General features: G+C 31.7%; 8 protein-coding genes and 1 non-coding gene across 15 annotated transcripts; 3 read left to right on the forward strand and 6 right to left on the reverse strand.

Moving 5' to 3' along the window:
• The first annotated feature begins 1,073 nt into the window (after positions 1–1,073).
• LOC123193362 (GPI ethanolamine phosphate transferase 3) lies at positions 1,074–10,406 on the forward strand. 3 transcript variants are annotated; one of them, XM_044606298.1, is made up of 22 exons: positions 1,076–1,384; positions 1,727–1,767; positions 2,272–2,554; positions 2,627–2,661; positions 2,741–2,862; positions 2,939–3,028; positions 3,353–3,472; positions 3,561–3,644; positions 3,987–4,064; positions 4,424–4,549; positions 4,633–4,722; positions 5,088–5,123; positions 5,230–5,285; positions 5,647–5,794; positions 6,843–7,287; positions 7,398–7,489; positions 7,601–8,150; positions 8,702–8,837; positions 9,228–9,269; positions 9,756–9,921; positions 10,036–10,119; positions 10,222–10,406. In XM_044606298.1, the coding sequence occupies exons 3-22, from the start codon at positions 2,319–2,321 to the stop codon at positions 10,348–10,350; spliced, it is 2,865 nt and encodes a 954-aa protein (XP_044462233.1). In that variant the 5' UTR covers positions 1,076–1,384; positions 1,727–1,767; positions 2,272–2,318; the 3' UTR covers positions 10,351–10,406. The 3 variants fall into 3 exon arrangements, with proteins under 3 accessions (XP_044462234.1, XP_044462233.1, XP_044462236.1); XM_044606299.1 differs by lacking the exons at positions 10,036–10,119; positions 10,222–10,406 and having other exon boundaries at positions 1,074–1,384; positions 9,249–9,269; positions 9,756–9,876; XM_044606301.1 differs by lacking the exons at positions 1,076–1,384; positions 1,727–1,767 and having other exon boundaries at positions 2,458–2,554; positions 2,763–2,862.
• Positions 10,407–13,250: 2,844 nt separating this feature from the next.
• LOC123230388 lies at positions 13,251–14,710 on the reverse strand. Its single transcript, XM_044656573.1, has 3 exons — positions 14,390–14,710; positions 14,166–14,296; positions 13,251–13,641 (listed from the first exon to the last, which is right to left on the reverse strand). Exons 1-3 carry the CDS (start codon positions 14,708–14,710, stop codon positions 13,515–13,517), a joined length of 579 nt encoding a protein of 192 aa, XP_044512508.1. The 3' UTR covers positions 13,251–13,514.
• Positions 14,711–22,103: 7,393 nt separating this feature from the next.
• LOC123230389 (ethylene-responsive transcription factor ERF087-like) lies at positions 22,104–24,363 on the forward strand. The gene is made up of 3 exons (XM_044656574.1): positions 22,104–22,870; positions 23,893–23,991; positions 24,105–24,363. Exons 1-3 carry the CDS (start codon positions 22,104–22,106, stop codon positions 24,361–24,363), a joined length of 1,125 nt encoding a protein of 374 aa, XP_044512509.1.
• Positions 24,364–25,398: 1,035 nt separating this feature from the next.
• LOC123230276 lies at positions 25,399–26,412 on the forward strand. The gene is made up of 4 exons (XM_044656418.1): positions 25,399–25,463; positions 25,553–25,674; positions 25,756–26,016; positions 26,104–26,412. Exons 1-4 carry the CDS (start codon positions 25,446–25,448, stop codon positions 26,156–26,158), a joined length of 456 nt encoding a protein of 151 aa, XP_044512353.1. The 5' UTR covers positions 25,399–25,445; the 3' UTR covers positions 26,159–26,412.
• Positions 26,413–31,682: 5,270 nt separating this feature from the next.
• LOC123193196 (DEAD-box ATP-dependent RNA helicase 21-like) lies at positions 31,683–34,116 on the reverse strand. The gene has a single exon (XM_044606011.1). The coding sequence runs from the start codon at positions 34,002–34,004 to the stop codon at positions 31,947–31,949; it is 2,058 nt and encodes a 685-aa protein (XP_044461946.1). The 5' UTR covers positions 34,005–34,116; the 3' UTR covers positions 31,683–31,946.
• A 3,135-nt stretch (positions 34,117–37,251) lies between these two features.
• On the reverse strand, positions 37,252–40,956 carry LOC123193486 (sterol 14-demethylase-like). Its single transcript, XM_044606503.1, has 2 exons — positions 40,258–40,956; positions 37,252–38,430 (listed from the first exon to the last, which is right to left on the reverse strand). Exons 1-2 carry the CDS (start codon positions 40,717–40,719, stop codon positions 37,435–37,437), a joined length of 1,458 nt encoding a protein of 485 aa, XP_044462438.1. The 5' UTR covers positions 40,720–40,956; the 3' UTR covers positions 37,252–37,434.
• Positions 40,957–46,976: 6,020 nt separating this feature from the next.
• LOC123193779 lies at positions 46,977–47,081 on the reverse strand. Its single transcript, XR_006497141.1, has one exon. It is a non-coding gene; the product is annotated as a small nucleolar RNA snoR100 (small nucleolar RNA).
• A 950-nt stretch (positions 47,082–48,031) lies between these two features.
• On the reverse strand, positions 48,032–50,313 carry LOC123192467 (mediator-associated protein 2). Of its 4 annotated transcripts, none has more exons than XM_044605028.1 (5): positions 50,183–50,313; positions 49,963–50,100; positions 49,808–49,886; positions 49,550–49,633; positions 48,032–48,641 (listed from the first exon to the last, which is right to left on the reverse strand). In XM_044605028.1, the coding sequence occupies exons 2-5, from the start codon at positions 50,089–50,091 to the stop codon at positions 48,244–48,246; spliced, it is 690 nt and encodes a 229-aa protein (XP_044460963.1). In that variant the 5' UTR covers positions 50,092–50,100; positions 50,183–50,313; the 3' UTR covers positions 48,032–48,243. The 4 variants fall into 4 exon arrangements, with proteins under 4 accessions (XP_044460963.1, XP_044460966.1, XP_044460965.1 ...); XM_044605031.1 differs by having other exon boundaries at positions 50,179–50,289; XM_044605030.1 differs by having other exon boundaries at positions 49,963–50,093; positions 50,179–50,284.
• A 6,692-nt stretch (positions 50,314–57,005) lies between these two features.
• On the reverse strand, positions 57,006–63,111 carry LOC123192339 (bifunctional protein FolD 1, mitochondrial-like). 2 transcript variants are annotated; one of them, XM_044604857.1, is made up of 5 exons: positions 62,826–63,108; positions 60,557–60,876; positions 59,136–59,372; positions 58,893–59,060; positions 57,006–57,369 (listed from the first exon to the last, which is right to left on the reverse strand). In XM_044604857.1, the coding sequence occupies exons 1-5, from the start codon at positions 63,034–63,036 to the stop codon at positions 57,199–57,201; spliced, it is 1,107 nt and encodes a 368-aa protein (XP_044460792.1). In that variant the 5' UTR covers positions 63,037–63,108; the 3' UTR covers positions 57,006–57,198. The 2 variants fall into 2 exon arrangements, with proteins under 2 accessions (XP_044460792.1, XP_044460793.1); XM_044604858.1 differs by lacking the exon at positions 58,893–59,060 and having other exon boundaries at positions 62,826–63,111.
• Between the last annotated feature and the right edge of the window lie 7,796 nt (positions 63,112–70,907).

The following is a 70,907-nucleotide window of genomic DNA, read 5'->3' on the forward strand; positions in this document are numbered from 1 at the left end:
AAAACTTACATTCAACATGCTACAAAAAAATACACAATAGATAAATAAATAAAATTTTTAATTAATATTTGTATAAATAACTCATATCAAACTGTCTCTTTTGGATTTGAAATCACCATGTTAGAATATAAGTGAGAGTGTGAAAACATAAAATTTCAAAACTTGCAAAGGTTTGATTGCGATGCTCTTTTATTGGTATAAGTTTAGCGTTTATATAGAAGGGGTATTAAATTAGGGCTTATGGTGATATATATATATATATATTTAACACAAAAAATGTTGGTCAATTTCGTTTAAGAATACCCATGTCAAAACCCGCAAAAATTTGAAATTAAAATTAATAATAAATATTCACTTAATTAACATAGATACCTAACTAGAAGATTGTTTAATTTGGTTAAAATCATAAAATTAAATTATACTGTTAAAAAATTACAATTTAATTTGATTTGATAAATTAAAAAAAAAAAGTTTATGATTTAGACAATTTATAAACTGATCCAAATCATATATATTATTATTTTTTTAAATATATATAAGCCAAATGTCATTCTTACCCCAAGTTTGATGAAATAATATTTCATTATTTAAGTTTGAAAAAACTATTCTCTCGCTGTTAAAATTTTCGTAAGATTCTTTAAAAGAAAAAAAAAATTCAAATTAAATATCTCATTGTCATACAAATTTATTGATTTTTTATATTCCAAATTTATATTAATAATTTCAATTAAAATTATAAAAAAATTTATCGATACATCTATAGATAAAAATGTCAATAATATATAACCGTATATTTAACGATAAACTTAATTTTTGAAAATATTAATGTTTAATTTTGGAAAGTAGTAGTGTTTATACAAATTTTCGAGAGGTTGGTTGGAATTAAAAAAAAAGTTTGCTTTTAAAATTTAAAAAATTTTTGATATGTTTTTTAATTAAATACATATTAAATAATTATTTTTATGTTTGACAATTTTTTTTATATGTTGTTTTAATTAAAAACATCTTGTAATGTTAAGCATTTTGTATTTTCAATTAATTGCCATGGAGCCATACTTATAAAAAAAAAAAAAAAAAACCAATTTTTTACTTCTGAGCCCCTAGCCTCCCTCCCTCTCTCCAGCCAAACGCCCAAGTCCTTAGTCCTTTCCAATTTGAAGATTCAAGATTGTTGTTGTCCAAGCCTCCAAGCTTTCGCAGTTCGGCCAATCTCCAGTGAAAGAATCATCCGGTGGAGTTCAGTTCTCTTTCTCTTTCATCACTCCCACTAAACATCATTACAAGATGTTTCGTAGGCAAAGATGGAGTTGGGAAAAAGACTTTTAAGATCATCCCATTGAAGGAACCTGGAGAACCCATTGTTGTATCAGTTCCCTTCTCACAGGCAATACACCTTATATATATTTTTCTGTTTATAAGTATTTTCCGCCTTGTTTATTCTTTCCAAAGTTCCCAATATCAATATTTCTTTTATGGCTCATGATCTAATATCTTTTATGGGACTTGCACAAGTCACCCTGGAGGTTAGGCCCGGCGTGTCTGCTCTGTATTTTTGTTGCTTCATGCTTTTATTTTTTAAATTAATTTTCCACTTCAAATCTGATGGAAGTTGATAGAATGGATGGACATGGGATAGATGTAATTTCAACTTTTAAGATGCCTTAATATTATACTGACAAATGGTGATGGTATCAGATTGATTTTTCTCAAATGAATTTTTTTGCAGATGTATTTTGACAGAAGCTAAAACAGGCAGCTGAGAGGAAGGTATACCTTCCTTGTTAGAAAATCTTATGAAGTGTATCATGACAATGAAGCAAATTAAAGGCCTTTTAGTTTGTTTTTGCCTATCGTAGACCAGGACAATGTTTATCTACTATTTCTATTCCTTAAATCTAAAATTATGATTGGATCAATAGTGGAAAAGAATTATTCTTTTTTCACAATGTTTATAAGTGCATCTTCCATTGTGATATAGGCCTCGTTAAGTTTATATAGATGTGTAGTGAATTCTTACTTATGATATGTGGTTACATCATTATCTTTTAAGTTTCCATCCTGGCAGAATGGACTTTGATTTTAGTGATCATGTTGTATTTCTTATTCTTAGACGTAATGAGTCAGCATTTTATACCTGATGGCAATACTGAATAAAAGAATGTGTTTATTTAGTTAAATTTTTATCTCCCTTTTCATTTTAGATGGCAGTTTAGTATCCTCGTAAAAATTTCCTAATGAAGTATTATTTTAACAAGATTTTGGTTTATGTAGGAAGGAGAATTGTGACGAGGGGAGCCATTGGGAGTGGGAGGGAAATAATGATAGGGTTGGGGCAGCGAAAATGGGTGATAATGGTGATGTTGACAGTGTTACACATTGTAGGCATACTAATGTTCACTCGGGGATTTCTATTAACTCGAACAGAGCTCCCTTATTACAGCAATTCTTCTGATGTTTTTCACTCCCCGTGCTTTGATCATAGCCAGTCAAATGCCACTTGTTGGACTAGACCTGCTGTTAATCGTCTAGTCATTATCGTTCTTGATGCCCTCAGGTGTTTCTTCTCACTCTCTCTTCTCTTTTTCTTTTATTCCATCTAATTTAACCTAATGTTTTCTTTTTTCAGATTTGATTTTGTTGCTCCTAGTTCATTTTTCAAAGGTCTGTACTGTTTTTGGCAACTCGACTGCAACTTAAATGGAAGTGCTTTTAGTTTATTTTCACAATTTCTAAAATGCAGAGGCAAAGCCTTGGATGGACAGATTACAAGTTCTTCAAAAGCTAGCATCTACTGAAGGAACTTCTGCCCGCATCTTCAAAGCTATTGCAGATCCACCTACTACTAGTTTGCAGCGTTTGAAGGTCGCTCTACTTTATTATTGCTTTTTTTCTATGATCATTTCTAGCTAGCTTTACCTCTTTATTAATAACTTTTTAGGGCTTAACAACTGGTGGACTACCTACTTTTATTGATGTTGGGAATAGCTTTGGTGCTCCAGCAATTGTTGAGGATAATTTCATACATCAGGTTTGTTGATCTTTTCTTTTGCCATTATTTCCTTTGTAAATGTAATCATGGACGAATTAAAGGTCCAAGGAAATCAGTAAACTTTCATCTGTTCAAATGTATCATCATAACAATATTGCGCAAATGCGATTGGCAAATGTCTTTTCTTCTATCACTAATATCATTCATTAACGGACATATTTTTATTAATTTTAGTGGAATGACATTTAACTGATGGCACACATGTTCTCTTTACACCAATGTTATTGTTTTACTTTCATGCAAGTCATATCATTTGTGATTTTAATGAAAATTAATTCATCTAATTTATATATACACTTGCAGTTGGTTTCAAATGGAAAGCGGGTAGTGATGATGGGGGATGATACTTGGGTACAACTGTTTCCTAATCATTTCAAAAAATCTTATCCTTACCCCTCTTTTAATGTTAAAGATCTTCATACGGTATGCTATTTAAGGTTTTTGTTTGCAGCCAAAATTGAAACAGCCTTTTTTTCCATGGTCAAAGTTTTGATGACATTTTCTGTTTCAGGTGGACAGTGGATGTATTGAACACCTATTTCCATCTTTATATGAAGAAGATTGGGATGTCCTTATTGCACATTTTCTTGGTGTGGTATGATTCACAAGCTTATTTATTTTATATATTTTTTTTCCATAACTAATGGACTATAGAAATACAAAGTAAAAGATTAAAAAATAAAAACACTGCAATCTCTTGTTGAAAGCAAACTAGTCACTATTGTCTGATCTTTTAGCCTCATATCCCTTTCCCCAGTTGTTTTAATCTCTTCACAGTAATGGCATTTTTACTATTTTATATCTCTAATAATGTGCTTTAAGTTATCAAAGGTTTCAAGTGGAGGCACAGATTTGTTCCTTTATGCAATTGTGCAGGCTAAGTAGGATAATATAGTTCTAAGGATAATTTAGTTCAGATATTTTCTATGTGATTCAGGATCATGCTGGACACATTCTTGGTGTTGATTCCATTCCAATGATAGATAAGTTGGAGCAGTACAATGCCATGTTAGAAGTGAGTTTGTTGCTATCTATATAATTTTCACTTTAATATTACTTTATTCCTACAATGTGCTTTCTTGAGCTTAATTTTGTTGGATTATTGACTTGGCACATTGATCTCTGTTATAAGTTGGTTAGGCTTTGTAATTTCAGTTCTGCCTTATATCAACAGAAAATTGATCTAATACTAACAAGACATACTGTTTCAAAATTGGTATTTTGTTCTTTGTGATATTTTTATAATTTGATCTCATTCTGTCAAGATGACAGAGGTTTATTGACATGATATTCTTACACAGATACAAGCTTATTCCAATTTATGTCTCTTTTTCTTTAGTTATTTCTATGAACTAACTACTTATCTTGCTTCAGAAAGTAATTGAAGTGATAAGAAGCCAGTCAGGACCAGGTGGCATACATGAGAATACTTTCCTTCTTGTGATGGGTGACCATGGGCAAACTATTAATGGGGATCACGGTGGCGGTACTTCTGAAGAGGTTGGATATATATCTTGTTTTTTAATTGAAACTTAACTTAGTATCTTATTCCTCTGTCATTCTAACTTGAATGTATGTTGCAGGTTGAAACATCAATTTTTGCTATGAGTTTTAAACAGCCTCCATCCTCAATACCATCTGAATTTGATTCTTCATCTTGTGAAATAAATTTGGTATTATCTCTCTTTTCTAATGACCATATATATCCTTGTATGTTTGTTCTCTCTTCAATTTAATTGAAAACCATCTTTAATCTGCTCATTTTTCTACACTAGAAAAAAACAATGAGGACAACAGATGAAAATAGAAATAAGGAACAGGGGACCACTGTTCAAAATATTGTATCATATGTTATAGTGTATAAGCATTAATAGAGACATCGCTCAGAGTTTCAGGTTTTGTAGAAAATATATCCCTCTTATACCTTGTGAAATCATAACACTCTGGTATATTCGGAAATTGACAAAGATTTTGTTTGTTTAAGTTCAGATTCCACTTAATTTTCTCAATCAATCACATTTTAATCTTCTCATTTCAGGATCAGAAAGGAACATGCATCAGCTCTATCCATCAGGTTAGAATAGTTATTCTTTTGTTGATGGCGTAAATGGGATTTTCTTTATTTGATTGAACAATTTACTTCTCTTTTCAAACATATGAATCCAAGTTTTTGTCTATAGCTTGATTTTGCAGTCACAGTGTCAGCTCTGCTTGGTGTCCCCTTTCCTTTCGGAAGGTACCGTGTAAGAATCCGATCAATATCATCATAGTCATGTTATTATTTTTCAGTTAGTACAATGGATTTATGATAAACTTGGTAGTTTGACTTTTTATACTTAGTTAATATGCTGTAGCAAGTAAATTATGTTGGTGGAAAGACTATCAAATGCTGATTAGCCAAAGCACTGCTATCTAAAAAGGTGTTCCCTGAGCAAAATTTCTTTATGTCTTTATTTCTCTCATGGAATAAATAAATGAAAAAGCTGTATAGATTTTTGGCAATAATTGATTAGTCATTGATTCTGAACATCTTTCAATTCCAGTGCCATTAAGATGCTTTTGTGTTGCCCAATTGATTTAAGATCATTTCTTTTCAGTATTGGACGTGTTAGCCCTGAGCTATATGCATTAGGGGCTGGAACTTGGAATCTGGAGAAAGTTAATGAGGGAAATTGCTTAAATCAGTTGAAAGTGGTAGAATGGATGCAGAATTATTGCAATGTACTCTGCATCAATTCTTGGCAGGTATATTTCCTTCTCCAAATTCCAAGTCAGATCACGAGGTGATAAACAACCAATGTTGGGTCTTGAGTTTGTGTTTATAATGTTGATATATTACAATCTTTGTGACAAAATATAAAGGGCTGTTTTTATTCCCTCTTAAGTTTGAATGCTACCATTTTAATAAATTAATATGCTTAATATTTGTTTTTTTTTAGCTTTTATCTGACAATCAGATACAAGTAAAAAAGCAAAATATGTGGCCTCAATAAATAATAATTTTCATTAGTCAACACTAACCCATCAAATTTATATAATTCAAATTTCAATAAATTCTTTGTCCATTATATATCTTTGGTCTCTGTTGGTTTTTTTTGTTATAACAAATTTTTAATAGTATATCATGATAATATAATAACACATAAAGTTATCTTTAATTTATAACCTTTGTTTTGTTTTGATTTCCATAATTAAATAATTTAAAGTTGATTAAAGCATGTAAAAATTAAAGTCATATAATACTTAGTAAGGATGTATGTGTAACTCAACACCTATAATCAGACATTGAAATATTAAGTACAGGCATATCCATCAGACTTGTATATTCCAACAGATTCAGCTAATAGACGCATTTAATTTTTAGATAAAAACAAATGCCACCTTAATCTTGACCACATAACTTTGCCCTACATTTTTTTGGGGTTAATCAGCTATGAACTTGTGATTTTATTGATTGTTCCATTATTATTGTGTTTGTAAAATCAAAGTGAATAATCAATATAGATGCTCTCTTTCATTTAGAACTTTTCAGTATTAAAACAATAGTCGTCATTGACGTAAAATTGTATAATGAGACTGGCCATGCATTTTACCAGGAGATACTTTTTATTTTATTGAGAATGAATCAGATTAGAAGAACAAAAGGTGAGACAAAATCTTTTAAAAGGCTGAACCTGTGTCAAGTGACAGTAATATTCTTGAGGCTTTTTAACATTCAAGGAGTTCTAGTTTTTTATTTGAGTTTCTCCTTTTGGCTTATTACTTCTTTCTCATCAATTATTAATTGTTCCAGGTGAAAAGATACATTGACGTCTATTCAGCTTCATCCATCATTGGATTTTCCCATGAAGACTTGTTACACATATCAGATCTATATGCCAAAGCAGAGGAGAATCGATCATGTTGCTCTGAGAAATTGTTGTTTAATAGTGATGAAATCTGCAGTTCATCATTACCATATCTTAAAAGGCAAATTGATGCTTATTCTAATTTTTTATTGAGTATTGCTGATCTGGCTCGCTCCAAATGGACTGAGTTTAACTTAGAGATGATGGGAGTTGGTTTTGGGATTATGTTAATCTCACTATCAGTCTATTTATTCACTATTAAGAGGATGATCAATTCATTTGGTGTTTATCTTTCTTCATTTGGAGATTCAGATATATCTTTTAGGTTACTTTTTGCTTGCTTTATGGTGATGATACGTGCGTGCAGCTTTCTATCTAATAGTTTTATTTGTAAGTATTCCTTCTGATGTTCTCTATGAATGTACTTTCTATTTTTTGGTATAATATTCTTTTTCTATCAATGCGTAATTGTTATAATTGTTCTTAAACCTTGTGTTCAGTGGAGGAAGGAAAAGTGGCAAATTTTCTTTTAGCCACGACTGTCATATATAAGTTACGTTATTCAATTAAGAGAGGGAAGATGCTAACAGAAGTAGGTATTTGTAACCTTTAAGGTTACTATAAAAAATATTTATTATATGCATTTTCTTTGTAATTATAACAGTTTGACCCAGCGGTTGATTTTTTATGGTTGTATTTGCAGGCAATTTTGTTTCTTTTCTTGATTACTATTCTACGATTTAGCATAGAAGTTGGGCTATCAAAGCAAGCTGTGAATTCTCTGTTTATGAGTGCCCATTCTTCATGGATGCTTGAAATTGCCCCTAGTCATCCCATGTGGATATTCATGGTTGAAATTGTACCAATTCTGGCTCTAACTATTTTGGCGTACTTGCTCTACATTACCATGGCTTGCAGCTCTTATCGGGGAATTTGGAAGTTTATTGTTTGGGGTACTAATTTATGTTATATTCTCATAGCTGTGCATTGGATGTCAGAAAGTAATATTTTGAGTTCAGTTCTGATGCCTCATGTGATCGTAAGAAATTACATCCCTCGTATAATATATGCCATGGGGCTTGGACAACTTTTATTACTAGCGTTTAGTCAATTGATAGAGAGAGGGGGGCCTTTAGCAAGCAGAAAAGGTTTGGTAATAAAGATAGTAGCCATGTTATCTACTTGCAGTTCGACAATCATTCTTCTCTCTGGAAAACAAGGTTCTTTGATTGCAATAGCATCCATAATTGGAGGTATTGTTTCTAGTCTGTTGTGTTAAATCAATTAACTTGGCATTTATCACATTTGCCCTTCCATGCTTATGTTAGAAATCTTACAGATCAAATCTAACTTAATATGGTATCAAAGCAGAGTTTCAGAGAAAAGATCTTGAGTTTGAATCTCACATATGGTACTTCTTTGTATACACACACACAAACACACACACACACCCCTCTTTGTATCTAATTTTGTCATGTTTTAAGTAAGGGTACTTGTATAAATGGTTACTACTGTTGTTGAACCTTCGTTAGCTTGAGCTTTTATGTCAAATACTTAACGATTATCCTATCCATAGTTAGATATGGTTGTTGTTGTTGTGTATATTAGTTGAGCTATTAACTTGATCTTTAATCGTGTTTTAGTAAGACATTGTCTTCAATGCTCCTTGATTTCTAGTTTGATGTTTATTGTAGGTTATAAGGTTAATGCATGATATCTTTTCTTTGATTGTTACTTCTCTTGATGTTAGATTACAGTTGTCCACCACTCTTTCTAAAAGACTTTGATATTTCTCTCTTGGCAGGTTATTGCATAATGAGGTTGGGAAACATAGAACAGGATCCTAAGGATAAATTTTCAGTAAATCTAAATTTCGATCCTCTCTCTGTGACGCAATGGAGCTTTTTGGCCACATGCCTGTTTTTCTCCACTGGTCACTGGTAAACTGCCTGTAATTTAGATTGCTCATCAATGCAACTTATTCTGGTTACTATTGGAATTTACCATAAAAATAATACTATCTATAAAATTTGTATTTATTATAAGAATGATAATGTTTAACAATGATCCCATAAATACCAATTCATGTAATACAAAATTCTTGTGAATGAAAGAATATAAAATATTCAGCTCAATAATTGTGAATGAATGATGTGGTAATTAGAAACTAATGTTGCATCGGTTTTTATATATAAAAATTTTACAAAGCAATGCCATATTAATTTGTATATATGGTATATCTCAGAGTATTATTATAATTTGGTTTTCTTTGAAAGCTTTATTATTTACCTGCACATATGATTTGCAAACTTTAATAACATTCCCTTCAGGTGTACTTTTGACGGCCTCAGATATGGTGCTGCATTTATTGGGTGAGTTTTGAATGTGCTTATTCCTTGCATTGTTCATGGGAGCTAACTTGTCAAAAATACATTTATTGGCCAAGTGGCAAACTCAGATCTGTTTTTGGCTTTTATCAAAATTATAAAATATATGAGCCCTTTCATTTATGGCAAAAATAATTTTCAATAATGAAGTACTATTCACTCTTTTGAGTTGCATCTTTAATGTGTTTGATCTAATACTTGAAAACTTTGAAAACAACTGTCATCGAATTCTAATTTGACACTAATTTTTTGCATTTTTTTGTAAACTGATTTTGTGAAAATGATTTAATTGTACAAAACGCATTTTCATAAGATTTGTTGTATCCCTTGCTTCCAAAAAAAAAATCTATATCAAACTAACCCTAAATTTCATTAGCATTTAAATCACCCACATGTTGCTGTGCAGTTGTTATTGTATTGGCTAATGATCATAGCTGTATAAGAGAATGTTTTGACCTGTGTATCTTTCAGGTTTGATGACTTCGTCCTTGTTCGGCAAGCTATCCTTCTAACAATTGATACATTTGGGTTTTCTCACATTCTTCCAGTATTTGGACTTCCATTTCTGGTTTCTAACCTAGTTATGTCTGGTAGAACTGACCAGGATAGAAGACTGGCTTCGATGCAGTTATTCCTAGTAAGTTTTATAACCTACTACATCTTTTTGTCTTCGCAAGTTGAACATATCTATTTTTGGCAAAGATTGATTGATCTTTTTCACTTGTTTGATTTGGTTGAAATACAAATTCAGATGTATTTAATGTATGGACTCATTATGGCCACTACTGTCATAGCAACCATAATCTGTGTGACCATACAGCGGCGACATCTAATGGTGACGACATACTTCTGCTGAATATTTTCTTTCTGTTGTATTTTTTCTACCATCCATAAATATGTATTTGACAACTAAGTTGCTGCATTTTTGCATTTACAGGTATGGGGGTTGTTTGCTCCAAAGTTTGTTTTTGATGTTGTGGGTTTTATTCTCACTGACATCCTAATTTGTTTGGCTTGCCTTTACTATTTTGGTTTTCGTGGAGAAGTGGATGGTGCAGACCTATGATTCAATGACTTGAAATTTTTGTATGAGGGTTGGAAGTGGCAACATATTTAAGTGTACTCTATGTTTTATTTTAACATTAGTTTGTACAGTAGATAAAATTTGATAAGTATAAATAATTATTATGTTTGATTAATTGTAGTAAAAAAATATTAGTAAATTATTTTATTTAAGTATCTTTAGATATAATTATTTTAAAATATTTTTATATTAATTGTTATATTAATTAAAAATAAATATATTTTTATCTTAAAAAATTAATAAATAATAATATAATTATAATAAAATCAAAATTATTTTAGTAATTTTTTAATACCTAAAGTGAAAGTGGTAATCAAATTATCATTTATATTATATGTCATATCATTATTGGTAATAAAAGATTATCGTAATATTTTTTTACTGACAAATTAAATAAAGTAATATAAGTAATAAAAAATAGATTATTAAAGTAATATTTAAATCTTTAGAATCAAACGGTTTTTTAGAGTGAAATTGAATTGGATGTAATGTAACCTTCCCATTATTTATAATAATGTTGCTGTCAAAGATTTATCAAGCAATCCATGAAGAGTTTGCAGAGACAAGGCAGATTTAAAGCCTTTATTTCATCTTTACTGATACGCTTTTTAAGATCAATAAAATTATACATATATATATATATATATATATATATATATTTATAATTTGGGTATACAGATGATATATTGTGATATGATTGGATGATTTTGAATTAAAGATAAAGTAATATCTAATAACATAATAACATATTATATGTGCATCTAAATTGTATATAAAAAATGTGTATATATAATATTATTCTATATATATGTATTTACGTATGTGATTAAGGTTTCGAAACTATTATATAGAATAAATATTTACGTTTATATGAAATGGTCATATATACAAGAGATACAATGTTCACAACCATAAAATATGGGTTAAACACCCTATTTCGATATGGTGTGTTTTTGGTCTTTGTGGAAGTAATGAGTCTGGAATCACTAAAATGGAGATTTTAGTACACACTTGTACATTTCACAACATATGTAATGTAAAATTTATGATTTTGTGTAAATAATGAAAATATAAGCTTTATACAAACAATTTTGACACATGTATCTTAATTTTGAGTAAGTAAACTGTCGATGAAATTTATGTTCTTCGGCTGAATCCAATGAAATCGAATTAGAAAACAAATTCTTCGTTTACAATTCGAGCTTTTTCACATCCATTTCAACACATATCTTACATTTGAAATCACAAAGTTGTTATGGTTAGTTCCACAAGATTTAGGCAAAATAAATCATTTTATGACATATGGAGATGGAGAGAATCTTTTAGAGTTGGTGTGGGAGGCAACCTAGTAGTTTACTGTGTGATGATAAAGTGAAGAGTTTTTTGTACTTAAATACTTACTAGAAGTTGGACTTTAGTTACTCAAGCCCATAATTCTTCCATCGTCTGCGACCCACAAAATATGAGCTTTTTCTTGGGCTTTATCAGTTTTTTTTTTCTCCTGTAACTTTTCTCAAGGAAACAATATTTGCAAAGTAATATATGCGTAAATACCATCGCCTAAGATTTACAAGTATTTTTTTTTAGATTATTAAAAAAAAATTTCAGACTTTTGCAATGGTTATATATAAAGTTTTATATTATTTAAGGGATATTGTCATTAGGGTATAAATTTTTCAGACTTTGCAATGGGCGGACAAGACTTATCAATCCCTTATTAAGGAACATCTACCATTATTTACCATCCACTTTAGCCAAAAAATGATAACATAACTTCATGTTCTTAAAATTTTCCTTCTTTACTCAAGTGAGATTTTGTTTTTATAAATCTGGACTTTAAAATTTTTAAATAACTAAAAGACCAAAATCTAGTTTTAAAGGAAACCAAAGAACAATTAACAAATTAACAAATTTAATAATTTACATAAAAATAAAAAAATTTGAAGAAAGTAGACATGTTCTCTCTTGTTTTTCCATTGGCTTTAATTTTGATTAGTTCTAGCCTTTTTTCTTGTTTTTGTCCTGAAATACTAATTTACATTGTCAAATTCTGTCCTTCAATTAATGTAGGTTAAATCTAATTCAAATTAATTATTGATTTTCCCTATCCTCCCATTAAAAAGACCGAAAGCAACCCACCCCAAAATCTCTTAAAATCTCAATATTTAGGGCTAGATTTGAGCCGAGTCAGCTTGAGCTCGGGCTCGACTCGGTCGAACCGAAACGAGTCGATCTTAACTGAGCTTGAGCTCGAGTTACTCGTCAGATTTTTTAATTAAAAATTTTGATACGAACAACGTCATTTTAACTAATGTATATTAAAAATGATGTTATTTTGATAACGAAAAATGAGTCAAACCGAGCCGAATTCGAGCCTGAAACGAGCTAGCCTTAACCGAGCTTGAACTCAAGCCACCCATATATGAACCGGCTCGAATCCAGCCCTATCAATATTCCCGAGAGGATTTGCTTTACTAGGGCTACTTCTTAGAATTCCAAGTAAATCTTTCACCGTATCACCCCGAGCAAGCCACCAAACTAGTGACGGACTTGGTTAATAAAAAGGGTAATTCTTCGTGTTTAATTTTGCTTTCTTATATCATGGATATCATTTTGTTACGAGAGAATCACAGCTTTCTACTGCCCATGAAAATGGCATTCCCAATTATAGTTTTTCACTGAAGGAAACAAGTGAAGTCCATTGGAATTGGACTGCAGTGATGATAGTTTCATAATTGAGGAATCCCCAAAATTTTAAGAATTGTTCCCTATAGGGCACAATACACAAGCAACACAATGGCGATGCACATTCCTAGACACGAAATTTTAAATGAAAACAAAATCCAGCTATGGATAATGATGATAAAGATAACAGATGCAAGTGAGGCCAAACACAACAAATATAATTTTAGCAATCCTAGTATATTGATGTAGACGGCTCCAAAACATGTCTAAACAAAATTACACATCAAAATTAAAATTTAAACCAAATTCAAAACCAAAAAGGAAAAAAAAGGTGCTGCCAATTCCTTGGTTGAAGCCATGACCATGATAACTACGATGATGATGATGATGATATCCCACAATTCGGAACTCTACCAGATAACGGAATTAACAATCAACACAATGGGTAAAGAATCTCAGCCTTAGTCACCCTTTTTTCTGAATGAGCAACCCTCTGTAAGCCTCGCACGCCCACCTGTTGGTTGGCACAAAACCGTCTGGCAGTTCCCACACACCACAACTGTCTGTGAATGACTAAACACGGTTGTTCTGCCAATTTCAAAAGACTCGTTTAGTTACATTAAACAATTACTCATGCAGAAATTATCTACAAACACTGCAATGTCACAAAAATTCCACCATCAAATAACAACAATTTAACCCAAAGTTTTACCAAAGCCAGCTTCGATAGGTCAAGTTCAGAACTAGACTACAGCAAAAGTGATAAATTCTTTGACAATATTCAAAATTAACGGGCCTACAGTATATTAACCAGGACCATAATCACAAGCTTGTGCACTCCGCAACACATTAAGCAATTAAGCAAAACAAGTATTGTAGGGGTTCTATGAAAAAATTCAAAACCAATGGGTTTAAATGGTATTGAGTAAAACTACAACCACAAGAGTTATTATCACTTAGCTAGTCCCTCACAGCACATCTACAGCAGAAATTAACTTAAACGGATTGGATACTTGCTTCTACAAGGTCTATAGAAATTTTTGCAGAGACTAAAAATTAATAAAATTAAAATTATGGGATCTCAATGATATTAACAGAAACTGCAAACTTACATGTTAAAGCAACCCTGGCACTTGACATCCATGAAGAACGAGTTGGGAGACTGAACAAGGCGCTTAAGCTTGTGCTTCCTCTTCTCCAACTCAGCTGGTGGATTAAGCAAGTCGATGTCGTTTTGAAGAACCTGTTCACATCAACAAAAAAAAGATTTTAAAGCCTGAAAACGTCAACGTATTACAGTGCGAAACCACAGAAGTGCAGATTTAGTTTTGCTCACCATTTTGATCGATATGAAAGAGATGCTCAGAAACCCTAGAAACTCCTGGAGAAGAGGCGCGAGAGCGAACGTAGCAGCGTATTTGCTATGAAGATGAATATAAAGGGTTGCTTGAGAAAAGTGGACCGTCGGATCTTGTTTGATTATTTGATCACCGCCTTTGGTTTTATGGTTTAAGAGGTTTCTAGGGCAACGTTGCACTACGGTTCGTTTCGTCTTTTCGCAAGAAACTCTTCGCGTTTCCAGTTTTGCCCTTGCTAAGATTTTTTTTCCAAGTATTGATGGCTGTGTTTGTAATGGTTTCCTATGAAATATAATCATGAAAGCTAATTTTAATGCAACGACGACGTTTAATGAATATGATTAAAAAAGGTACTTCAAAAATAATGAGTGAAAAGACTTATTTTTGAGTATTTTAAATCTTATAATTTTTTTACAAAATTATCACATATAATATAAAATTTTATTTTATTTATAAATAATTTAAAAAATTATATTTCAAAATATTTAAGACACGTTTCTAATTTTAATAATCAATTCATATCTTTATCTTTATTATTGAATAATAAAATAAAATATTTAATTAAAAATTATCAATATTTATAATTATATAAAAATATAACTACTAATAATTTATAAATATTTTAATATCTATGGTATTTATCTTTTAATATTTATTTAATTAAATTTTATTAAAATAATATATTTTTTAGGTCAATTTAAATTATTTTTATATAAATTTTAATATGATTTGATTTAATTTAATTATAAATTATATTATATTGACCTAAAATAAATTTTATGTAAAAAAATTTGATTGTAATTTTATTTTTTTAATATTATTCCACACCGAATTAAGGGAATGGGTCTTATTAAAAATGACTAGTTTCATATAAAATCCAATTCAGTGACTCTTTCTTTCTTCATTGTCATCTTCTTTAACTATTCTTCAAATTTCAGGGATTTTTAAACCTCAAACAACCCCTTGATCCAGTCCCTTCCTTGCTTCTCCTCCTTCTTTTGCTCTTTAATTCTCTGAAGCATAATTCATTTAAACATTACTTATCTTTTGTGTTTCAAGCTCGTACAATTCTTACAATTGTATTTTTCCTTATCTTAACGTGCACTCTGAAACGTTCATTTTTTTTTTTTTTAAATCTGTTGTTCTAGTTGTCATTGTTGACTGATCTCATTGCTCTATTTATTTGCTTGCCTTTTTGCTCTTTTTTGAAGGCCGTTCCGTGGCCACTTCTCTATTGTTTCGAGTTCTTGCATTTCATAAAGTTTCATCAATAATTTGAATTCGTTTTCTATATTAAGTATCAGAAAATCATTCAGTATTTATGAAAATTTTTGTGTTTTTTATTAATATTTTTTACTGACATTTTGGTGATGTTGTCGACGGTTGAACAATCATGTCAGCTCTAATTGCAAGAACTGGGAGACACAGACAAAGATATCAAGATCTGCACCGGATGGTTTCTGGGTATTTCATTTCTCGAATCTTTTATGACTATCACAACTTTTTCTGAATTGATCTGCAATTAATTGTTTCTCTCTGATGATATTGCTCGCATGGGGTCAAGTTTTGACATGGGTATTGAAAAAATCACACTTAGAAAGTATTTTCTTGAAATCCCACTCATGATAGGGATAAATTATTGTTATAAAATAAAAAAATAAGTTAACGCAAACATAAAAATTAATATTACTCGTCAAATTGAAAAGTATCAAAATGTCAATCTGTAATATTTTTTTAGCCATTTATAACATCTCATCCGCTGTTAATTTCATAATATTTTAAACAAAAAAAAATATAATTAAATAATTGAGATAAATTCATTTTTATAGGTTAACATGGAAAAGAAAACACTTAGTGTATACTATAAAAAAGATATTGTGAGAATAAATATGAATGAAATTAGATATCTCATTCTCATTTATTATTATAAAGATGTTATAGTTTCAGAAATTCAAATGGAGTAACACTTAAAGCCAAAGAGAATAGTGTCACTTTCTAATAGTGTCAACCCCAAAAATTTAGTTTCGGATCAAATAAAATTCAAGCCTTGAGCAAGCCTAAACGCAAAAAAAAAAATTATTCATTAAATTATTAAACTTGGGCGGCTTGAATAGAGATTGTCCAAGCTCGAAGCCTGATAAGACCCAAAAATTCATTATGGGAAAGGGTGTGTTTGTCGAGTTTTCAAATCTACAAAGATTATAGGGGTGTTTTTGGCAATATTTTAAAGTCATAGACATAGGTCCGAAATAAGCTGGAACAGGTTCAAAGCCAAAAAAATTTTAATGAACGGAGCTTGAACTAACAATTTAAGAATTGAATGGGTAGACCTAAAATCTAGGCCTAAAATTTTTCCATAAACCTAGACTTGAGCAAGTCAAACCCAATTTAGTAAGTCTAATTGACAAGCATATTGATTATCCTAGGTGACGAGGGCTATGCGAAAAGGATACACAAGCCAATAAAAAAAGATAGCTATTTATTAAGAGAAAAGTAAGGACACTTAAATGATCATCTATTTATTGTATATTTATCACTTATTTATTTTTATCCATATGTTTTATATATAGGAGATGAGTGATGGTTATGGAAGTTTTATAACCAGCTAAATGGTGGCATGAGGGGATTACTACTATTTATGTTTTGTGTTTACCATACATTTTACCTCATCTTAACCTGCACTCTGAAATAATTTTTTTGAAATTTTGATATCTTTTACTTTATATATTATATTCTAACACCTTTTAAATAGAATAAAAAATTATTTTGATAAATTTATCTTTTATTAATGAGATTATTTTGTTTAGTTTATAAGTAATAAAATATTATAGTTATCTTTTTTCACTAGTAATAATATAACATATAGTATAAGAGATAATCTTATTACTAATACAATCTTGAATTTATTATAATTTTATCATTATATAATAATTTTTTTGGATAAAAATATATTTATTTTTAATTAATATAATAAATAACATAAATAATATTTTAGAATAATTATATTATAGCTAAACATATTTAAGTAAAATAATATTTTTATATTCTTTTATTACATCCAATCAAATATAATAATTAGTTATATATATATAAATATTTGTAAAACATAATAACAATTTATATCAAATATCTTTTTAATAATAATAATATTAAAACATTACTCAAATCAAACATTTCTTTATGTATATATAATTTCTAGATTCTATAGTTTCTACTAATGTATTATACATTATTAATACGATTTACATCCTACTAGTACACGATTCGATACCTAAAACTTAGCATGCTATTTTGACATCACCAAATTTTTAGATAATACAATACTATCTCTTTTTCCTTAGCTTGCTAGGGTTGCGGGAACACGCATTAGGAAGGTCCTTATATAATGGAACAGAACTGAGTAATTAAGGCCAAAAGAAGGAAGCAGGGTGTGCAAAATCTAGATGGACTTCCACTTTGGTCAAAGTATAACAGAATTCTTGAAGTTAAAACTACTCTTCTGTTCCGTGTAGTAGGGGGAAGGGGAAAGGTTCTTCTTTGACTAATTTTAATCTGGGTCTAATTACACACCTTTTCATATCATCTGTTTTTACTCGTTTCTTGGAAGCGTAGATTCATGGGATTCTAAATGGACCCACCAACCCTGGCTCTTCATAATTTTCCCCTAATTGGAATCTAATTGACCTTGTCTTGTCACCATCTCCATTTCTCTTTTTCTTTTTTACCATTTTATAGTGAGAAACTTAATCTTATCCTTTTATCAAATACAGTAATTTTATCAAATTTACTTACCAAAAATAACAAATAATTTTATCAAAATTTGGCATCTTTATACAGCAAGCTGGTGACACTAACAATTGGGTGGATTCCGTATACAGAAATTAACATGTAAGCAACGAGAACATGATATATATCATGAGTATATTTTGGTTACGTGGAGATTCATGCCCGGTAAAATACAATTAATGTTCTTATCTACTTTGTAAAAGGAAGATAATTAAAAGCTCACCTTCAACATTTTGATTTGAAGTCCTTATTGTGTATGTTAGCATAGTTTAAAAAAATAATATTAACAAGAGAAAAATAAACAGCGAATAAATATTCGATCGTCATAAATATTATTCTCCTGATTTGAATAATCAAATATTTATATTCTTATTTAAAAAATTTATAATTTTAACGAGAAAAAATAATTGTTAAAAGTTTTTTTTAAATCTTTAAAAAGTTTTAACAAAAAAAAAAATCTTGTTGTCACTTATAATTAAAAGTATGTACTTCTATCATTATTATTTTTAACAAAGAAAACTATAACGACGTACAATGATGAGATTTTTTCTATTATTAAAATTTTTTAATGATAACAAATAATTTTTTTATTAAAATTATAAATTTATTTATTTTTAATAATAGTATAAATAATTGATCGTTAAAATCATAAAAATAACATATACAATGACCAAATATTTATTCACTCATTATTTTTTCATTAATGTCTAATTTTTTTTTTTTTAAGTATATGTTGTTGGCATCAGGATTAGTCTATATGTCTTTTGATTGAGGTTCATTATAATGTAGAAGACACATAGACTATACGTATCAGGGTGATTTTTTAAGATAATTAAAAAACCAATCACTCATTTTAGACTAGACGTATATAGATGCAACAAGCTTCTTTTGGTCACACACTCCTCAAATTACAGTTTGTGGATTGGACTTACAAGTTCAAGTTATTATGACGTACAGATGACCTAGAAATGACGTTGAAGATTCAAGAATTGGAAGACAAACTCCCTATGTATATCGAGCAACAAGAAGACAACGAAAGACAAATCCCAATGGTTCAGTAGTCTCCACTTCACCTAATTTACATTAATTTTGGTGCCCTTTTCTTATATATATAATTAATCATGTGACTTTCGTCTAAAGTCTTTGGGTTGGAGTTTGAACCAGAGATTTTGCCAAGTATTGCTATTACTATGTATTTAATCCTAAAGTAAGAACAATGTTGAAAGTTGAATCCTCAAATTCATATTAATTCCATGGGAAGTTGGAATGCCGAGGTCTTTTATTCAAAAAATACATCAAAACGAAGCTCTTATAATAATGCCTGCTCCAAAGATGCTATAATTATTCATATGAGCATCTTATGACTTTGAATTCCAAATTAATTAAACTATATGATGGGTGATAATTAAATTATATTACATTGTGTGTATATATATATAAAATTAAGATCCTAACTTGAATTGTAACTAAAGTGATTACCATGAATCAACATCACATTAATGATAAGAAACACAATATTAATCCTAAAAAATTTAATGTTATAGTGAAAAATCAACAATCATATAAGTTATGATGTCAACTTCATGTATAATATATATGGGCAATAATATAAGTACCCATTTTGAGCATATAAATATGTACATATGTGATGTATGTTATCATGTGATTGAGTATTATTTTATCTTTAATTTAAAATTATCATTTATTTGATGACACACATCAAATATATACTTAAAATGGGTATACATAATTTTCTATATATATTGAAGTATGAAATGTCATGTAAGTGGGACCAAAAGATCAAGGGGAAGATGCATGCCTATTGTTGTTATGAGAGTTAAGTAAGTAGGTCTTCCTAGTGATATTTTTGTTCAATAAAGCAAAGAGTATGTGTCCCCAATTCTCACATGCAACCCAACTTCAATTTCCTTTCCTACATTTGAAGGTCCATGAGTGTTCATACAATGTTTGCTCAAACTTCTCATAAATTTTTGTGTAAAAATACAAAAAGTAATGCCCACATAATTGAAATTATCAAAAAGTAACCTTTGAGTTACAAAAGGTGAGGAGGATTGTGGATCATATCATTATAATTTTTGCCTAAACTGGTAGCACATGGCTGAGATAATTATATTCCATTTGTGCTCCATGTAAAAGCCTCTCTATTTAATAATATATATACATAATCTAGGGTTATAACACTTGACGTTTCCTTTTCATATTTGAGTGTGAAAATGAAAGGTTGGAATGTCTAGTCATAAACTTATTTATAGTAATCTAAGGAGGAGTGTGCAAACTATATTAAATACCCAAAAGGATAAAGCTTGGTAAAAATAAATTCGCTGCATAAATAATTGTATCGGGTTGATGGGTACTGACAACTGAATGATCATGCATGTATTAAGCAATAATATACGGTGAAATTCATAAATTAATTAGTCTATTAGAAGACTTTTTGAGATTAAATAAAGTTAGTGAGAAGCATGTATGCTCGTGAGATCTTGAACTTTAAAAGTAAAGAAGAAAAGGGTTAGAAAGTTGATGAAGATGAAGATGCCAATTATCATGGCTATCAAGTTTATGATCACCCCAATTATTACACATACTATATACAATGGTAGGCATTTATTTTAATTTTATATAGTTTCTGGTTTACGAGCTTATTATAATAAAACTCAACTACCCAATTAATTAATTAAACACAAAGTTCGCTGCACCTTTTAAGAATTTTGTTTGTTGACTCAACTAAGATAGAATTTATCATTTGTATGACCTAATCACTGTGCTATATTTTACTATTGACCAGTCTTTTCCCTTGTAGACCAAGATTCTTTTCTCACTTGAACTTTTTAGGTCAAAAAAATTATGATTAATAAACAAAAAAGAGCATATAACAAACAATAGGTTAGATTTTATAATTGCAAACGTAAAAATAGATTCATATACACCAATAGAGGAAACTGGTTTTTCATGATAAAAAAAAAAACAAAAAAACCCACAAAATATATAATTGAGTAGTGTTATATGCATAATTTTATATATAAACAACGACGTGTTATTATATAATTAGATAATTGTAAATTAAAAATAAAATAATACATATTTATATGATGATACATCATTATTTGTGCTATAAAATTTATGTTATCAATTCTTAAATCCAATGTAATTGTCATATAAATAAATATAAAGTAAAGTATGTCATTGAATATACATTTCATGAAAATTTTAATTTTTTCGAGCTCTTCATTTAAGGAGAAATAAGTTTTCTCCTAAGTCTAAATTCAAATATGGGCAATTATATCATGCCATCTCTAGAGTGAAAACATTTCGGTGGAAAATTTGACATAATATTTTGAGAAATTTATTAATCAAGACAATTTAATTGTCCACAATCTACACTTTAAAAATGATATGAATTAAATAAAATGTCAATCATTCAATATATTAATTATGTTAAAATTTAATATTATATCAAAACCAGTGTAAAAAAGAGTCATTTTAATCTTCCTCAGAAAGATACATACACAAAGTTTAAACCTTAATCTTCAAAATTAACAACAAATTAATACATAAAATAATTAAACAGTCTGAAAAGGCTGAAATGAAGCGATGATAATCAATAATGAGAAGGAGCATTTTAGATATCATGAGGCTGTGAGGCTTCATGCATGATTAATAGACTCAAAATCTTGGACCCACTCTCAGATTATTAGCATGTGTGAGATTGCATGCTTAATCCTTGATCATTTGCAAATTAATCAATCAATTAATTAATTAATTAAAGCTTTAATCCTTCCCCTATTTAAATCCTGAACATGCAAACTCTCCAATGTAACAACACTCTTTTCCTTCTTCTTCTTCATTCACTTTTTCCTAATAACCTAAAAATTCTGAGCTATTTTCATGGATTTCAGCAACTTTTCAAAGACAAATTCACCTTCTTCTTCAACAAAAGCCAGGAGAAAACAAAACCAGCGGCAAAACCAACCACCAAATGAAACCCGATTTCTCGGAGTAAGAAGAAGGCCATGGGGGAGATATGCAGCCGAGATAAGAGACCCCACAACCAAAGAGCGCCACTGGCTCGGCACATTCGACACTGCAGAAGAAGCCGCCTTGGCTTATGACAGCGCCGCTCGATCCATGCGCGGCTCCAAAGCCCGCACCAATTTCGTCTACTCAGACTCGCCTGCGGGCTCTTCTGTCACGTCCATTCTCTCCCCTGATGAGTCTCAGCACGATCTCTCTTCACTCTTTCTTCCCCCTAACAACGAAAACAATAACAGGAGCCATGGCCATCTCTTATTTAACTCTTCTTCTCTAGAAAATGGAGGGCAGCCGTTTAATCTCCCATTCGAGGACGATCAATGGCTACAAACCAGCGAGTCTTACAAGCCGATAACTTGCGTTATGGACGCTGCGGAAGGGTTTCATTCGCAGCCGTTTAGAGAAGGCTGCGAGCTGCCACCTTTGCCGCCAGATGTGTCGTCGGGCTCGAACTACATGATGGGAGGAGGGTATGGCTATGGGGGGTGGAATGAGACGTCGACGAGCTTCATGGCATATCAAGGGAATACGGAGCAATATAATATCGGGGGTGTTTTTAAAAGCAATGAAAGTAACGAGGGCTTGTTTGGAATCGATTCTAACGAGTTTATGCAACATGGAGGGTTTGATTCGGGATCTTCTTCTTCATCATCAGCTTTTTTCTTTTAATTTATTTATTATCAACTTAATTTACTTATAATTTTGTTTATTTTGGTGGTGGTTTGCCTTAATTAATACTTATAATTTGATTTGTAATTAAGTTGATGAAGATTGCGGATCTTTTTGAGTATGTATAAATTTGTGGGTGATTTCATTCTAATGCAATAGTAAAACTTGTCATCACTTTTTATTTGAAAAACGTAAAACAAATTTAGTATTAAAAAACAAAATTGAAGTGGTTTTTTCTATATTCAAAGCAATATTTTTTATTAGTTCGAACCTAAGTCTGATTATTGCATGTTACATGATATAAAAATAAGAAAGCAAGAATCATTTGGTCAACCAAAGCAAACGCAAGAAGTAATTATTTATCATACGGGGACTTTTAGTTTCATAAAATTAATTTAATATCGATATATTATTATTTGTATATAAAATTATATATATTATTTATATATATGATTATACTGTATATAGAATTCTTTCATTCAAAGGTAGTGGAAAGAATAAATCTCGATAGTTTTTATGATATACTCAATTTATTATTCCCATCTTTCACCGTTACTGTATAATGTTAACAACGATTAAGATCAAAGTTATTATTATGAAATTACGTAAATAACCCAAGATCTAGGTTATCATTATGAAATTACACAAGTAATGCTTCTCTTGTTATATAAATACAAAAGTAACCACTTTAGAAATTTTTAGGGTAAGTAAAATTACAATCTCACTGTTTTACTATTGTTCTCAACCCTTCTTCACCGTTCGGTCCCCCTCCACACACGGTTACTCTCAAAGATGATGCACGCCTGGAGAAAGTGTGCATCCTTCTCACAATTTACCAAGAATTAACTTATGTGGGATTATCATATTAAAATGACTTCAATGATTAAGACCTCAATACTCACAATAACTCCACTATTGTTGATGAAGTACTTCGTAAATCAGAAGTATTGAAAGCTATTCATGAGGTGTTTTGCAGCATGGTTGGGGACCCTGCAGGCCAAGATGAATGTCTACTTGAGAATGCACAAGCAGCACTGTTACAGTTCACAGAACCCTCCAAGCCAGAACTTCAAAGGCAAGTGGGAAAGCTTAAATTGTATCCATCGCTAATTAGAGTCCTCTCCTCAGGGAGCTCAATCTCCAAGCAGCGAGCAGTAATTGCACTTGCTCAATTATCTCAATTCACAGCCTGTCAGTCTCTAAAGCAACCAGAATTGCAACTGAAACAAAGATGTCAACGCCAATGTTTTTTCTGAAGAAACTATTACCTGATGTGACTTGTGCTGCTCTGAGTCATCAGAACACCAGTTTTTGCTCCATTCATGGTGCTGCTTTCTCATCAAGAAAAACATCCTACCTGGTCAAGGCAGATGCAGTGCAGCCATTGTTAAAAACCTTGAGTGATATGGAGTCCGGTGTGGCAGAGGCTGCTCTTATGGGACTTTGAAACATTGCTAATAGACCACAGCACATTTTCTCATGCCACAGCTGTAATTGTTGACAGCCAACGCTTGACAGCCATTCTACAAGTCCTGGAAAAGGGATCCTTATCAACCAAAACTAAAGCCCTGCATCTCTTCCAGAAAAATCGTCAAGCATACACAGCTCGAGGTTACTGATCCCTTGTTTATAAAGGCCGCATTCTTCCAGCCTACAATTCAGAAAATGTAGCAAAAAGTCAGGAGCTGCTGCTGCTAGTGCTATGTGAAAATATTTCCGAGAATTGTTGAACATGGGGGCAGTTCATTGGTTCGAACATGTAAAATATTGTTCACTTACATAATTGGGAAATGCGGCCTTGTTCTGAAGCTGCTGCTGCTATTGGAATCAGAAGGTCAGATGAAAAAATCATCAGTCTTGACATCCATGCCCAACCTCAAACATAATTAACAGAAGTCGTGGTTGGTGAGTAGAGATAGGAATAACGTTAGCTATGATTTTTTATTCTTTTGGTTTGTAGTTCACTTCTTTCTGTACAAAATTAACACTTCATGTATCATTGAAGGCATCAATTTTTCATTGAAAATATGAATCTATCTCAGATATTCTTGTTTTCTGTGGACGGCTGTGTATCAAATAGTACTTATAATCTGATAGAGAGAGAGATTAAGGCTGATTATGTCAACCTTAATTAAAAGATGATTCGAATAGAATAATGAATCTCTTGTTAGTCATTCATCCTTATCCAATTATTTCAAGCTTTTTCCCTTAATTTGATTCATGCGAGAGATTTAATATAATGTAGAGTCACACCAAGTTTCAAGCCTATTTTTCTTGAAAAAAGAGAGAGGCCTATGCTTAATTGAAGAATTCAAACATTTCAGTTTTATCCTATCCACATCTAAAAACTAACCTCCCGGATTTTCTCCTGGAAAAGCTTCGTGGATTCCAAGTTGCTGCTTGTGATCTCAATGCTTCTATGTTTAGACTGCAACCAGTTTCTCCCCTGCTCTTTATAAACTGAAAACCAAATTACACAATCAAAATATAACATAAGAGATTTCATCAGTTGTCTGTAATCTGTGGAAAATGGCACGCAGGGCAACTGTAAGAACCCAAAAACAAGTTGCATTTTTTATATTTGTGTATTACATTGTCAAGAGATCATTGATAATGATTTTAACAAAAAATTGCAGGGATATTGGAAATCAATGCTGAGTCGATTGGGTGGAAACCGCCCATTTGCAACATCAACAACTCCCAAGGTGAAGCAGTTTGCACAAAGTGCTGGCTCTCAAGCAAAAGAGTCTTACAAGAAGTGAGTAATACATTGTATGTCAAACATTTTCTCCTCAAGAATTTAGAACTTTTATTATAAATACTCTTTTGATATTCTCAGGTTTGCATTGACAGGCGAATTTGCACCAATTTATATTGTTCTGGGAATGTTGGTTGTGGCACTGTCAATAGGGACACACACAGCAAAACAGCAATTGGTACATAATCCTAATGTTAGCTTAAGCAAGAAGAAAAGGGGATCGATATCGGAGGCTGATGATCCTGATCGTGCTGTTAATATGTCAGATAAATTTCTGAATAAATCCTTCCTGAGGAAGGTAGCTCATATCCAGGACAAGAAGCAGAATCTCCCGGAAACCAGGTAACTTTCATCTGCTCTATCTCTTTCATTACAAGATCCGTCTACTGCAAAAATTCTGATGGAGGTTAACGTTCCCGGAAAATACAGCCCTCGAAATGCAGAGACACTAAAGGCTGCCGGAGTGAATCCAAGGCACTCCTGAGAAGAAAAATTGATCATAACATCTCTCAACTCTGAAATTTGTGGGTTCTTGAGTTGTGGCAAAATCCAGGATGCTGTCAAATTGTACACAGAACAGCCTCAGTTTTCTTTCTGCTGGGATCATAGATTCTGTTATGGTATTAGACTATTAGTTTCTAAATGAGCCCCTTTGTCATCAGAATTCCGAGTTAGGCTCTCTGAATCCTTCTGTTATGGATTTATTCTTCTAATAGAACAGGCACCACCCCTTTTTCATGATTCTGTAAATAATAAATAATTTCTTTTAAGAAAAAGGCAATGGATTGCATAACAAAACCAACAATATACATGAACAATAACCTTTCCTATAAAAGGCTTCAATAATCATCCAACAGCATGAATCTACTACAGTGCAAACCAGCAGGAGACAACAAGTTCATGTTTTCACTTTGCGTCTTGTTTTGCGATCTTTGACAATGGGGTACTTGAGATCAATCCTGAATTGTTCAGGCAAAGACCGGCCCTATACAACATCAACTACTTCCAAGATGAAACTCTTTGCTCAAACTACTAACTCAGCCAAAGAAAATCAGCCTTACAACAGGCATATAATACAATATATATCGAACATTTGCTTCTCAAACATTTTAAACTTACTATATGGGATTGAAAACTTTAATATGCAGGTGTTCTAATTTTTGTGACTCCGAACTAAGTTTCCTCATTTTAAAAAAACTACAACATTTTGTCTTGTAACAATTTTCTCACATCAAAAAACTAGCATTCGATTTTAAAAAATCAGGACTTACACAGGAGAGAATGACTAATTATTCACACGAGGACTATTACCATTGTATATGGTTCTGGGAATGATGATTGAAGCAGACAGAATGGGGACACACACAGCTTTTAAGCAATTGGAACACTGTCCAAATGTTATGCCAGCAACAAAAGAGGACCTCCATACTGGAGGTAGAAGATCCTCACTTCATCATGAGCTCAGCTCACAGATATATTAACAAGTCCATAGGAGGGTGTATAGCAACCTAAAACTTACTCTTTTCTTATCCCTTTTACCAAGTTAGTAGCTTTCACAATCTACTTGATAGCTCTTGCATTGCTAGCTTCTCCAGAAAATACTAATGGGGGTTTACATTATTGGGAGCGGCAGCACTCAAAATGAAGAGACACTACAGGAGGCCAGAATGAATCCAAGCCGCCTCATAGAAATAAAACAATCGATTAGAAGATCTTCAACTATCAAATATGAGGTCTCTAATGTTCTATCAAATCAGAGATGGTGTGCGTCAAAGTTTTGACAGAGCAGCCTCAACTTGTTCTAGTTCTACTGTTTCTGTAGCTCCTGTTATGATAATAGTTACCTGATGAGAGTCCTCAGTCATATCAGGGTTCCAAGTTAGGCTCCTAATCCTTCTGTAATAGAGCTGTTGGGTAATTTTTACTTCTAATGAAACAAGTACTAATTCATTGTGTTATTCGGTAATATGTACAGCACCATTGTATGGGAATTCACCACATTTTGGACTAATTTGACACGTTCCAAGAGCAAAACCAAAACAATAACTTGTTTTCTGAATGTTGCTGTTAAAAAATCAATCCATCATCAGAGTGTACCTAGTTCAATAAAGTGAACTGAAAAATACAAAGCAAACCCCAATGCTGTTTCAGCTTCCTCTGTAAAACCCAGAATTTAAAAGTCAAGCAAAGAGATTATTATGTTTAATAATAAAAAATATATATGTTAGCTTGGAAATTCCATGAAAAGAGAAATTGACAAGAAATGAAGTAACAAGAAATAAATAAGGTTTAGGTGGGTTAGAAAAATCAACTTTAAGTAAAACTTCAATCATTTCAGAAATAGAAAAGGCTCATAGCTTTATAACGGGAGACCTCGTCCATATTTGTTAGACGGGTAAACCTAAGGTATAATGACTATAAGCCTTTTTTTTTTTTTTGATAACCGGAGACTCTATTTGTATTTGTTAGATAGGTAAACCTAAAGTATAATAACCGGATCCGTAACTACTATACCAAATAAGTCAAGGTTTTACAAGTCTGACAGAGGCTCGAATCCAGACCTTCACTTTAAAAATTCTAATGTTTCACCAATTTTATTAACTCTTGGGGTTGCTTGTAGCCTTTTTTAGCTAGGTATGTCTAAATAAAATTATCAATAACACATTAATAACTGCAACTCTTCTACCCCTCTTATAAGTGTCTCTAAAGCATTGAGAATGATCAAAAATACAAAAGCAGCATGTTTTACAACGTCAGTCTTCCTCAAGTGTTATACCTTCTAAAACTTAAGACAACTGTGCATAGGACAATTGCATTACCTAATAAAACTCAGCTGCCCAGATTTTCGATTTACAATCACCAAATAGAATGCATCTAGTTTAGATGCAGCCAATGATAGAGTGTATTTTATACATATATTTATAGATTTTAATTAGTTCGTTTTAAGTAAATTTTAGTTTATTTTGATTAATTTTCTTAATTTTAGTTTTTTTTTTAAGATTTAATCTTATTCGATATTTTGAATAATATTTTTAGTTGATTTGATAAAGTTTTAACATGATTGGGACAAAAATTAAAGGATCGAAACGAGAAAAAAACATAAATTATTAAAAACGATGCAGAAATCAGTTACGGTCATAATCGATTCAATTATGCCCATAATTGATGACAGGATTTAAAAAACGTAAGAAACTCAGCTGCCCAGATTTTCGATTTACGGTCACCAAATAGAATGCATCTAGTTTAGATGCAGCCAGCAAGAAGAAGAACACTGCATGCAAACACAAGCAGGAGTTCGTAAAATACCCAGTCCTTAACAGTGGGTCTTGGTGTCAGAAATGAAACGTGTAATTAAACATTGCAATGGAAGGTCAATTCAGAGCTTTCAGTTTCTTTCTTACCTACTTGTGAACAAACCTCTTTCTAAATTTGGGATGTCGCCATCTCTCCTCTTATCTTAAAACTAAACCTCTAAATCATATAACTCAATTCAACATTCACAATTCAATAAAAGAGTTTAATCAATTTTTAGTAATATGGGGAAAGGACATTTACAACTCTATACTTAAAACATTGTAGTACCTCAAGCTAAATCTTACATTACAAAATACGAGAAAAATGTTGAGTATGTATGGAAATCTTATATTGTTTAGAGATGATAAAAGATAATCGGTTAAATTATCTAAGAGCTCCTAAACTATTAAAATATATTTTGAATTACTAACTCTAAAAGTAAAACCGTGATAAACTATGTGTTTAAAGCGGACAATATTTTCACAATGAGCAGGGTACTAAATTAGAATGTTATAGAACAAGTTCATCTCATCCATTTGCATTGTGTTGTGATTTTGAAAATGAACAAAATTAGAGTCACTGAAGATCGATCCTGAATTGTTTGAGTGAACACCAGCCATATACAAAATCAACTACCCCCAAGATGAAACTCTTCGCTCAAACTAGTGACTCAGTTGAAGTAAATAGACCTTACAACCAGTATAAAATAAAATAAACATCAAATATTTTCTTCTCAAACATTTTGAACTTATGCTATAACATAGAAAATTTTTATGTGAAGATGTTCTAAATTTTTTTAAACAACAAACCAAGTATACTCGTGTTAAAGAAGTACAACATTTTGTTTTGCAACAGTTTTCCCACATCAAGACATACACAGGAGAGAATGAGTAATAATTTAGTATCTTTCAACTATTTCAGGCTTGCATTGATATGAGAACTTTTACTATTTTCTGTAAAGGTTGGTTCGGAGGGTGTATCGGCACCTGAAACAGAAATAGAGTGCTCTTCCTTATCCTCTTCTACCAGGTTTATAATTATCACAATCTTCTCTGTAACTCTTCTGGCACAAGTTTCTACAGAAAATAGTAATAGAGATTTACATCCCTGGGATTTAAAATGGAGACACTATGTTAAAATCTCAAATGCAAGGTATAAGACTTCGATCTCACATTGAAATGTATAAACACTATCCTCTTGGATTCTTCCATCTCAATAGTTAGCCTTTAAGATGTAGTTTTTTTAAAGTTCATATCATTTGGTATTAAAGCTATCACCATGTCTCCTAATTGCAATCGTGCAACATGAATGCTGACGTGCCAAGGCTATAGATTGTCTTGGTATGTTAAGATCCCAAATGCAAAGTATAAGACTTAGAACCCACATTAAAAAATATGAACAATAATGTGAGATTTATATGGTTTTGACTATTTCATCTCAATAGTTAACTTTTGAGGTATGATTCTTTCAAAATTCGTATCACATTACATGGGCCAGAGTGAAATTGAAGCCACCTCAGACAAGAAAAATCAACGCAAACATCGTGAAATATGAAATATTAGTACTTTCTTACTTTCCATTGAATCTTCGACTTGTTTCAGTTCTACCATCTGTTCTACCGTCTGTATAGCTTCTGTAATGATAATTTAATATTGTTATTAGATGAGAGCCCCTAGTCATGAGAGTTCGGAGTTAGGCTCCTAAGTAATTTGCACCTCTAATAAACCAGGCACCACTTCATTCATGAACATTCATAATCCTAGTAAAATTACAAATGATAAGCGTGCAGCCTTTATGAAAAGAGTAATATTATACGTACCCACTTTGATATGATCCAAGGACATTAGAAAAATTCCCCCCAACCCTACTGAGGTTGTATAGTAGTTTCAAAAACATAAGAAGGCTTGTATGTTTTACATTGGCAGTTAAATTTTAGGAAAAAAAAATTGAATAGCACATTAGTAACTGCAAATCTTCTTCCATTCCTCCTACAAATTGACAACATATAAAACTCAACAGAGGGTCTTTCGCTTATTTTTTAATTTATTATCATTTCCAGAACTTAAGAATCAGATGGAAACCCATCCAAAAGCTTGAACAATTAACCAACAAAATGCATCTGATTTAGAGACACCTAGCTAGTAGATGAACTCAAACATGCATACACAAGCAGGGGTTGATGAAATGTCCTGTCCTTATCATGGCATCTTTTACAGAAACAGCAAAAATGATGTATTGAAAAATTTAGCATGAATTACTTGTACTTGCACATCCTCCTCCTCACATCACTTTACCATGCAAAACAATATACCACACCAAAAATCAGCTTGAACGTGATCCAATAGGTAAAAAAGGATCACCACATCCAATAACTGCACTATAATAACATTTTGTTCGGTAATTTCAACAAGCTTTAAGATTGAAGTAATAGATGAATAATCCATATTTAACTGACCCAAATGCGTTATATTACATGTCATATCATGATTCGAGGCTCTTAAATTTTATCCCATACCTAATTAAACACAAAGACTAACCCATGCTAGCAAAGTTAGTACATTAAAATATCAAAGCAAAGTCACATAAAAGTACAATAAGCATAATGCACAAAACAAGATATAGTATGTCATTAAGTTTTTGAAAATAATATTTAAAAAGTTTGTGCTTTGAACTAACATAAACACTACCAGTGAACTACTTAAATGAGCCAAAGCAAAAGAAGAGGACAAATAAAACCCCTTTAACTGACATTAACAAGAAAATCTTCAAATTGAAAAATCAGTAAGCAGCAGCTACACTGCGGTGCAAATAAGTTAAAGACATTACCACTGTTAAAACAGATATTGTAATAATCAAATTCTAGATCATAAGTTTCCAATTGCAGTGAGTAAAGATAATTTAACTACTAAAGATCATGATAGGGCCAAAAAAGTAGGAGTGAGCTCTATATGGAAGTGTCTCACAGATCTACATATACTTCAATGAGTAAAAACAGTGTCATTGCGTCTAGGAGGTCTATCTGGAATTGTTCCTGGCTTGAATTTCGAAGCCTCATGTTTTGCCAATTCGGGAGGGACTGGACTGTTACTCTGGATAAGCATCTGCTTGAGATCATAAAAGACATCAGTATCATGAAGAGTCAAGAAAGTGGTAGCCACACCAGTCTTTCCAGCACGGCCTGTTCGTCCAATACGATGAGTGTACATTTCAATATTCCCGGGCATGTCATAATTGATAACATGAGCCACATCAGGTATATCAATCCCACGCCCCGCAACATCGGTCGCAACAAGGACATTGTATCTCTTGGTCCTAAAACCCTCCAGGCTAATTTCTCTCTGCTCCTGGGACTTCCCACCATGCAAAGTAGTCACACGATAGCCCGCCTTATCTAGATTCTTGGCAACCGTATCCGCATTCTTTTTGGTGTTAACAAACACAATTGCTGTCTTATCTGCAAGATCATCAAGCAGTCTCTGCAACCTGGGAAATTTCTCTGATCCTTTCATCATCATCACATGCTGAGATATCAAATCGGTAGTCTTTCCAGCAGTGCCGATGGTAACCACCACAGGATTCCTCAAGTATTTCCTTGCAAGACGCTCTACAGCAGGAGGCATAGTAGCACTAAACATATAAGTAGTTCTATATATCTTTTTCTCATCAAGTTCCTCATCTTCATTCTCTGGTTTCAAATTACTAGAAGGCATTGCATCCAACACACCCACAACCTGGGGCTCAAAACCCATATCAATCATCCTATCAGCCTCATCAAGAACCACATAGTTACACTGATTCAAAACCGCATATCTCCTCTCCAAACAATCAATCAAACGACCTGGCGTGGCAATCACAACCTCACAACCTTGCCTAATCCTAAACCCTTGTTCCTCAATAGACTGCCCACCAACAATCGAAACCACCTTAATCCCCAAATAATGTGCAAACTTCACTGTCTCATCCTCAATCTGTTGCGCAAGCTCACGAGTAGGAGCCATCACAACAGCATAAGGCCCCTCTGCCTCATTCTCCTCACTCATAGGCGGTAATCTAGATATGTATGTCAACATAGGCAATACAAAAGCAGCAGTCTTACCAGAACCAGTCTCGGCAATGCCAATAACATCCCTTTGCTGCAAACCAAGCGGAATGGCCGCCATTTGAATCGGGGAAGGCGACTTATACCCAGCTCTCTCCACAGCTTTTAATAACTCAGGGCTCAATTTACTCTCCACCCAATTCCTCATTGGCCTCGGAATCTTTGACCCTTTATATGAAATATTAAAATCTTCCCTAAAAATTCTCCAATCTCTCTCAGTCATTTCCTCAAGCATCTTCTCTGACCAATGTCGATCAACTCTCATATCAAAAGTATCATATAAATCAGCAGCTTCTTCCTTGAGCCTCTGAGCCGCCGCCTCCTCTGGCCTCTCCTCAACCCCCTCCTTCTTCCTAATCTCTTCTCTCATTTCCTTCTCGTTCTTCGCTGCCAACTTCTTCTGCTCTCTCCGATCCATCCCCGCTCGAAACCCTCTCCCAAACAAAAGCTGAGCTTCGTGAGGGTTTTGATACAAAATATTCATATCCCGTGAAGTATCTTCAGTGTTTTCCCAATCAAACGAAAACCTAAACTTCTCACTCGGCTTTATAACTCTCTTTTTAGGCTTCTTCGATCCCAAATACTGCTGCTTAATCGCCTCCAATTCCTTCTCCCTTTCACGCTCATTTGTCTTCTCCATTCTGGCCCGCTCCCTCGCTTTCGCCTCTTCTTCACGCTCCCTCTCTCGCCGATGGCGGTCACGGTCACGGTCACGGTCGCGGTCGCGAGAATCGCGGGAATCGGAGGTGGGTCTGGTGGAGTTTTGTGCCTGGGCAAGGAGCTGCTCTTGGCGACGTTTTTGTTGGGCGATTTCTTCTTGACGGCGTTTGAGAGCGAGTTCTTCGCGCTGGGCTTTGGTTAAGAAAACGGGTTTGGCAGTAGTTGCCGCGGCGGTGGCGGCGGTAGTGGTGGAGGAGTCGTCAAGGGGGCGTTTCATGGCGGAGAGTATAGAGGGATCGCTTGGTGAATTGCAGGAGGGGAAAATCCGAAAGGGCAGAAGGGGATTTGAAGATTTCGGGCTCTTCGCGAAATTAGTGGTACTGTGTCCCAACCTAGTAAATATAAACATAAGTATTTTTTATTTTCAAAATAAATTGAATTTAAGAAATATATATATATATATATATATATATATATATATATATTTTGTTTTCAATATAATACAGTTTAATAAATAAAAATATATATTTAATAATATATTACAAGGTTAATTTTTTGGGGAAATTATATTATATTGCAGAGAAATTAATTAAAATTAGGTTTATAGGTATTTAGTTAGTCATAACTCCGGCATTAAATTAAATTCAAGTGCAGAAATTATTAACTCATTTGAAATCATATCCAAATTTTCATATGCACAGACAAAATTGATAGGCAGGCATGCATGATGCTTATCAAGCATAAATAGATATTTTCTAAATCACTTCTAGTAAGGAGATAAACTAATATTTTTGAAAGCCGTGCTTAGGATAATTTATTGATACGGAGGAGGAGCATAGGTTTTGTGTTGTGTTGTGATCCTTCACATGGTGCTACTTATGGGAAATTGAATTCCTTGGAAAATTGAACAAAGGCTCCGATTGAAGGCATAGGAGATTATCGCCTAGTCTTGCTAGCTATCATTTAAACCTATTAACAAACTCTTTATATACCTTTGGTTTCGAGGAACCTTATTTTTGTTGTTTCAAAACTAGATATTTGTAGGTTTAATGTTAAGTTTGGATATGACTGTTTTAGTTTATATAAGAGTATCGACATTTGTGTTTTAAAAGCACAATTTTTCAATGGTTGTACACATACAAGTTAAAACAAGTGTTCCGAAAGTGAAATATTCAAACGTTCCATTCAAAACACTATGAAGATTATTTGGGAAGACTCTTTGGTGTTGAAACTTCATTGTGAGGTAATGTTTCTTCACATATTCCTATTAGAACTCATTATAATAAAGATCTTAGGTTACCAGATAGTGGATAAGAACCATGCATACATTGTTTGTTTTTGTTCACTCTCAAATTCAACCTTTTCAGTGTGCATAATACATTATGTCAAATATACCTTAACAAAACAGTCTCGTAAAAAATGTAATTGAACATTAATAGATATGGTTAGGAGTTTGATGAGTTAACTCTATATTGCCTAAATCTTTGTGGATGAATGCACTCGAGACCATAATATACTTACTGAATAGGGTTCTTAATAAAACAATCTTTAAAACTCTTTTTTAGTTATGAACTGTGAAAAAACATAACTTTAAGCAATTACATATTTAGGTTTGTCTAGTGAAAGCAAAAATTTATAATTCATATGAAAAAAAAACAAAATTAGATTATTGAACGATTAGTTGCTATTTAATTGTTTATCTAGAGAACCAAAAGAGTATATGTTTTACCATTCAAACCATAGTCTAAGATTTGTGGAAAGTGGAAATGCACAATTTCTTGAAAATGGTGAGATTAGTGGGAATGAAAAACAAGTTGTGGAAATAAATGATGAAAAAACATGTTAACAATATTGGGCAATATCTAAATATTCCTATAAATGATCCTTCATCCATAATTTTTCCAAATATTATTCTAGTAGTTGAAAAACATTTTAACTACATTGGACCATATCTAAATGAAGACATGCCCCTTGAAAGAGTTGACACTCAAGGACATGACATTAAAGAACCACAAGAAGTATCATTATGAAAATCTCAAAGACAAAGGAGATTGGTTGTTTCAAATGATTATATGGTTTCTTTGTAAGTGTAAGATTTTGATATTGGAATTAATAAAGATCCAATTTCATTTTCACAAACTATAAAGAGAAAGATAAATGGATTGATGTCATAAAAGAATAACTAAAATCATTAAACAAAACAAAGCTGAGATCTTGTTGAGTTGTAAAAGATTTTATACAACTTAGGTGTAAATAAGATTTTAAGACCAAACCCAACTTCTTAGTTCAATATGTTGATGAAATTTTGATTACTTCTAATGACTTGGGAATATTGCATGAAATGGAAGGTTTTCTCTCAAATAAGTTTGAAATGAAAGATATGAGGGGTTCTCTTATGTGATATGAATTAAAATACATCATGATATATCATAAGGGTTGTTGGGATTGTCTCAGAAAAACTATGAGTAATACTATGCATACTCATTTAGGTACATAAATATATACATACTTATATGTGTAATCAGATGATTATATATTATTTTATCTTTAATTCAAAATTATTTAATTATATAGTGATACATATAAGTGTATACACATTTATATATGTAAAATAGGTACACATAGATTTATTGAAAAACTATATTGAAAAAATTCTAGAAATATTCAATATAGAAAAATATTATGTTCAGTAAATTCCAATTTAGAAAAGAGGCAAATTTAGTCTCGAGCAATGCCTAAAGAATGATGTAGAATAAAAACAAATGAAATTCATTTTATATGCTTATACTCAGAGGTGGACCGAAAGGGGGTCAATGAGGGTTACCTGACTCTTTTGTATTTGAAAATTTTGAATTACTCTCTTTATATAAAAAAAAAGTATTTTAATACTTATTTAGTCTAAAAAAATTATTAGTTTAATATATTTATAATATCAAAATTATCTCTAAAATTTTACACAAACCATTTTTTAGATTTTATCATTTTTTAACTGAGTCTTTATATTTTGGCTTTTATACAATTTTAACTCTTATGTATTGTAATTCTTGGTCTGCCACTACTTATGTTATAAGCGGCTTAATGTATGAGCAAACCTATACAAGATTGGATATTAATTTTGTGTGAATATTAGGATTTTGGTCGACATGCTAGGTGGGTATCAAAGTAATCCTAGAATAAAGTATTGAAAAGCTACAAAAAAAAGTACTGGGATACCTAGAAAGAATGAAGGTTGCTTTAGAAGATTTGATTCATTATAATTGATTGGACACTTGTATTTATATTTTGTCATTTGTCTTGACACCAGAAAATCCAATTTTGGTTACAATGTTCCTATTAGACGAAGAAGAAATATCATGGAAAATTGCAAATCTGCTTGTCATTATTTCATCCATTACGACAGTAGAGTTTATGGCATGTTTGAGCTATTATTCATGCCCCACTATAAGCTACGGTATATGGAAGGAATATACAATCGCCTCCAGCAAAACCGATGCACTAAAACAAGCTAAAGTAATAATCAAAGATACCAAAAACAGCAATGGCTAGAATCCAATAGCAAAGAGGCAAGAACTTTTCCAAAAGCACACGAAGGTACCATGTAGCAGATGAGTTAATCAAAGCCTCAGTGAAGAAAGTTATAACATCGGAAAGAACATGCAATTACAACTTTAAACCTGCCAATTTATCAACAAAGATTTTCCTGCTAATCAAACAGAAAGTATCTTTCGCTTGTACCGCACCATCACCTTCCCTTTCACACCAACCACCATTGCATTCCAGTCGATCTCAGGGAATGGTGATATCAGCTCCAATTCAAAGTTCCTCAATAGATGGCTCCATATGGCTTTTATCTGCAAGTATGCAAAGGGTTCACCAAGGCACCCATGTCGACCACCACCAAAGGAAATGTAAGAGAATGCCCCAGCCACTTTGTCTTCTTCTCTTCCAGGAGAAAACCTGTCAGGATCGTAAGTGTCTGGGTTCTTGTAGATGTGAGGAAGTCGGTTTGCAAATGCTGGTGATGTAGCAACAATGTGTCCCTTTGGTATGTCGTATTCTTTCCCCTCTCGGGTTGTCACGCTAAAGTCACTGTGTGAACTGCGAAGAAGCATGATTAGTGGGGGGTGGAGTCTCAGGGCTTCCTTAATGCATCGGTATAGAGTGTCCATCTCAGTTAAGATATCGTGATCGATATTTTTTCCATGCTTTTCCATCAGGTTTTCCTGTTCCTCCACCACAGCAGATAGAAACTGCTTGTTTTTTAGGAGATAAGCCCCTGTCCACGTTGAGGTGATTGAGCTGGTGTGTTGTCCAGCAAAAAGTGCAGCAATGAGTAAGCCAGTGATCTCAGAATCAGTTGTTGGGCGGCCATCTTTGTACTTAGATTCAATAAAGCACTGCAACATGTCATTCTCTGACTTTCCAGAAGATTTACGGGAAGAAATGATGTTGGCAAAAATTTCTGCAAGCTTCTTACGAGCCTGGTCACGGCGGCGGTGAGCTGGGATTGGCAGGTATGGGAAAAGAACACTAATAGGGAGCATTCCGTTGTCAAGGTCATGGAACAAGACAGACACATCATCAAAAAGCTTATCACGAACTTCTTGACCAAGGAGACATCTACTGGCTGTCAAGATGATCAGATGTTCCAGCTCATACTTTAGGTCCACCTCACCACTGTCTCCCCATTTGGAGAAGTAATCCTGCCAAATCCCATTATGAAGAGACAAAAGTTAGAACAAAGTGTTGGTACCCTCGATACATATAATAACTTAGGGGAAAAAAACTTTAAAGTCACTGCAAAGCTGATTACAGCAGTAATCTGCACTGCACAAAACAAAAACTAGCCTTATCTGTACCCTAAACAGGTTCCTTAATAGTAATCAAGAACAAATATGAAAGCTACTGATTGTTGAATTTATGCTCAGCATAGCTAAAAAAAGGGACACATCATTCATATAGGCACAACACTGCTTTGTGTATGAATTCAGGCATATAAGAGTTACATTAAATAAGAAGGAATCAACATCTGAAACAGCCAATAGTCACTTTCTATGAATGTGGAAAATGGCATGCACTGTTTATGACTCAAAATGCAAACTGATTCAGCCAAATCAAGTCCATGCAATTAATGATCTAACTATCTATTAAATTAGCATTTTCCTATTAACAAAAATTACGTCTTGCATAAATATTTTCATCACAATTGACAAGAAATCATCAAAACCATGTGGCAAACAGCTTGCTTCCAAGATAAACTCATCAGCCTCTTTCATTGTTTTGGTTAACATTACCACTTCCTCCCCACAGGTAGGTGAGGCTTACACCAAAAATTTTACACTAAAGAGTCAACTCAATGTCAAACAAAACTAACAATAGTGAGAAGTCTTGGAGATACAACTAACCTAACAACATAAAGAAAACCCTTCAGGGCCTCCCTAAACACGCACAAGTCAACCAAAAACAAACACAAAAACACATTAAACACAATCAATATACACAACATTTTAGTATAAAATCATCTTTTGAATAAATATTTTCATCACAATTTTGAAGAGATCATCAAACGCAAATAGCAAGCAATTCACTCCGGGGATAATATCATCAACCTAATTCATAGTTTAACTAACATCAGCCACATTTTCCCATTAAATCCTATATTACTTGGTCAACAAAAACTGCAAGTAACAATCAAATATCTTAAAGCTACAACCAAACAACATAATAATACCATCTATGGTCTTCGTATACACATATAATTCAATCAGAAACATCTCTGGTTGACGCAAACCAAAACATCACAACCTATACAACAGCATAAAAATCCTTCAAGGAAAAAACATCAGTAAGAACACAATAAACATGATCCCAAACAGAATCCCATCAATACTGAACAACTTGTACCCAATATGACAGTCACAAATCCTCAAGCAAAAGCCAACTAGAAAACATCTGAACCCTTCAAAACAAAAACCATCCAGAAACATGTCAATAAAACACAACACCCCATCTAAAATCAACAACTTATACACCTGATAATCACAAATTTTCAAGTTGCTATAAATTTAACAACAAAATAACCATTCAAAAGACAAACTAACAAGAAACACATCAATAAAAAAACAACCTTATCAAAAGTCAACAATTTCTAACTCATATAATAGTTGCAAATCCTCAACTAAAAACTTACTTAACAACAATAAAACCCTTCAAAACGCAACACAACCAAAAGCATATCAACAAAAACACAACACCCAATCAAAAATCAACAATCTATACCCCATAATAATCACAAGTATTCAAGTTGCACATAGCTTAACAACACCAAAAAGAGAATCAAAAGGCAAACTATCAAGAAACACATCAATTAAATCACAATCCAGTCAAAAAGTAAAAAATTCAACCTCATATGATAGTCACAAATCTTAAATTAGCAACTTACTTAACAACGTTAAAACCATTCAAAACACACAAACCAACCAAAACATTTCAACGAAAACACAACATTATCAAAAGAGAACAATCTATACCTCAGCCTCTGTAACCATCTGATCAACATAACCCTTCAACTTGTTCACTCTCAAAGCCTCAGTAAAGAACCTGAACTGCTCCTGCCTTATAGAATAATCCACATCGAATACAACTCCAGGGCCAAAAGTTGGCACATTAAACTGATAAACTTCCTGCTGACTCAAGTCAGACTCCGAGGCCTTAAAGAAGTGAGCGGACACTTCTGGGCCAATAAAAAAAGTAATTTTTCTATTAACCAAATTCACAGTAAACACACTCCCGAGTTTAGGATACTCTTCACGGAGCATCACAATTGGTCCTTTCAAGAACCGCACCAGCCCACCAATCAAAGGCCATGACTTTATCACTGGGGGCAAACGTTTGGAGGATCTGGGCATTATAAGCATAGAAATGAGCTTGGCCACAACAATGGTGGCTACAACGAGCAACCCCACGTTGTAAAACTTGTTGGTTTCATCCATGGCGTAAAAGTGAGGGAAAAAAAGGTGAAATATTGGGGTAATGAATTTGGGGGTGTAAATGCAGAGTTGTAGATCTGGAAAAAGATAGTAATTTTGAGTATCCGATTAGAGATTGAGAAGGGATTAGTGAGAGAGAGAGTCAAGCAGGACTGCCATAGCTGGCTGGTGAGTGGTGAGTCGTGGGAGTCTCTTTTAAAGGCTGTTATTATGGTATGGTTACTGTTGACGAATCGCGGATCAGATTTATAGAGTGAAATTATGATGACTTGAAACAGTGTGCCGGATTTTATTTTAAATTTTAAAGTTTTATTCTTTATTATAAAAGCAAAAAAACTTATTCCCATCCAAGGTTTAGTCTAAATACATTAACATCTATTAACTTTAGAAAACTCAAATATCTATCTTTTTATCAAAATTCTCTATTAAAGTTAAAAGTAAAACGTCATTTAAAAAATATATAAAGAAATTAAAATTTTATCTTATTTCCACCCCTAGTTTAAAAACTTAACAATTCTCTCCAACTTCAATTTGTCTAATTTTAAAAAGTTATATTTCTCTTATATAGTTTTTTTTTATTTTTTATTTTCCTAGTCACTGTCTCCGGCCACCATCGACACTCTCTTTCAATCTTGAATTGTTCGTCTCTTGTCATCGTTGTTTGGTTGTTTGATTTCTTTGACGAGAGTAAACCAAATCATTTGGTTCCATCTTCCTTTGTCCATGCAAAATCGTTTAGCGTTGTTTGAAATTGTTGCATCTTGAACAAAATTGATGCTCTTTATTCTTGGATTTTGAACGAAACCAAACTGCAAATTTCAAACAAAATCACTCGACAAAGAATGAAACCAAACCGAACATGAGAGAGCAAAGCCAGACGATCGAATTTCAAACAACAGATGAATTGGGAATAAAAGAGAGCATCAACGAGAGGGAGAGAGGTTGGGCTGAAGATGATAGTCAAAGACAATGGTTGAAAAAGTAAGAAACAAAAATAAACCCTTGAGGGGGGGGGGGGATGAAACTTTTCAAAATTAGAAAAATCAGAGAATTTTAACAAAAAAATGAATATTTAAATTTTCGAAAGTTAACGAGTGTGAGTTTAGGTTTATACCACACCTTGGGTGGGAATAAGTCTTTTGCCCTATGATAAATCATAAAAATAGTCAGGGACATTCTAGTCATTCACATCATGTTGACAAGGGCATTACGGTCATTTCACATGCAATATATTTTGAAAACCATGAATAACGAGGTGATGTTGGGGCCCTGCTTCTTTTGTTGAAAATGAAAGGTTTAGTCATTATGTTGCCTACTTTTACATGAAATTCAATAATTGTTTTTTTCTTGGAAGCTTCATCAAATGTATTTTTGCAAATAATTTAGACTAATAAATTTGAAATGATTTTTTTAAATTTTAGATTTAATATATAATAAATCCTTTAAATTTCTCATTTTGAAAATGTAGTACAAAATAATTGAATATTACTTCATAATTTTTTTTGGTTTTTGCAACTTATTACTTGTCTGATATAAAAAACAAGAAATTTCTCAAGAAAATATTTTAAAATATGTTCTTCGGATGCAATTCATGCTAGTCAAATCTCGTATCATATCGTGTATTAAAAACCTAATTTTCTGATCATGTATTAAGTATCGTATTGTATTGTATGATATAATTTTTTAAAATATAAAATAATAAAATAATAATAAATTCTAATTGACATATTATTAGAAAATATTATAAACACTCTTGAAAATTTAAGATTTCTCACATACATCATATTATATCATTATTTTCTTTAAAAAGTATATCGATCTATATCAATAGTATCGTATCATATATTCATTATATCATATTAATTCGATATATTTCATAATATATATTATTGTTATCTATATCATATCATATCGTAAAATATGTATTATATATCATAAGATATAAATAACTATGTTGTATTTTTGTGCAAAAATATGAATAAAAATAAAATATTGCAATACAGCTCATAATCTTGTTTTAATAATTTTAATAAAAATAAAATTAGACTCTCAAATTTTATAGTAAGAAAAAGAATTGAATATTTTAAAATTATCAATATATCTATAATGATAATGACTTTTTTATCCTCGATATCTGATTTATAAAAAGAGCAATACTATGTGTATCCACTTTGGGTACACAAATGTATATATACTCATATGTGTCATCATATTATTGGTTATTGTTTTATTCTTAATTCAAAATCATCTAATCACATGATAACACATATAAATATGTATACATTTGTGTACCTAAAGTGGATACATATAGTTTTATTGTTATAGAAATTATAGAGCAATCTTTTAGTATTTAACTTATCTACATATTATTATTGGCTAAGTCAGTCATCATATTTCATCAAAATTCAAGATATGATATGAATTTAAAAATTAAAGGATGAACACAAGTATTACTTTGTAATTTGAATAGATTAAAGGCAATACCTAAAAATTAGGGACTTCCATGTAATTATCCTAATGTCATAATTAATTAATATTAAAATAAAAAAACCTCACGTGACAAAGATTATGTCATGAAACTGCCTAACCGGGCCAGCCGGATTTAGGAGAACAAACAATGGGTGTAGAGTGTGGACATGGCTGTTTTGTCTTTTAATTGGTGGATGCCACCATGTGGCTACTTGACAAAACTCCCCTTGAAATTTACAGCTAATGCCAACAGGAAATCGTGGACCGCCATCACTGGTTTCTTCACTCCCTTGTCACTAGTGTAAGATGGTTTTAGAAACTCCGATCGACTTTTTCCCGCCCCAACTTTGATGAAATTATTGTTCACCCTTTTAAGTTTTAACATACAATCTTACCACCCATCCATCAAAGTTATATGTTAGTTTTAATAGTTAAATGACATTTTTGTTAGGCCAAAGGACTTATTTCCACCTAAAGATTACTTTTTTTCCAAGTTTTCATTTTTTAACTTTAAAAAACTCTTTTATCTATCAATAAACTGTTAAGTTTGTTAGTTTTAAAGGCGAAATAATCATCTTTCCAGACGAAACACTGTGGAGACGTTGCACCATTATTCGGAGGTTTAGAATGCATTGGGAAGGAGAGACCTTTGGAGGAGATAATATGTCTGGAGGGAGAGACTGCTAGAGGAGCGACTAAAAATTGAAAAGTAAATCCTAAGGGGGAAATGTTGTTTTTTAAATTTTAGTGTAGAAAAAAATTATTATTTTTTAAGGTTTAAAATGATAAAAAATTTTAAAATTAATAGATTTAAATAATTTTAATATCTTATAAGTAGGGTAAAAAGATTTTTGAAAATGAAAAGGTAAAAACTTATAAAAGAAGTGATATTTGGGTGGGAACAAATCCTTTGCCCTTTTTGTTTATTTGTATGCTACATATTAAAGTGAATATCACTTATACCTCTAATGGTACATATAAATTACATTTCCACATTAACTAATTTATATATTTTTTTAATCTCTCCATCTTCCTTGTTTTTTCTTTCTTCTCATTTCTAATTTCTTGAAATTGTCTAGATTGTTAAGGAGAAGAGGAGGCAACTGTGCCTTTGGGCGTGGTAACATCCAAAGAGATGGAAAGATAGTGGCAACAACACAAACAATTGGGACAACTAAAACATTAATGGAGAAGGAGAAGGCAAGGAATGAAGAGACCGAAGTTGATGAGTGGGAGAGTTTAGTAAATTGAGGAAACGAATAGGTTAAATAGAAAAAGATGGAGAAGAAGAAGTAGTGAGAAGGAAAGTCATATCTAGGACTTGTTCCATGGGATAAGAAGAAAAAAATATCTATATAGATCTAGGTGAAAAAAAAAAAAGGAAAAGGAGAAAGAGTGACAAATTTGGGTGAGGAAAAGTAAATTTGAGTAAGATCAGAAAGATCCATATTAAGAGTGACAGTGATGCAAAGATAGCGATGACAAGAAAGTAACGATTATCAAAAGAGAAAAATATGATTCTAATTCTATCAACGATTTTTTATAATTTAAGGTAGATGAAAAGTTTATAAAATTTTAAGTGGTAAAATGTCGTTTAACTTCAATGAAGACACTAGACATATTTGTCTTTTCAACAACTTTACAAAATCAATTAACAAATTCAACAAAGGGTGAAAAAATGAACTTTTTGAACTCCGGTGGGTTATTTGTATTTCATCAAAGTATGGGTGAGAAATAGTTATCCGGCCTCTTAGAAATAATGGATCAATAGCACGAATATCAAATTCTGTTAAATTATTGATTTGTTTTAGCGAGGAATATTAATATGAAAAATATGAGTCAGTTTCAATAAATTTAGTGCCCGTTTAGCATTGTCTTTTTTTTTTTTTTTAAATATGATTAATATTTTTTGAATTATTTGATTATTTAAAATTTTGACCTAGAAGATAAAATATCAGGTATGTTGAACATTTTAACAAAAATAATCAAAGTCTTAGATTATTTATCAAATAATTATGATTATTTATATTCTAATAATCGTAAATTATACCAATCATACAAAAATTGATTACCACATAATCATTCATTTTTATATTTATAATTCATAATCGTAATTAAATAATCATAAGTTTTATTAAATATTTAATTTGACAATCTAAAAAAATTAATATAAAATAAGTGTTTATACCGTTATAGGTTGAATAAAAATTTGCAGTTGAATAAATACGGGAGGTTAATAATTATAGAATAAAAAAATTAATTAAATATACAAGTGAAGTTGATAACAAAAAATCAAATTAAAATAATTCAATGGAAGAGAGAGTCCGGTTGTTAGAGTTTACGTAAATGGTTAACTTAAATTCGAATTTAAATTTATTTAAACTGACAAGAGGTATAATTAAAAATTATCAATAAAATAAATAGTATTATTAATAAAATAATTAATATTATTAATTAAATAAATAGTTTCAATAAAGTGAGATTCCAACCGACTACCAAACATATCTGCTAGATAAAAACATATCTCAATGTTAATTTGGCAAACTTTTCTTTCGATATAATCAAATTATAATGACAAAATATTAAAAGTTAACTTTTTCACCCCTACATAACTCATACTAAACTGAAATATTGGTATTTAAAGTGATTTCCTACCATTCGAAATACTCTTATAAGAAAGACTCGTATCATATGTATCAGTTGGCTTCAAATTGAGTTAGTTTGGATTGAAAAATTGACTTAATTCTAATTTGTTTAGCTCAAATTCAAATCAAGAAATTCAACTCATTTTTTAAATCAAACCATACTTAAACTAGAAATAATATGACTCGATCTAACTTACGAATTAGGTGGATAACTTAATTCGATTCAAACTTGACTCATGAGTAAATTCAAATTATATTAAGTCATTATTAAAATAACATTGTTTTGTTTATTATTAGATAAAATGATATAGTTGTGTAATGAATCATAAATTTAAACTATAAATCCGAATCATAAATTCAAATTGAATCATTTTTATTTGAACCAATCTCGAACTACCTTCAATTTTAACTTGAATACAAACTGAACTATTGTTTATTCTAACTAAATTAAAGCCAAAAGATATTTAGGCTCAGCTTAGTTGTATCCACCCTATTCATATTGAGAGAGTTTTCAGTAGAAAGACCTTTTGTTCACCCCATGAACGCATCAATTCTAACGCATGTGCGCATCACTTGCACTAACGCTGCGCACCGGGGTCAGAAAGGCTAGTATATCCATCCCACTAAAAAATTCCTTATCCTCATGTGGACCATATTCAAACTTAACATATTAAACTAGATAACAAACATATATTTTTTTTTTTTTTAAACAAGAAACCCTATCTGAACTGAACTGCCTCTTCGCGGTTGAACTATCTATATCAAGCAGATAAAATTTTAAGTCTAATGACCGATCTTACATTTACTGAGTCAGGTAAATCAAAGGTTTGATTTTGAAAAAAAGAAACATGCTTTCAAGGAACATTTTTCCATGTGCAAACAAGCACCTGATAAGAGTGTGCCATCTCAACGTCTATGACATGCGCTCACTTACCAAAGTGGTTGTTCATGCAACTAGGTAACATGTTTTCAAAGAATAATTCTTTTATACATTCAATACACATAAAACAACCTGATAATCTGAAAAGCAGAACAAGATGTGCCACTCAACGTGTGTATGGTATCAGGCGGGGTATACATGCATCAAATGCAGAGAATAATTGTTCCCTTTCAAGATAAAACTGTTCAGCTAAGAAATAATGAAGAATATGTAGGTCATTACCAGGTCCCTAGATCAGAAATCATCAAGAGCAGACATGCAGACCAAACTGAAAATTAATTTCTGTGCACACAACCGTGCTATCTTCATCTCAATTTTATTCCAGAGCATCGGATTATGGCGACATCTAAACTTCCAGAAACTGTTCAGAACTTTCAACAGACTACAACAGTTCGGTCCTAGGATCAGAACCTCTCTAGATCTGAACTTGACCTTCACTAGTAAGATCTAAAGACAAGTGAGCATCAACAAATTATGGGTTTAGGATTTTTTTTTAAAATATAAATTTGAAAAAAAAAGGGCTTAAAATCCTAAATTAAAGTTTGGCCTGAACTTTACAACACCTAACCAGTAAATTGTAAGAATCACCAAGGCTACGAATCTCCAGCACCAGAAGAAAGGCCAAAAAAAAAAAAAAAAGATATATTTAAGAGAAACACAGAAAGAATTGCTTTTTGAACAAAATTAGTAAAAAAATCTAACTTTATTGTAATAGTAATAAAAGAAATCATCCTGATTCAAAAAATAAAATTCAGCCCTTTTCATAATACGAAAATTAGTATAAAGTTCTTTCTTGGGTTTCTTGTTGCTGGAACATAGAGAAGATAATCAGAGAAGAGCAAATGTTAAAGCTGAAATGTTGGAGCACAGAAGTAATTCCTTTTAGATTGAGGGTGAAAAACGGGTTTATGTCGGTATTCAATGGAAAAAACTTAATAATAACAAACAAATTATAACCATATTATTTAGTGCCACTTCTTCTAAGATTGTATAAAGGTCCAGTAAAGCTTAAATCAAGAGAGATCCAGATCCTAAGTCATAATCGGGCCCCAAAACCAAAGCCTAAAAAAAGAGATGGTGTCATCAGGATGCAACATGCAGACCCAAATGAAATTTGATTTCTATGTACAGTACAATGTCATCTTCAATGTGTATATAACCCAAAGCAATTGCTCATTGCACACAGACTACTAAAAAAATCTGAGAGAGTATCAAGCTTTTATATTTTCTCTAATATAATGTGAATAATCAAAGAAATAACTTGAAATAATTTAATAATCAGATTGAACAAGAAAAAATTATGAACATCTAGCTTGAATGACAACAACATTTCACCAATACCATTACTTCAAATCGCAAGCTAAACCAAAATTAGAGTAACATAAAGTAATTCACTGTAAATAATACTGCATATCGGCATGAAGCAAAAAGTGAAAGAAGGGGAGTTAAATGGAACATGGAAAGGAAGCAACTTTAATCCTTAGCTTTTAATTTCTTCTTTGACTTCCCTTGATGAGAGTGCTCAGAGGTCCCAGAAAATGTCATTCCACTGTGATGCCCTACTGAGTCAAAACTAGAACGGTCCATGGGCCAATTGGATTGTCTTCTTTTTGGAGTCTTTGATGGCTCCCCAGCTTCAGACAAAGAACTTTTTTGTTTGCTACCGTGGGTGTAGGTTGAATGTGACTTTGTTGATTGTGAGTGTCTCCGCCAACTACTTTGTATAGGACTGGAAAAACGATGAGAAGAGTTTGGCATTGAATTTCCACTGGATGTAGAATATAATGGTCTCATATTTTTGGGATTGAGTTCTTCAAGTTCTTTAGGCTCCGGGTAATGGACAAGGGAAACTCGCCGTGAAATTTTTCCCACTACCAACAAAGTAATCCATGTCATAAGATAAAATAGTAAACACATACACGGCACATAAGTGGATTCACATGGTTCAGCCACCATTGTGAGGCTTTCATTGAAAGTTTGATCACATATGCAACATGTAAAAATTAAAATAACATATCAATGGCTTAAATGTTAAACCTCAGACCAAATACACCATTTAATGTAGATCTGAAAAGAGTAACAACAGTCTGGAGAAAGATTTAAACAAATTGTAAACACACATTTCAACAATAAAAAAAGAAAAGTGAAAATTGATAATGCAATCGGTCCAGTTTTGCTGGCACCTACAGCAGAAATGAGGGTCATCGAATTCTCAGTTTATAGACAAAAACAGAGGGTGAAAAAACCAAAACAAACCAATGTGCAACCAGATAGGTTTGATTTAAGCTTAAAGAGATTTGACTCCTATTTTCTAAAATTAAAATAAAATATATATTTTGCCTCCTTATTTGCTAGGTTGAATTAATCAAATGTACAAACACTATTGCATCAAACAAGGATCCGAACAAACTATTACCTAAAGGAGTACTTAAACATACATACGTAAATTAATTTCCACTAAAATTGTCTAAGACAAGTTAAAGATGCCTGCAGATATATTTATCTCAACATCAGACAGCTTTCTTCATTTTCAAAATAAATCTCTCAAAGACCTTTTTCTTGGTCGGATGGATGACAATGAATTTTACACCACAAAGGAATGTCAAAATTCATTTCAACTATGTTAAATGTTATGCCACAGAATAGGGTATAATTGAGACACAAGAAGATGATGATTGCTAACAAAATAGTTTATTAGAAACCAAGAATGACCACACAAGGAAGTAAAAATATGTATTAAGAACATAAAGAAAGAAAGCAAAATCATTTAAATACATACCAATTTTTGGCTCTGATGTGGAAGATAGAAAAACCGTTGCATCAGGCTCTTGAGAATCAAAACTGAGCACATCATACATTTTTCCTATCACAAAAATTAACACTTTTTCACAATATTGCAAAAGATGGAATCCATAGAAGCCCGTAAACTGCACATGGAACTCCAGCTACTTTAGATAACAGAATGGACACACACAATGAACCATTCAGATCAAAGTTTCAACATTAAAAGGTAAACAAGCTTTTTACTAATCAATACCAGATGAATCCTCAAAACTGCCCAACCGTCCATTGCCGTGCAGTTCAAGTGACAATTCTTTACCATGCAAATCAGGATTCTGAAAGTACACATAAAGGAATGTCACGACTTTCATGGCCAAAGAGAGCCTTAAGCAAAGAGAGAAAGAAACTTACTTGCTTATATGGCCATTGAATGAGCCAAAGTTCAGTGGAATCCGTCAATTCAATATCAAGTAGCGGCTCTCTAAATTCTTGCTCATATTCCGCCGAAGGTTTGTATTCTTCTTTATCACCACCATCCATCGCTTCACTCTAATTGAGCACAGTTGATTAGCCATATAAATCAAAATCAACAATACCCATTTGCAGAAACAAATATAAAAAACATACCCACCTGTTAAAAGTCAAATCTTTGGTCCGTTGGAATGGGAGAAGGCTTGCAACAGGCGGGTGGGTTGGGAGGAAGCGGCAGGAGGTGGTGGCTAAGGGGTTCAGGGTTTTCGAAGTTCTTTTTATTAAATTTATTAAAATTATTATATTATCTAGTGGAAGAAATTTCAAACTACCTCTCACCTTTTCGTTAATTGTCAACCTTAAGGCACTTTTGCGGGAAATAGTAGGGATGATAATTTGGGCCCAACTTTAGAGGCCTCAACCCTCCCCGACCCTAATGGAGAAGAGATTATTTGATAGAAACGAGGAAGGGGACGAGGATGGAGATGAAAAAATCCTCGCAATCGGGGACGGATCGAGGATGAAGATATAGATGTCCCCTCCTCGCCCCACTTTGCTCCAATCCCCGTCCCTTTATATTAATATATTTATTTAAAATACTAATATGTTTTTTTATAGTTTTAAATTATTTATGTTTTTCAAATTTATTTACGTTTTTTTGTGCATATTAAAGTAATTAATATATTATATTTGTGATATTTGAAATATTGTGCTAATTTTAATTTTACTTAATTTTGTTATTTAATATATTTATATTGTGTTTATAAGGTATAAAAAAAGATTTTTTCATGGGTACGGGAAGAGGATTTTTCCTCGTGAGGACAAGAAGCAGATGGAGAGGAGATTTTTTTTTTTGGTAAAAAGGGGACGGAGAATTATTTTTATCACTGTAGTGGGGATGGGCTAGGGACGAGGACAGGGATTGAGATCCCCTCTCCACCCCTTCCTGTTGCCATCCCGGGGAAATAGACAAAAACCATTCCTAAGCCTTGAAACCATCCACCTGCCTTCTATATCTTTGGACAATTGTACTTTCGATAATACTTCGTGCTAATATTACTATGGGATTATATTAGGGTTTATACTAAGCCTGCCAAATTGATGGGTTATCCGTGATGGATATCATATTAAAAACTGTGTTATTTTTTATTTTTAAACTCACACCAATGAGTATTAATTTTTGCCAAGTGGGCTAAGTATGTCTGCAAATGGTTGTGGGATCCTAAAAAAGGATGGTAATATTGAAGTTTAGCGAATGCTCTCAAATGATAATTTGACAAATCTGTAAGAATTTTTATGGCTCATATGACATTAAGATTTTATTTTATCGAGTATAATAGTATTTATTTGATAAAATAAATTAATATAAAATTTTCAATACCGAAATTCTATCGATTAATATAAAGATGTGACTTTTATGATAAAAAGATATGATTCTTCCTAATGAAAAAAGGTGATTTTTATGATGAAAAGAAACAACTCTTTGCTAATGAAAATATGTGACTTTTGATGGAAAGTCACCATTAATTCTATAAATAGGAATTGGTCCTCTCTCTACCCCTAACACACATATAGTTTTCACAACATTTACATTATAACACACTAATAGACAACTTATATATAGAAAAATATTAAGTTGTTTTTATCCATCATTAAGTCAAGAGGTCAAGTGAGAGAAATCAACATCCTCTATACTTCTTCATGAATTCTCTTTATGATTGACACGTTATAAAATATGATGAAATCAATGTATGTTTTTCTATCTTTATTTAATGTGAAAAACATGAAGTTTAAGATTTATGGGTATGATAATTGTTTCCGCTTTAAAATAATTATTAATAACTTACATGTGGTATCAGAGCATGGTGTATAAACTCATGTTTTTCCATAAAGGATTGTTGATTTAATGTATAGTTTAAATTTAATTTGTTTGATTGAATTAAAAATAAAGGTATTGATTTGTATATAAATGTAATGAATGAGTCTTGGTATTGCATTGATAAATGTGACATATTCGTCATCTTTTCTTTTCTTAAGAATATATAATGTATGTCACATTTCACAAATACTTGAGTTTGAATTTTTTTTGTGAAAATTATGCATTAATGTATATATTTGTTAAACATGATAAGAAAAATGAATACATTTAGATTTAAAGGTAGATGTAAACAACATATGCATGACAAAGGCAATTTTTGAGTCATGTCCACAAAGGCCATAAAATTATTTTCTCATTCATATGCACAGTACTAAGGGAATATGTACATACTTAAATTATTGTATTAAAGAAAATGGATGAGAAATGTTGCATGTTGTTTAATTTTCCAATAGTACTTATTGGAAATTTAATTATAATTTGAAATTTATATTTGGATGATTTGTTAGTCACAAAAGTGACTAAATCTTAATGTAAATAAATTTCAATTATAATCATTTCTGTTTATTTAAAATTTATTATAATTTGAAATTTATATAATGAATGATTTGTTAGCCACCAAAGTGGTCAAATCTTAATGTAAATAAATTTCAAAAATTATGAATAATTTTAATAATTTTATTTTTATTTGAAATTTATATTATGTATGATTTATTAGTCACCAAAGTGACCAAATCGTAATGTAAATAAATTTTAAATTATAAATATTTGTAATGATTTGAAAGTTATTATAATTTGAATTTTATATCATAGATAATTTGTTAGTCACCAAAGCGACCAAATTTTAATGAAAATAAATTTCAAATTGTAAATATTTCTAGTGAGTTGTAATTTATTATAATTTACAATTTTTTATTATGAATGATTTGTTAGTCACCAAAGTGGCCAAATCTTAATGTAAATAAATTTTAAATTATAATTTATTGTCATTATTTTAATTTCCCACAAACTTTTATATATAAAGATGACATTAGAATTGTGCAATAATGTTTGTTTAAGGGTAAATTGAAGTTTGCATTATGAGACATTTCAAAATTAACCCAAAAGTTAATTATTTGTTCTCATAATTAACAAACATGATTGTGGTAATTAGTATGTTCTATTAGATTTATTTTGTATGTCCAAAGATAGCAAATTGATTTAATTAGTGCATATGTGGTTACCAATTATTGTTTTTATTTGTATATCCTGGTATCACCCAAAGGTGAACTTTGATGTATTTTATGTTATATTTGAATATGAATTTATGTGATAAATTAATGTATGAGTATTTATTTCTAGTATCTATATCATGTCACTTTATTTGCAAGCATTTGTTCATTTATTTAATTGATTGAATTTATCTTATTAGAGTGAACAAATCTAGATTCACTTAGGTATTCTGAATTTTTGATTTGGCATTCTAAATTAAGAAAGATGTTGCTATTATTGATGAAAATAGTGATGAAGAAAAAACTTTATATATAGTTTGGAAAAGATTCGAACAAGTTAAGTTTAATGTTTATGCAAATGATAGTTGCAAATAATTTAAGTCATCTGTTTTAAAAGCATTCTCAAATTGTTGAAAAGTCACATGTTGGTACATTAATAAATACTTTAACCATCATGAAATATGATGGTTCATGTATGCATAAGCATGTTCTTGAAAAGTAATCCAAGTTTTGCTCATGTGAAAGTTGTAAAGAAAGTTCTAAGATACTAGTAAGGAACTAAAGATTATATGCTCACTTATAAAAAGTTTAATCATCTTGAAGTGATTGGATATTCAGATTCAAGCTAAGTTGCCTCCCACTATTTATGGATTGTGGCTGCGGAAATTTATTTTAGGACTTGGGATTGTCGACAGTATAGTCAGGTCGCTGAAAATTAACTTTGTCGTAGTTCTCTTCTTTAAATATGACATGTATTCTAAAGTGCTAAGCTTATGAAAATAAAATACTTTGTTGTTAAAGAAGAATTTCAGAAACAAAGAATGTCAAATTGAATACATTAGCACTAATCTTATGATTGTGAAATCTTTAACATAAGGATTATTTCCCAAAATATTTAATGAACATGTGAAACGGATGGGAATTATTGGACGCTATTAATGATATTATATTATGTTTATATTAAGTTCATGTATTTGACATTCTGAGCTCACTTATGTGTTTCTGATATTTCCTATTTTCTATTTGTATACATAATTGTTATAAAATAATGTTGACAGGAATAGTCTTATAATAAAGACATTAAAGTTGGACCATTATGATCATCTTTATTAAAGATCATGTTAAGTTAAGAGTTGGTGTTGTGGTTCATGGAAGGGACTGTGTCAAGAAATAATGACATACAACCGCCATGACTCGCATTAATATTTTAACTTAATAATGATATAATGTTATAGCTAATGTAAGAAAAATTTTGGTATAAAAAAAAAAAAATTTTTGTGCACACTATGTTTTTCTTATTAAATTATGAAAATAATATCATATGAGCCAAGTGGGAGAATGTAAGAATTTTTATGGCTCATATGACATTAAGATTTTATTTTATCGAGTATAATAGTATTTATTTGATAAAATAAATTAATATAAGATTTTCAATACCGAAATTCTATCGATTAATATAAAGATGTGATTTTTATGATAAAAAGATATGATTCTTCCTAATGAAAAGAGGTGATTTTTTATGATGAAAAGAAACAACTCTTTGCTAATGAAAATATGTGACTTTTGATGGAAAGTCACCATTAATTCTATAAATAGGAGTTGGTCCTCTCTCTACCCCTAACACACATATAGTTTTCACAACATTTACATTATAACACATTAATAGACAACTTATATATAGAAAAATATTAAGTTGTTTTTATCCATAATTAAGTCAAGGGGTCAAGTGAGAGAAATCAACATCCTCTATACTTCTTCATGAATTCTCTTTATGATTGACACGTTATAAAATATGATGAAATCAATGTATGTTTTTCTATCTTTATTTAATGTGAAAAACATGAAGTTTAAGATTTATGGGTATGATAATTGTTTCCGCTTTAAGATAATTATTAATAACTTACAAAATCTACCTACGAAACATTATTTATTACAACGTTTGATAAACTTGATACATATTTATTAGCATAACTGTTTTTCCTTTTTTCCCTTTATCAGTATTTCGTCTTACAGGATCTTCTTAATAAGGTTTTTAATAATACAATTTCTCAAAGACAAGAAATGATATACTTTTTTTTTTTTCTCCATTCATTAGTATTTTCTTCCACTGCTTTTTCGAGTAAGTTGTTATTGAGACACAGTCCTTGTAAATTGAACATCCAAAGTGAAGTGCTACAAGCATAATAAAATAGATGCCCATGAACCCCAACTTTCTACAATGGCCAAAAGACTTATTCCCACCCAAGGTTTGGTGCAAAGACCAGTTTTCACTCGCGAGATTTCAAAAACCAAAACACCTATCAGTTATTAAACTTTCGCTAGAATTTTCTGTTAGAGTTAATGGTAAAATTATTATTTAATTAGTAATATTAAAAAATATAAAAGTTTATATTATTTTGTTTTTTTGATTTGAAAAACTAACAATTTTTTTTCTAGAATTAAGTATTGAAAAGTTATTATTTTTCCCTTAAGGTTTGGAAAACTAATTCGGTAACCAATAATCCCTATCAACAATGTCTCTCTCTCTCAGGTGTTTTCTCTCAACTAACGAATCTAGATGAAACCTTTGTCTGAACAATGAAGGCATAGTCCAGACGAAGGTTTCGTTGGGAGAGAAAGCATTGAAGAGGGAGAGACATCGTCGGGAGGGGCCGCCATTCGTCAGATTAGTTTTTCAAACCCTAGGAGGAAAATGGTAACTTTTGAAAAACTTAATATCGGTGAAAAATTGTTAATTTTTCGAACTAAAGAGGGGAAATAACAAAAACTTTTTGGACTTTAAAATTTAGTGGTTAAATGACGGTTTTACTTTTAACCACAACATAAAATTCTAACAGAAGTTGGATGATGGGTGAGTGCTTATGTTTTTTAAATTCTATAAATAAAAGTTTGTATTTGCACCACACCATTGGATGAGAATAAGTCTTCTGGCGTTTTGCATTTCATAAGCCCGAACTTTATAGATTAATGCTTATAATATGTTGTCCCTTATTATGGTACTAAAAAATTTTGTAATCCTTTATATAGGGGAGTGTGAAGCATGAAATCGATCACAAAATATTATGTGCATTTTCTTCTTGTGTTCTTCCTTATGCATTCTCCTCTTATTTATTCGTATAATTCTACTTTTTATAATTTTTTACAATTCCTAATCATTATATTAGTTTGTCACCTTTGTTCAGAATTATCAAAACTAACATTATTTAGTTTAATTTATCAAATAATAAAAAATTTCGATAATTTTTTATTATCAAATTAATTTTAATTTTGTTACAATTTCATCATTACTAATTCAATCATATTTTAATAAAATTATTTATATATTATAATTTTAGCAAATACAATAATAATTAATAATTAATAACACTCTAGGTAATCTATCTATTTATAGTAGTCCTAGATCAAAAGTATCAGTGAAACTTTATGTGGTTCAAAAATTGATTATCAAACATTTATGCAGTTGCTTCTTTAAACTACTAGAATTTCATTGTAACTTTATATAGTTATAAAAAAGTCAAAATGATTAGTTTATTTAGACAAGTATTTTATATCTTATATATAATAATCATTTTGGTCTTTAATTCATGAAGATTAGGAGATCTTCAATTGATTATCTAGAGTTTTCAATATCAAACAATGAGAAGAGAGTACAATATCAAACCTTTTGGAGGTCAAAGAGTGACCTCTGGGTATTACCATAGTAATGGAGATAACATTACAACTAGGTCATCAGGAGGGGTGCCTCGGCTTACCATCGATAGTTAACATCTACTTCGTATGGAGTAAAATGAGTAATATTATGTGTATAAATAAATTATAAAAACTTATTAATATAACTTGATATGATAACATCTGATTGAGTGATTTTGAAGTAAGAGAACAAATAAATAATCATATAATCCAATCACAAACTGATCTCTCAGTTTGTACATATAAATTCGTATAATTTGTTTCTACACATAGTTTAGTTTTACTCAAAGTAAAATACCAGAGGTAATATTCTCATAAGTTGAAACTTGAAAGACAATGAAATTGGAATTGGAAAGAGACAGGATTGTCAAATGTGTAATGTATACAAAATCTATCATTTCAAGTGAATTTGAATGCACGTTTAGCAGAGTCAAGTGTGTTGGAAAGTAGCATAGAGATTGTAACAGGTCCTATACCTCCAGGCACTGGGGTTATGGCTGATGCCACCTTAATAGCTTCTTCAAAGCAAACATCTCCAGTTATCCGGTAACCCTTCTGACTACTCGAGTCCTGCAAATCACCATAAAAACATCTGATCATTACCGAAACAAGTCAAGTAGTAGAGTGCTAAATGAATGTATATGCCATAGAAGTTTATTGGATGATCGAATGGATGATATAGTATTTTCGTTCTATTGTTAACTGTCTCTCACTGTAGAGACACCTATACGTGGGACTGGGGAATTTCCCCTTTTCCCATTACAATAAAAAACATGATGCAAACATTGTTGCTGAAACTTAAGAAGAAGAAGGCATTGAACATGGCGATAAGAAATGTTAGTTGCTCTTGATTACCCTGATTGTGAAGGAGATAAACCGTAAACATATTGAATCAACAATTAATCACGCAAATGACAATGCATTGCAGATCATGCAGGGCAAGCAATCTGAGGTTATCTACAGATTACTCAATCTGCTATGTTATTTTGGGTATGCTTACACTGCTTGCTAAAGAATGGCATGCTGAGAAATGCGTCCAAATTATGATTTCTTAAAACTACCACGTCAAGCCATGCGGATATGAAGATAAATAACATCAACAGAAATGCATAAATCAATGTGTTGTTAAATTAATTATTATTAATTTGATAAGAAAATGGGAATATATTTGTGATAAAGTAATAATGTTAGAAGTATGAATAGAACTAGATTGGTAGATGCACAAAAGTAATAGGGGTTAGGAAAATCTATACAAAAGTATTGTTAATAACAAACAAAATCATAGCTATAAACGACAAAAACACATCCCGTTTTTAAAAGATATCACCCTAGGTAAACAATTATTGGAGGGTGGTAAGAAAATCACTTCGTTACCACCCCACTCCCCAGATAAGTTCATCTCTTAATACTGCATCCCAGTAGAGATCAATGAAGGTGAAAGAATAGTCCTAACCTGAAAATCTGAGGAAACAGAAGTCCTTAGTAAAGCTAGAATGTTAAGCTTGATCCATTACTCTTCTCTGTGAACCTCAAAGATACACTTGTTTCTTTCCTACCATTACCTAAACAACAGCAGAAACAGCCCACTGCCATAGCATATTGATTGATTTCTCTCTCTATATTCCACATCCCCAAATTAGAGATAGATCGGAGAAGGAACTTTAAAAAATCAATGATATATAACAATTTGATTAAGTAGTCGCCATGGCAGTCCATACTATAGCATGACCACAAAACTATAAACTAAAGTACATTCTGATATGTTTATCCTTTCATGAAAACCACTTATCATTTATCTGAAGTTCAACTATAGCTTGGTGACCTAATTAGTAAATGATCTGTACCCCACAGCAGATTGTCTGTTGAGATATAACAATATTGTTAGTTGCACTGCTGTTAAGTACACAAAAAGCTTCATCTTTCTATTTATTCTACAAATGCACTCCCATTGAGGTTTTAAGAGGGGCTATTGAGCATATTAGTAAAATATGAAGATAACTTTCCCATGTTTGCACACCAAAATATGCAAGTTGAAAAACTGCTGTTCAATTCTGCACTGGTACTTTTGTTTCGTTCTCAAAGTTTTTTATTACCTTTACTGTATTTGTACCCATATCAATTACAAATGCTCCAGGTTTTAGCCAATCGCCACGGACAATGTTAGGAACCCCAACATCTGACACAACAATATCGGCTTCAGAAGATATATGCTCTGGATTCTTTGTAAATGCATGTAAAGTACTGACTGTTGCATGATGCCTCTGCACACCCACACAAAATTAAACAAACAAATAATAGTTGAAACTAACTTTCTACACCATTTTAGAATGATCTACCTGCAGTAGCAAGGAAGTAGGCAACCCAGTAATTTTGCTTCTCCCAATTACCACTGCCTTTTTTCCGATAATTTCCACTCCAGACCTCAACAACAACTCAATGCAAGCCTTAGAGGCACTAGGGATGAATAATGGTTCCCTTCCTCTCATGGCAAGATTCCCCATATTGAGGGGATGAAAACCATCCACATCTTTTTCAGGACTCACAAAATTTAGAATCTTTTCCTCATCCAAATGCTGCACCCAAAAAAATAAATTTAGTAATTATATAACAGAGTCAGGACTTTATTTATGTCCAACCCGGACTGAATTGGATCAACCTAAACTTAAAAAATAAAGAATATTTCATTCAAACTAATTCTATCATTCCCCCACACGTGTTTCTATAAGGAAAAAGTTTCTTGATAGAAAGAGTGAAGGTGATAAATTCTCACTAATTAGCCAATTGAAATGTCACAATGGGAAAGTGTGTACTAGAAGACAATCTAAGCAATTAATTGGGGGCCTTCCATGCTTATGAATATACTTAAATTTGCCATAAAGTTATAGTTCTAAATTCTGGCCACAACATTCTAAGAAACGAGATATTTAAGAAATGATGACCATATATATATATATATATATGTACTTACTCATCCTTATTCAGACAAGTGTTTTCTTCAAAACGCTTGATACTAGTCAGCGCAGATCGTTTCAACTGAGTAGTAATAAGTCTAGATGATTTTGAAAATACATATATGCAATAATTTTAAAACATTAAAGTATCAATATCTATTTAAAATATACTGGAATTTGAACACCTACTACTTGCTTATCTAGAGTCTTCTTGAGAGATATAAGAATTTTGAAGATTTTATTGAGGTGAAAATGTAACTTGGTCTCTCTAGACTCACAATTAAATTTATGTTTATAATGTTTTAAACTATTGCAATAATTATTGCTTTGTGGAATTTGATAATACAATTATTGCTTTCGTGGGACTGCTAAGCATCTTTTAGCTTTGTATTGAAAAATTCCACAAAGCAATAATTGTTCAAATCTCGAGAGAAACCTAGCTACAGTTTTACCTCAATAAAATCTCCTAAATTCTCTCATCTCTCAAAAAGACTTTGGACAAGAAAGTAATAAGTGTTCAAATTTCAATATAGATTCTAATACTTCAATGTTTTAAAGTTAATGCATATATATGTTTTCAAAACCATCTATACTTATTTCTACCCTGCTTAAATGATCCACGATGACCTAGTATCAGAGCCATGGAGGAGGCAATAACATACATATATCATATAGACTCCTGGTTGAACTTAACAATGCTTCTATAGACTCAAGATATTAATTCTTTGTTAAACTTTTTCAAAGGCATAATTAATTTGAGGGAAAGGGCAAAAACTGAGGAACTTTGAAGCAGTAGCAGAAATTACTTTTGGTAGAGGAAGTTGCACAATAATACCATGTATTAATGGGTTCTCATTGAATCCTGTCACAACATTAAAAAGTTCTTCTTCTGAGCAGTCTTGGGGCAACTTTGATACCGAAGAGGCGATTCCAACTTCATCACAAGCTTTTAACTTGAAGCGAACAAAGGTTTTAGAGTCCCTTCTCTCACCCACCAAAACAACTGCCAAGCTAGGTGATTTTCCAATGGAAGCCTTCATTCTTCTAATTTCATTAGCTATCTGTAACTTTATATCCTGAGCAATCAACTTCCCATCAATTATTGCAGCAATCTGTCTATTAGCAACTATATGTGTAAAATAAGAAAGAGTTTAGATAATAAGGATAGTGAAACTGTGATGAAGATTCAGTTACAAAAAAAAGAAAATAATAATAGAGGGAACATGAATAGAAAGTTACAAGCACCAAATAATAAAAATTTCTAACAATATGGGCTGCCAAATACAGTCACTAAGTTAGGAATTCAATGCAAAGGGCAAGTGTGAACAATATTAAGATCTTAAAGTTCAACAAAAAAAATAATAGATACTAGAACTTCGATATTGATTGATCATTATTTATATGCAATAAAAATTACAGTTGTTGTAGTTACTTTATATATGAAAACATCGTATCAATGAAATGAAAATATAGTTAACATTTTCAAATAAAATTGTTGGCAATCTTTTTCTAATTTTGTTTAATAACACAAATGAATCCTTATTATCCCCAAATAGTAACAAATCAATGAAACTAGAGAGATTCAGATCTTCACTTTGCAATATACAAAGCCTTTTGTTCTGAAAAGATGCTATCTACAAAAACTCTTTCTCTTATAACATAGCTTATTTTAATTCACGTTCTTGATCTATTTTTCCATGAAAGTTATACAAAAACTTTAAGAAAAATGAAACTTCACAGGGCATGTTCAATGCCAACTGTTTCAAAGAACCAAACAAATTTCCTTAAAATTTTTTTACCCTATAGTATATTCCAAACAAAGAATTGAATATACATTCCAAGCTAAAAGGGAGACTGACTTTCACTCACATTCTTGACTAATTTTCCCAAAAAGTTCCCATGAAACCGAACTTGGCTTTTAAGATTCTCTAACTTGGAGTACTCACATGCCACTGTTCTATGAAAAAAGTTACTAAAAATTTTCAACCAAGACAAAGAACTGTATTTAAAATCTAAACTCATACTTTTCACTCATATTGGAAACTTTTCTTTGTTCCCTTCTTTTCACAATAAAGGATTTTATTTATCTTAAACTATGAGAGGTCTACCCAATAAACCAAAATGGTCTTCTTTACCTTTTAAGCTTTACTAACTAGAAATTTTTTTTCTTAACCATGCGCCTTTGGTTAAAATTGCTTGTTTCTCTTGTTTTTAAAAGAAAGAAAAACAATTAAATTTCTAAACTAAGAAGAGTACTGTTTTTCACTCAAATTCCCAACTACTTTTCCCAGACTTTAACCTGATAAACCAAAATAACCAAGCCAAAATGCTCTGCTTTACTTTTAGTCTTTATAACTTCAATAAATCACTCATCAAAAAAAAATTCAGAAAACGTTTCAGCCAAACCTCTTTTCATATAAATTTTTCGTTTCTCTAATAAATTACGAATTTTAGTCAAATTCTAAACTAAATGAGCCATTTTTTTTATGATTGAGGGACCTTGCTTGACTTCGCCAATTAGTTAAACCTTGGGACACAGTATTTGGACCCACAACCACTGCATTGGATAATTTAGGGTTTCGCTTTGTTGTACTACCTCACTATTCGGTTCTAAGTTAATCAGTTCAGATTTTTCACATGGAAGGGAGATCATGTTAGTCGAATCCTGACCTTTCACAAGGGATCCTTTTACTTAACCACTTAAGCTAACATCTAGGTTCAAATGAGACCTAATTTTCACTCACATTCTCACAAACTTTTCCCAAATTTTAGCCCCAACAAGCCTAAACGTTAATTTTTAGTAACTTGAAGAAATCACCCAAAAAACACTTCCAATAAAAATTTCAACTAAACCTTTTTCTAAAATTTTCTAGTTTCCACTCACATTCTCAACTACTTTTCCAAAAAATTTAACGCCAACAAGCCATAAACTATGTGCCTTTAACTTTTACTAAGCTTCACCAACTCAAAACAAACCCCAAAAATTTAAAAAAAAAAATGGAACCAAATCTCATTAAATAAATTACCAGAAGACTAATTCAAAAGAATGAACTTAAGATTGCTAAAGGGGCTTACAGGAGTTGGGACAGGTAGCGGTGTTAACATTGTAGCTACTGCCACGTGGGATCCAGACGTCGGGGAGATTGGGGCCAAGAATAGCGCGTAAACCGCTCGAACTGGAGGTGAAAACAGAATTTGAAGACATCCATTTTCTTTTAAAATTTTGCCAAAATACACCTCCACCGCCGCTGCCTCGCATTGTGCTGCTGTATCTACACAACAACATCAACTGGGTTTGGCCTTCTCATGCACAACCACCCATTTCCACCTGCGATAGACGCCATATGTAAAAAGTCCAGCTTTTGATTTGAACAATTAATGATTAATTACGTTATTATCCTTTCAATTTGAAACCTAAATTCTAACCCCGATATATTTTTTTCGGGTTAGTTAAATATTTAAAAGTTAATCAGCTGCTCTATTTTCTATAAGTAATGTTATTTACATATTTTTAGAACATAATTTATATACGTAGACAATATATTTTTATACGATTGAGTATTATTTTATTTTTAATTCAAAATTATTTAATGATACATAATTTGTGTATCAAATTTTATATAAAAAATATGTACACATAATTTTATTGATATTTTATTACTCAAGTTGCACTTAGTTAATATAATATTTTATTATAAAAAATTAAAGATTTAGTATTATTATATTTGTTAAAGATTGGTTGATATAAATAATTATTATATTTGATTAGATGTAGTAATTATTAAAATATTATTTTAATTATTTAATATATTGTTTATATTATTTATTATATTAATAAAAATAGTATTTTTATAACAAAAATTAATTAATAAATAAAAATATAAAAAATTAATATTAATTTGATAATTTTTTAATATTTAATAAGAAATTGGTAATTGAATTAATTTTTATATTATTTGTATTTTTATTAATATAAAATTATTAAAATATTTTATTATTTACATTATGACAAAACTTTTAAAAGAAAATCTTATCCTACTCTTTCCACAAGTAATATGTTATTGCTAAAATACGCAATCTTCTTACTTTTTTTTTTAAACCACCCTTGTTAGTGGATGGACAAACTCTGGAATACAATGACTGAATTTATCTAGATAAATAGTTGAGGTTTTATAAGTTTGATAGAAGATTGAATTTAGTCTTTTTCCTTGGAAGTTTAATGTTCCACCACACCAGTCCAATGGTCTTATTTTGCTAAGCTTACTTTTATTGGTGGAAAACCCAGCTCAATTCACGGTTCCATCATATACCATTCCTATTAATAGAGCAAGCTTCCAAGATTTTAGGAACAAAAGCTGAGTTAATGAATTTGTTATTTCCTTGCAGTCTGAGACATTTAAAAATCAGCCTAACTTGAAACAAATTTGTTACCTTGTGAAATTAATTGGATCTAAATGGATTTAATGGAAATAAGCAAATCCAAGATTTCCCAACAAAAAAAAAAATCTATTAGATTTTAAGGGGAAAGTTTCATATGCCTTGTGATGTTCTTTTTATGTAATTTGTTGCTTGCTAAAGGACAAAGCTATGGCGATTGTCTTACTTCAAGGGGAAACCGAAGGAGGATTATTATCATTATATAAGAAAGGGAAATGGACAAGTTCCCATCCAAGTTTTAGTTCAAATTTATGATCATATTCATGGTAGATGAAAAACCTAAATGCCCATTTATGAGTTAACTGTTATTCAAATTTTCAATTAGAAGTAGGGGTAAAATTATCCTTTTACCCATAAACCCTAAAACTTAAAAAATTTATATTATTTTTTTTCCTTAGTTTAGAAAACTCACATTTACCCCTCATGATTAAATTTTGAAGAATTTACTTTTTTCACCCTTCTAGGTTTCATCTCTGGTAGCTTAAGAAACCGACTGATGATCGGAAAAAAGCGAAAGTCTTCTCTGATAAAGGACAACCTTTCGTTGTCTAGATCAGGAAGACTCGAGTCTTCTAGATGATGAAGGGCAACACTTCGTTGTCGCATCTGGATTGTTGTCTTTCATCGTTCTTTGTAGCCAGATTTGAAAGATAGGTGGAAAGCGTCAATCGTCAGTCGTCAGTCGGAATGATGGTGGCTAGAGAAGGAAATAAACCCTAGAATTGAAATCTACACTTTTCAAATTTTGAGAATAAGTTGAAGTGTTAGTTTTAAAACCTGGGGGAAAATGATATAAATTTCAAAGTTTTAAGGTTTATAGGTAAAATGATAAATTTACCTCTGTCTCTAACTGAAAATTTGGATAAACTTTAGTTTATGAATAAGTGTTTGAGTTTTTCATCTGTCTTGTGTATAATTTTAAGATTAAAGTAAAATTTAGGTGAAAAAATAGTCCTTTTTCCCTATAAGAAAATAATACTAAATTGGACATGTTTTTAGGATGATTTCACAAAAGAATTCACTCAATCTTCTCAAACACATTGAAGATGGTCTTCATATTCAACAAGATCCGGAAATGGCTTTGGCCACTGAGATGCAGCAACATCACGAGGAACTGGAGTTGGCCACCGCGGTTGGACAAATGTGTAATAACAAAATTCATCCATTTGCGGATCCATCTCTTTTAAGCTTCCTGTTTCCAGGTTATTACACAAGATTTTAGCACCCCTTTTCAAGTAGAAAAGGTCTGCAATATCAGGATGGAATGCAACAAAATCCAAATTCCGCTCGCCCAACAAAACTACACTGTGCTCCCTCCGCCATTTTCCTGCATTGCAATCGTCCAATCTCCAAACACCAACAAGCTTATAACCAACATTAAAACTGGACGCTTGGACATATCGTAGACTCCCTTCACACACGCCAGGGTAACTACAACTGGTTCTTAATGCTCGAGGTAGATTAATGAGGACAGCTTTGTTCTTCAACGCATCGTAAGCCACCACGAATCCCCATGGATCCAGCCAATGCAGGATTCCGTTGAATGCAAAACCGCTTTCAAACTAAGAGTATCTATCCGTCTGGGGCATGACGTCTATAAAGAGCTCCATTTACCTCTCTCCGAACAGAAGATTGACATCTTCAACTTATCAAAATGTTGAATACTCTTTATTAACCCTATTTTGTATTTGTACCGAATATCGGTGAGACTTAGGGGATAGCAGATGAAGCCCACATGGTGCAAATAATGGGGTCTTGGAAGAGGAGGGAGCTTCAAAGATAGTTTTGTAATGGGATTGAAGATGTAAAGAGCAACAGTAAGTCTTTGAAAGATGCTATAACAGACAATCCCCATGGATTTGGTGGTAGAAGAAATTTAAGCTTCAAATCATCAGGGGCTTCGAGATCGATAGGCCGACGGTTGAATTATATTTGTATGTTCTATACTGGACAATGGAAGTGAAGCAAGCCCCGGAAAAAGGAAGGACTAGAGATGAGATCCCGCCATTGTTTACAGACTTGCATGCATCAAAGAACAGATTTGGCAGACAGGCCAAGAAAAACTTTTAACAATAAATCGTCTGGAAGTTTATTCATGAAGCAGGTTTCGGCCATAGGGGTTTTGATTGAAAGACAGATCTCGTTATGCTTCATATATTATATAGAGGGGCTCGGTAATGTTAAACAGAATAGGAATAGGAATTGGAATTGGAATTAAATTAGTCAAGTTTGAAAGAGGAAAATTTGGTGTTTCAGAGCACTTAACAGGATTCTGAATCCTAGTATATCTACTTGAAACGGGAAATCAATGAGAAACGGCGTCCAATCTTCTCCTGCTTTTACCCAATTACAACAAAAGTTATTCTTAAGGAATATGAATCCTAATTAGCAAGAGGTGGTTCAATGATTGATTATTGGCATATTGATTAACATGCAAATCTTAGAACATAATAATTGGTAATCATACAACCATCGATAGAAGAAGGAAGCCATATTTTTTTTTTATATATTGGAAAATATATTTTAATTTTTATGTGCACAAATTGAAATGTTGTGATATGATTAAGTGATTTTGAAGTAAGAAAAAAAAAAAATCCTATCACTCAATTACAGACTGTCATTTTAGTTTATGTAGATAAGTTTGTACGATATTATTTAGATACAAGTGGTTTGCCATTGGGAAAAGATTTGAGGTTTCAATAAAACTATGTGTACAAACAATGTATACAAACAATATATGTCACCATGTAATTAGGTATTACTTTATTCTAATATAAAATTTCTCAATTATATGATAACATGTCATTATTTATGTATAAAGTTATGCATATTATTTATACACATAACACTACTATTTTAGGTTTTTATCTCGAATAGCCAAGAAAAAATAGGACTTCCTAACTTTTTTTTCCAAACTAGATTTTTATATTATACAACTCTTAAGTTATAATTAATGTTAATATTAATAATAAAAATATTATTATTATTAATGCATGTTTACTACTTTATTTACAACTTTATTTGAAAAAGCAAGTTCTATATACCAGTACGTGATTCAATAATCCACTCTGTTTACTACTTTTCTTCTCTGTGGCACAATCACATATGATGGATCCCAGTGCTGATAATTTCTTTATAATTTGTTAAGTTTGCTCGTATCATTCATTTTATCATCCAATCTTCAGCTCCATTTGCTTGTCTTCTAAAATTTTTGTGATTTAGAGGAGTCAGATTCCTGAACATGAAACTCTCATTTTGCACATTTGCCATGTGAGGCAGAGGCTGATATTAGATTGTCCCTTCTGTGCTTTTTAACTGATCTGTCAAGAAAGCAACCGCTCTTCCATTGAAAACATATTTCCGAATTATCAAATAATTTCTTTTTCACTTGTTCTTCATCTCGTAGAGTAATATATTCTTGACCTTAAGTGTTTTCTCTATTATGCTAACTGGTTTTTACTCGGTTTAAACTTGAAGTGGGGTTCTTCTATGCAAGACTGATCAGAAATATCATTGATGTAAGTATGTCTAAGAACACAAGGATCACAAGAAAATCTCGGTTTTATATACATAAATGTTCTCAACTTATCCAAAAACAACTAAGAGCTTCTTGCTAAGCTAGTCTTCCTCATTTTCTTCGTATCATAGATTGGCGCTCTTTCTACATTAATTGTGGTGGGAATACCGTAAAAGAAAATGGTAGAACATTTGCAGGAGATGGAGAAGTAGATGGTGGTGTTGCAACATATTATTCAATTGAATATTGGGGATTTAGTAGTACTGGAGACTTCACAGATGATGACAATGAACAAAACAAATGTTTTGTTGCATCTGTGCTCTCATCAGACATTTCAGAATTATTCATTGATGCCCGCAAAGCTCCTCTTTCACTTATTTTTGATATTGCTTAGAAAATGGGAATTATGTTGTCAGTCGGACTTCGCTGAGACTCTGTTCACAAATGACAACACATATGGAAGCAATTAATCACATTCAAGAAACACCTTTTCATTTTGGGTCGATAATACTGTATCAGTTGTATCCTTTTTCAGTCTATCTTGTTACTAGTCCTGGCCACGGTTCATGAATCGGCGGTTTCGAATTAATCACAATCAAGAAACACCTTTTCATTTTGGGTCGATAATACTGTATCAGTTGCATCCTTTTTCAGTCTATCTTGTTACTAGTCCTGACCACGGTTCATGAACCGGTTTGAAACCGCCGGTTCACGGTTCGAAAAATTAAGGACCCTGAACCGAAACCGTAATAGGACGGTTCGTTCACGGTTCGGAACCGACAGTTCCGGTTCATGAACCCAGTTCAGAATCGACTGTTTCGATTCATGACCCCGATTCGAAACCGACATTGAACCGTCAATTCTAATACATGATCTTGATTTAATTTTTAAATTATTAATTACAATAATTGAAAATTAAAAAAAAGACTTGAATTTAATTTTTCAATTAAGCTTCCTACGTATCTTCTTGAGGTTTAGAATAATTAAAGCCCATGTAATTCTTTTACCTTTGCATAATAAAAAATAAATTATATGATTAATTATGAAAGATAATAAATAAATAAATAAAATTAATTATAGGAATAAATTCTATAATTAATTATGAATTCTATAATAAAAATAGAAATAGAAATTAATAAAAAATAAAGAAAGAATTTAATTAAATTTGAGAGAATTTGATTGAAAAATTGAGAGAGTATTAAAAATTGAAAGAATGAGAATGAGAGTAAATGAGAGAGTTTGAATGATTTAGTTTGGAAGAGTTGAGAGATTGAATGGATATATATAGGAAAAATTTTTATAAAAAATTTTAAAAAAAGAGGGGGTTAAACGAAATTTACAAAAAATTTAAATCTTTTGCAGGGGACCTGGTCCCCTGCATATTTGTAGGGAACCAACGGTTCCCTGCATGTAGGGAACGTTGGTTCTTTTTTTTTTAAATTTAAAAAATAAAAAAATACAAAAAATAAAATAAAATTACCGATTTAGAAATCCTAAACAGCCGGTTCATAAACCGGATGTGAACCAGTGGTTTACGGTTTCAAATTATATAAACCGGGATCGAACTGTCAAAATCCGGTTTCAGTTCCGGTTCAATCCGGTTCCGGTTTTATCCGGGCCGGTTTCGGTCCGGTTCACAGGCCAAACCGGCCCGTGGCCAGGTTTACTTGTTACACATGATCCCAAGTACGGGCTAAGTTTCAAGGTGCTATGCTCTTGAAGCCAACAGTTTTGTGTCATAGGTTTACCTGGAGTTTGTTGAAAGGATATACTAAAAAGGTTTACGGGATTTCTATGTTGCGGGACAAACAAGTCGAGAAGGATTTTGATATAGAAGCTAAAGCTTCAGGGGTTCTAAAGGCAGTTACAAGAAAATATAATGCTACCATCATAAATAACATTTTAGCGATCCGTTTTTATTGGGCTGGCAAAGGGACTACAGCTCTTCCTAAAATGGGTTTAGCTTCTTTTCGCGAAGAATCAATGTTCAAAATTGTTCACAGAGACATCAAAGCTACCAATGTTTTGCTTGATAAGGATATAAACCCCAAAACATCAGACTTCAGGTTGGCTAAGCTTGATGAGGAGGAAAAAACTCGTATCAATACTTGAGTTTTATGCTGGAACAATGTAGGCTAATCACATGTCTCTCTTGTCAAATTGAAAGTTAATCATGTCATTGTTTTAGTATAAAACACTAAATATTTTGTACATATATACAGATGATACATAACACCAGAATATGCATTTTGGGGTTATCTGACTTACAAAGCAAATGTTTACAGGTTTGAAATTGTTACATTAGATAGTGTTAGTGGGAGAAACGAGAGTTATGGTCCAGCCGAGGATTGTACTTGTCTTCTAGATTGGGTAAGAAGCTAACATCCTATACTTATTGATGATGGATGTGACATTAGTCCTTAATGGTGTGTTTTTTGCAGGCTTCTAAGTTGCAGCAAAAAAAGGAGATTATGGAGCTAGTAGATCCAAAGGTGGGATCAGAATACAACAAAGAGGAATCTAAAAGGATGATAAGAATATCTCTATTGAGTACAAATGTCATTGATTTGAGTAGAAGTCTGAAGTTTAGTATTCAAAGTTGGATTTTTATGAAGCAATTATTGCAGAAATTAAGAAGAAATTGAAAGACATTGACACTATCCTCATTGCGCAAATTATTGGCGCATGCATTAATGGTTACCAATTTTCCATGATTAAATAATACAAACTAAAAATCAAAGAGGAGAAGCAACAGTAGTATCCAAATTTTGAGCTTAACAATAGTGAGGGAGACTTTCAAAATAGATGTTTTCATTTAATTTTTGGTCCTAAGTAACGTTTAGACTGGGATTTTGAATTGTCCTGTAAGACCTACCAAAAAAGCGATATTATATTTATCGAGTAAAATAATTAATTGAATTGCAAAATAATTTTATAAGATGTTAACTTTCTTAATTCTTATAGGGTAAATAAAAAAACAAAATTATAATGTTCATAAATCAGAATCACAATTGGATTTTAATCATATTATTTATATATAATATAAATACAATTAAAACATAATTTTTTGTTTTGCAGGATAGTCAAATCACACATTGTATTGTGTATAAAAAAATCTAATTTTGCATATCATGTATCGAATATCGTATTGTATCATATAATATAACTTTAAAAAAATAAATAAAATAATAAACAAATCTAAT

This window comes from Mangifera indica, chromosome 12 (assembly GCF_011075055.1).
Source record: "Mangifera indica cultivar Alphonso chromosome 12, CATAS_Mindica_2.1, whole genome shotgun sequence".
In the NCBI taxonomy this organism is placed as follows: Eukaryota; Viridiplantae; Streptophyta; class Magnoliopsida; order Sapindales; family Anacardiaceae; genus Mangifera; species Mangifera indica.

Bases quoted from the DNA above. Each gene is read 5' to 3' on its own strand.
- LOC123193362 (XM_044606298.1), top strand. From the start codon at position 2,319: ATGATAGGGTTGGGGCAGCGAAAATGGGTGATAATGGTGATGTTGACA. The intron at 2,662-2,740 runs GTCTGTACTGTT...TCTAAAATGCAG, and splicing joins TCCTAGTTCATTTTTCAAAG to AGGCAAAGCCTTGGATGGAC. The intron at 3,645-3,986 runs GTATGATTCACA...TATGTGATTCAG, and splicing joins TTGCACATTTTCTTGGTGTG to GATCATGCTGGACACATTCT.
- LOC123230388 (XM_044656573.1), bottom strand. From the start codon at position 14,710: ATGATTATATTTCATAGGAAACCATTACAAACACAGCCATCAATACTT. The intron at 14,297-14,389 runs GTGAGCAAAACT...TGATGTGAACAG, and splicing joins CTTTCATATCGATCAAAATG to GTTCTTCAAAACGACATCGA. The intron at 13,642-14,165 runs GTAAGTTTGCAG...TGAAATTGGCAG, and splicing joins TGCCAGGGTTGCTTTAACAT to AACAACCGTGTTTAGTCATT.
- LOC123230389 (XM_044656574.1), top strand. From the start codon at position 22,104: ATGGATTTCAGCAACTTTTCAAAGACAAATTCACCTTCTTCTTCAACA. The intron at 22,871-23,892 runs GTTTGATTCGGG...GGTGTTTTGCAG, and splicing joins GAGTTTATGCAACATGGAGG to CATGGTTGGGGACCCTGCAG. The intron at 23,992-24,104 runs GCAAGTGGGAAA...CTCAATTCACAG, and splicing joins TCCAAGCCAGAACTTCAAAG to CCTGTCAGTCTCTAAAGCAA.
- LOC123230276 (XM_044656418.1), top strand. The intron at 25,675-25,755 runs GTGAGTAATACA...TGATATTCTCAG, and splicing joins GCAAAAGAGTCTTACAAGAA to GTTTGCATTGACAGGCGAAT. The intron at 26,017-26,103 runs GTAACTTTCATC...CGGAAAATACAG, and splicing joins CAGAATCTCCCGGAAACCAG to CCCTCGAAATGCAGAGACAC.
- LOC123193196 (XM_044606011.1), bottom strand. From the start codon at position 34,004: ATGAAACGCCCCCTTGACGACTCCTCCACCACTACCGCCGCCACCGCC.
- LOC123193486 (XM_044606503.1), bottom strand. From the start codon at position 40,719: ATGGATGAAACCAACAAGTTTTACAACGTGGGGTTGCTCGTTGTAGCC. The intron at 38,431-40,257 runs GTATAGATTGTT...GGGATTTGGCAG, and splicing joins AGATGGTTACAGAGGCTGAG to GATTACTTCTCCAAATGGGG.
- LOC123192467 (XM_044605028.1), bottom strand. From the start codon at position 50,091: ATGGATGGTGGTGATAAAGAAGAATACAAACCTTCGGCGGAATATGAG. The intron at 49,887-49,962 runs GTAAGTTTCTTT...GTGTACTTTCAG, and splicing joins TTCAATGGCCATATAAGCAA to AATCCTGATTTGCATGGTAA. The intron at 48,642-49,549 runs GTATGTATTTAA...CTTTGTTGGTAG, and splicing joins CACATCAGAGCCAAAAATTG to TGGGAAAAATTTCACGGCGA.
- LOC123192339 (XM_044604857.1), bottom strand. From the start codon at position 63,036: ATGTTGTTGTGTAGATACAGCAGCACAATGCGAGGCAGCGGCGGTGGA. The intron at 59,373-60,556 runs GTAATTTCTGCT...TTTTGGGTGCAG, and splicing joins TGCAACTTCCTCTACCAAAA to CATTTGGATGAGGAAAAGAT. The intron at 59,061-59,135 runs GTAGATCATTCT...GTGGGTGTGCAG, and splicing joins CTACTTCCTTGCTACTGCAG to AGGCATCATGCAACAGTCAG.